Source organism: Podarcis pityusensis (genome assembly GCF_964106645.2).
Source record: "Podarcis pityusensis genome assembly, chromosome: 13".
Lineage (NCBI taxonomy): Eukaryota > Metazoa > Chordata > Lepidosauria > Squamata > Lacertidae > Podarcis > Podarcis pityusensis.
This window is the reverse complement of record NC_138038.1, coordinates 30,182,466-30,254,554: the sequence shown is the minus strand read 5'-3', so window position 1 is coordinate 30,254,554 and position 72,089 is coordinate 30,182,466. Positions and strand designations below refer to the sequence as shown.

Sequence of the window (72,089 nt, the reverse complement as noted above, 5' to 3'; positions counted from 1 at the left end):
GATATTCAGTGTGTTAATTATTTCAGAAGTTATACTACTATTTAATGATTCAAGCCAAATTAATGCTAATGATGATGATAAAAATGTACAGCACAATGCCTACTTGTTTCTATTCAACTTCATCCATAGAAAGACAACATTGGCCCATATTTCAAGATACTCTGAGTCTGCAAAGAGGATGAAAAGATAGCACATTTCCTTATATTATCACTGACAAATCCAAAGTATTAATTATTCCATCTTCTAAAATCATGCAATGAACCTCTGGGAAGCAATTAAAAAACTGCTATCCAGAGATTAAGAATTTCATATTCTTTTTTTAAAGTGCAAAATGTACAATTATTATGGATTGAATCAAGATTAAGGGCTCTTCCACTCGACCTGTGCCTAGAATTATGGGTCTGAGTAGTTTCCCCCTTGCTCCACAAAAAACCCATTATTTAGCTCTAAACTGGAGCAACCCTCAATCTGGAGAAACTCCAAAATGCTGTTTGCTCTGCTTGAGCACTAAGAAGTGGTTTTCCCCGGGTGTCTGCCCCAATCAGCAGTCTAGCTGCTGCATTAAGCACCAGCTGGAGCTTCCAGAACAAGCCCATGGGCAACCTCACACAAAGTGCAATATAAATTTGCAAATACATCACATGGGTTTCATTAACTATAATGTGAACAGATAAATATACCAGTAGGGGACAGAATTTTTGAAACTGAAAGTTCAGACCTGAATATTAGAAGGGGTTGATAGGTTGGCTGGAATGAGAGTTTCAAATCAATACCCTTCTATTGCACTTCAAGGGGGAAAGCAAATTTTTGTAAACCAAGCCAGTGTGGTTGCCATTTTCTGCTCTATTCCAAGGAGATGTTTGAAAATATATTATGATCATCCCAATGAAAATGATGGCAATCTGCCCAATGGAAATAAGGTTTGACTCCGACAACATTGAAATTTGACTTTTGTCTCAAACAGTAGCCAATCTCTGATTTTTTGTGTGATATTATATCAGTCCTGCAATGAACAGAAAGTCAACTAATAAGAGGTTACACTTAGGATTAATAACTCTTTTTTTCAATTAGGACCTTTCTTGTGTTCAGATCAGATCTTAGAACAATGATGTAGCATTTTGGAAGAAATATGCAAAGGAAGAGGCCAGTGTTGGAGGCCAAGATGGCAAAAACTTCCACAGCCACTATGTATTTCCCCTTGGTACTCAGGTAACCCGGAATGAAGGAGATCCAAACACTGCAAAACACCAGCATGCTGAAAGTGATGAACTTGGCTTCATTGAATGTATCTGGCAGTTTCCTGGCCAGGAAGGCTACTGTGAAGCTGATCATGGCTAGAAAGCCCAAGTAGCCCAAGACACAGTAGAACATGGTGATGGAACCTTCATTACATTCCAATATAATATGTCCAGCCTGTGAGTGCATGTCAGCTTTGGGGAAGGGAGGAGAAGTTAACAGCCACACAATGCAAATACCCACTTGAATGAGTGAGCAGAAAAGAACAATGGAGGTGGCTACTTTCTGCCCTAGCCATTTCCTCATACTGTTGCCTGGCTTTGTGGCCAGGAAGGCCAGGACCACCATGATGGTTTTTGCCAACACACAAGAAACTACAACAGAGAAAATGATGCCAAATGCTGTTTGCCGGAGCAAGCAGACCAGCTTCCAAGGCTTGCCAATGAAGAGAAGGGAAGAAAGGTAGCAAAGCAAGATGGAGGCAAGCAGAACACAGGTGAGGTTCCGGTTGTTGGCTTTGACAATAGGCGTAGTCCAGTTTTTTAGGAAAATGTGCATTACCAAAACTGTTAATGCAGCAAAAAAGATAGCAAGGACAACCAAGACAATGCCCAAGGGCTCGTGATAGGCAAGGAAGCTCAGAACCTTTTGAATACATTTGTTTTTGTTCCTATTTGGATATTGATCTTCTGGGCATTTGAGACAATGAACTACATCTGAAAGGGATTAAGAAAGTATCAGTAAGTGTTGTCATTGCTATGCCTCTATTAGTTTGCATAAAGCTGAAGGTGTGTCAATTTAATGCTAGATAATAATGACTCCCTGTTTCACATCTAACTGAAAGCAAATGCTAGCAACCAACATTATACAAACTTTGCCTAGTGGTAAGTCCCCGAAACATATTAAAATTTTATTCTGAATATCCATGGATAGGATAGAACTTTTAGTCACTAGTGGGCATAAGTGTACCTAAATATGTGCAGTCAATTTCTTTGAAGATATTTCCCTTTTGTGTACATATTTAATTGCACTCAGCTCATGTAATTATAGAATTCAATTTATAGTATTGTAGAGACAGAAAGAACCATGAGGATCATCTAGTCCAACCCCCTGCGATGCAGGAATCTCAACTCAAGCATCCATGACAGATGACCAACCAATCTCTGCATAAAAACCTCCAAGGAACGAGAGTCCACCACCTCCCAAGAGAGTTCATTCCACTGTCAGACAGCTTGTTTAGCTGGAATCTCTTTTCATGTAACTCGAAGACATTGGTTTGGGTACTACCCTCTGGGAAAGGAGAAAACAACCTTGCTGCTGCTTCCATGTTACAGCCCTTTAGATATTTGAAGTTGGCTATTGTATCTCCTCTCAGTCTGTATATCACCTACCTGTCTCATTAGAAAACATGTCTTCTGGGCATGGATTACAGCCATAACAACAACTTGGTTTGCCTTCTTGAACCATCCTTTGCTGTCCATGGTGACAGCTCTCAACACACCTAGAACTTGGTGGTAACTAATGATTAGAAAACGGATATTATGTCACATCCAAATTTTCTTACAAATACAGCTATATTTCTATTCTACCTGATAACCCAATAACTTCTTGCTCTAATCAGCTGAATAATTATTTAAAGTCATTGACAATACATTTTCAGGGGAAATATCAGTGGGGATGGACAAACAACCACCAATGGCTCAGGGATTTATATGATGATTGAAGAGTAATTTCAGGAGGATGGGCAAATTTTGGGGTTTATTGCAGTCTCAACTACAATAGAGTGTTTGTGCACACAGTCATGTTTTCACACTGCACTTGACTCTGAGAGCAACAGGACATCATCAAGTCCCATTGCTCTATTTAAGGCACACAGAAGAAAGAAGCCCAGCGCACTCATGGCTCCTATGAGCAAGTGGGTAGAAACAAATAGTCATAATAAAAGTACAAGGCAAGTGAAGAAGCTCATGGACTAGCTCATAAAGGGATTCGTGGGTCTGCAGATTTATAGGATTCATGATCTGTTTTGGTTCATGATCCACCCAGATTGAATAAGCTGAGTCCACTTTGAAATCCAAGTTCTGTGGGTTTCTGCTCCGTCCCTACTTCCAAGAACATTAATCTTACCTCTAAGATCCATGGGCAACAGTGCTGCAGCATCTGGACAGTAACATATTTTTATTCAGTTGTGACTATAAGCTGCTAAGTATTTTCCTACCTGTTTAAGTCTGTCGTTCCACACAACATCTATCCCAGTGAGGGTGAACTCATGGTTTGGGGAAATACTTGCAAACTTGGGTTTAATGACAGAGAAATTGGGGTAAATGATCCAGTTGATGATATCATAGCCAGCCGAAACTTCTCCATATTCAATCAATACTTCATGCCCTGCACCATTGTTAAAATGGATGTTTCTCAGTATGGAATTCAGCTGAATTGGAAGAAAATAGAAGAAACAAATTCTGAAATTGTCCATTATTTATTTTGCAATTCTGTCTTGGGAGCAAGTCTCATTGAATTCAACAGGACTTATATCTGCATAGACAGATAGAACATATTGAAAGAGCAACCAGAACCCTGCAGGATTTATGACTTAGCACAACAGCTGTTGCACAAAGGCATCAATCCTGCAGGGTGCTGCTTCAAGGAAGGGGTATCAGGCAGGAAGGAAAGTCAGGGCTCCTACCTTCTCTTGAGAAGATTCAGCCAGTGGTCAGGTAGGTTTTGGCTTTTCCACTGGTTTTTCCACTTATTCCCTCCCTCCCTCCCTCCCTCCCTCCCTCTCTTTCTTTCTTTTTGATACTCTATCCCCCCCTCCGACAGCCCTAGATCTTTCTGGCCCATCCAACCTAATCTACAGTGGTTTGTGGCTGTCACAAACCAACTCAACCAGTGCCTCCAAATAGACACAATTTGGCTCAGGGATCAGCCAAATCCAATGCATAGTAGGAATAAATCTTCATTCCTTTATGCCAGAATAATTCTGTTCCTTTTTCAGGAAACAGCATCTTAAGAGAGCCAGTGTGGTGTAGTGGTTAAGAGCAGTAGACTTGTAATCTGGTGAACTGGGTTCGATTCCCTGCTCCTCCACATGCAGCTGCTGGGTGACCTTGGGCTAGTCACACTTCTCTGAAGTCTCTCAGCCTCACTCACCTCACAGAGTGTTTATTGTGGGGGAGGAAGGGAAAGGAGATTGATAGCTGCTTTGAGACTCCTTGGGATAGTGATAGGGACACGGGTGGCGCTATGGGTTAACCCACAGAGCCTAGGACTTGCCAATCAGAAGGTCGGCGGTTCGAATCCCCGTGACGGGGTGAGCTCCCATTGCTCGGTCCCTGCTCCTGCCAACCTAGCAGTTTGAAAGCACGTCAAAGTGCAAGTAAATAAATAGGTACCGCTCCGGTGGGAAGGTAAACGGTGTTTCCTGCTCTGGTTCGCCAGAAGCGGCTTAGTCATGCTTGCCACATGACCCGGAAGCTGTACGCCAGCTCCCTCGGCCAATAAAGCAAGATGAGTGCCACAACCCCAGAGTCGGCCACGACTGGACCTAATGGTCAGGGGTCCCTTTACCTTTACCTTTACCTTTATAGGGTAGTGATAAAGCAGGATACCAAATCCAAACTACTACTCCTCCTCCTCCTTCTCCTCCTCTTCTTTTTCTTCAAAGTCTACTGTGCACATGAATACAGCATAGCAGACTTCCCTAATTCTCTTATAAACTCACCAGCATACAAAACATTGACATATTTGTGTATTTGTATTTGATTCTCTAAGTAAACAGTTTTCCTCATTAGACATCATGTCAAGCTCATAGACTTTATTATGGCAATGTATTTACCTGCCATGATGGAATATTCAGCTGTTCAATTCTGTCTCTTCTTCGTCTTGACTCATGGATGGCATGTAAAGCATGGGCTACAGCATAGACAGCATTGTAGATACCATAGGTCTCACCAGTCATAGCCATATCAAATGTATACTCAGACAGATATTCCAGTTTCTCTTTGCCTGTGCACATATTGCTTTGTGAACAACGTGAAAAGCTGTCTTCATAAAAATAACAAACGAAAGCAGTTGACCAGAAATCCATGAAAAAGCGAATCACTGGCTTATCAGACATAAAGCTCCCAAGAAACTCCTGGAAACCTGGCACAGGCTTTTTGTGGACAGAAAAAGAAAAAGCACCACTGTACGTTTCTGGAGGTGTTACCCATAAACCAATATGCTGTTTGAAATCCCACCGAGCAGTTATGATCCAAACTTTCCCAGGATTGATCTCCCAATTCTGTCCCATGAGGTTTTGTAATCCACTCATCGAATTATAGTCTCCACTGACTATTACCACATTTATCTCACTTAAGAAAAGTTCTGTATATAACTTTGACATATAGTTGCGATAAGTTTCATGCCACACATATTTTGATTCTCCTACTTTATACTGGCGGGCAACACAAATGCCATACTGCAGAAGCAGAGATGTCAGGATCTGACCAAAGCTTTCTCCATCATCATCATTTGAAACAATGAGCCCAACCCATGTCCATCTGAAATGCAAAAGTAGCTGAGTAATTCCAACGGGTTGAAGAGTTTCTCTTGGTGACATTCGATACAAAAATGGGAAATTTGTTGTACCTCTAAGTGTAGACTCATACGCACCATAGTTAAACTGATGGAGAAAAAACAGTGCTTATGAGAGCAAAGAAATAGCACATGTCTGAGCTGTTGTTGGGAGCTCCTAGAATCTAATTATACTATTAACTTTCAATATATGAAATGCATAATTTCCTCCCACTGCGTAACTAATATTAGCAAGTAATGTTGGCATAATACTTCCCAGCCAGCATAATCATGAAGTGGTGCAAACTTAAGTTTCTGCATAAAAAAATATTAAAAAGCTTCAATGCTTTAGACAAAAGGAATGGATTAAGTGTGAAATCCCACACATACTCACTGGGGAGTTAGCCCCCTTGAACTCAATATGACTTACTTCTATAAAGACATAGGTTTGCATTTCAGGATCGAGGGTGGGTGGGTAATTTCTCCTCTTTCTCCTCCAAAACCAAGACAAAGTGCATAGCCTTAATTTATATTAATTCCATGTTGTGATAGCTCAGTCAGTAGAGCATGAGACTCTTATTCTATGTTTAATAATTCTTTATATTAAATTTCCATGTTCTGAGATTACAGAAGTGAATTAAATTAGCTCAGTGGATAACCAAGAAGAAATGGGTGCCACACAAAGAAAAATACACACATACCTGTGGAATCTTGAAAACACTTGAGACTGTTGCCACCTCGTAGGCATTTTTTGCATTGAGACCAGCAATGACAGCAAACACATCCTCATTCATATATCTCCTATTAGGTCCATTCTTTTGCACATTTTCTTGTTGTGTGAATAGTAGGTCCAGCATGATATCATATGTCATCTTTTCATCATAAAGGTTGTCATACATATGGGAACCCAGAGTAATATTGGGCAAAAGCTTTGGGTTCTTATTGATCTCATGAACGGCAAACAACAAACCGAGAGCATGCTGATAATTACTCAGCACTGAACTACAATGAAATTGACAGAAAGTCAAGCTTACTTTTATCAAATATATGTTTCCTGCACATTCATTTCTGGATTGAGAAAGGGAGGTGAAATGCCTCAGGGAAATATGAACTAGGAAAAAGAAAAGCGGCCTCTGACAGTACAAGAAGATCTGTGACATAAATTGTGAGTCAACCAGCATTGGTTAACTTATATGAGTTGTCTGTGAATTCAAAAGATGTACCACTGCCCATCAAACATCAGTGGTTTGAAATTGGTCAGAATGGGCAGACTCCAGAAGTAATATAAATCCCACCTTCCTCCTGATCTCAGAAAAAGAGACATTAAAGAAAATTTTCAAAATCTAACTGATTAAAATTAAACATTGCTTAACCCAACTCTATTGAAATAACTGACATGTTAGATTTTCTAATTTAGGACATTTTCAGACTGTCGCTATATCAGATGGGATTCAATAACATCCTGGCAAAATAAACCTGAGCAATTGGAGTTAATTTGGAGCTTTTGCAATCCATATCTACTTCACCAAAAGATCAGACCTTTTGTGATAAGCGAAGTGAATGTGAAAATGTACTGAAAAGTGTAGGATAACATCTCTTTGCCTCAAACAAATAAATGTGAGTGTATGGATTCTCAAGATGAACAAATCATGAATACTCATTAAACAGGGGCTTCTGGAAGCCACTCTGGCCTGGATCTCAACTCCCCCTCCCCCAGCATTTAAGGCATTGAGTTAAAGATAGCAGAATTCACTTCTGTTGAGAGACTCTTCCTGCTAATAAGCTACAAAGAACTTACGTATATATTTCATGACTTCTATGAGGAGGTTCATTCCAGTTTCTCTCAGGATACTGGGGATATACCAAAGAGAATATCCCACCAATTATGGCTTCTCCTGGTTGATACAAATTGTCTTGGACACTAATAGTATTACTAGGCTTCCATTTGGTATCCTTGGACACAAGAGAAGGGAGCAGCAGCAGCAAAAATAACAGGATGAGTAACCACCTGATTGAAAACCCATCTCTCTCTATCCCAAAGCTGCAAACTGGCATTCTTCACTAGACTCCCAACTATAATTGTTCTTAGACTTACCCACAGAATCTAAAGTGTTCTGTTAAATAGCAAAGCAGATATAACAAATTATGATTAACTACCTCATCTCTTTTATTGATCAACAGCACAGGATTGTCACAGCACAGGAAGGAGTGTTTCTTATCTGAATTTTTGTTGATGATGTTACTGTCTCTCCATGAAATGGGGGTTGAGGAAATGATAGTGATTTTACTAATTATAGAGTTCGTGAACAGTTCCTGGTGTGAGAACTGTATGTCTATGTAATAAAAAAAGCCATGTTGGTAACACCTGCTCCCTACTATGAAAAGTTATATCCTTTGAAACATCTGTGTATTACAAGTGTGCAGAACTAGTGAACCTTCAGAGGCTTCTGGACTCCAGCCCACATCAGTTCTAGCCAGGTATTGGCTAGATGTAGTCCAATGGGTTGGAAGTTGGACACACACTTTTGGAGGGCTTCCACTCCTACCAGCTGGACTGCTACCAATGAATAGGCATGCAAGACTTTTATTTGGATTCTTGGGTTTAAGCAGTGGTGTCAAGCAAACATTCAATTTTATTTCCCATGCTACTTTTATCTATTCTATATGAAACCCGGGCATCATCTGGAGACTTAGTGTGAAGTATTCCTAATGTGTGGGTGACATCAAATTCTATCTTTTCATATTATATGATTCAAGAGGCTTTGCAAGTGCAAGAATAGTGTCTGGAGGCCCTGATGGGCTGCCTGAGGGCCAATAAATTGAAGCTGAATACTGAATGGATCACAAGCTTTGTGGATAAGTGCTTTCAGGTCCAAAAAATAAAAATAAAAAAGACTGACACAATCCCCCACCCCAGAGCCCAGGAATTTAAGAATCTATTAGTCTTCCTTAATTTAGCATGTCCTTCATTATATCTACATTATTGCTGGCCCTGGATCATTTTATGGCAGTACGCAAGATGCTTTATAATGAAATTCTTATTTGGTTTATTAGAAATTTAATGCATATTTTAAAATACAGTACCATTGATGAACACTCTTCCATTGTTAACAATACATTTCTATTATGTCTTGTTCAATACATTCCTTCCCAGAGCTCTCATTAATGCCTCTTTGACTTCCTTGTTCCTGAAACTATATATAATGGGATTTAGCATAGGATTGATTACTGCATAAAATATAGAAATCATTTTATCATTCTCAGGGGAGTAAAATGATTTTGGCCTCATGTACATGAACATTCCTGTGCCATAATAGATGGTCACTACTGTTAGATGGGAAGAGCATGTGGAAAAAGCTTTGTGTCTGCCACTAGTGGTACGAATTCTGATGATAGCAGCAATGATGTAGCCGTAGGACACCAGAACCAGGATAAAGGGCAACATTAAAGTGCCTGCACCCCCTATCAACATCAGAAGTTCATTTAAAGTGGTATCAGTACAGATCATGTGCAGCAGAATGGGAGCCTCACAGAAAACATGATTAATAACATAGGGTCCACAAAGAGGGGGCAAAGATAAGTAGAGTGGAACCACAGAGACTAGAAAACTGATGGTCCAAGATGCTGCAGCAGTCTTCACACAAACACGGTAGCTCATTATTGTGGTGTAACGCAAGGGATGACACACTGCTACATAGCGGTCAAATGCCATCACTGCTAGAAGGAGACATTCTGCTGCTCCCATAAAGAGGGAGATATAGGTTTGCATCATGCACAAATGATATGATATAGTTTTCTTGGTGGATATCAGGTTGGCCAACATTTTGGGGACCACAGCAGTGGTGTAGCAAAGGTTCAGAAATGCCAAGTGTTGGAGGAAAAAATACATGGGAGTATGCAGATGGGGATCTGCTGTGGCCAAGCAAATTATACTAATGTTCCCAAGAAGGGTTGCAGCATATAGAAAGAAGAAGATTGCAAAGAGTAAAGGTTCCATTTCTGGATGATTAGAAAAACCCAAAAGCATGAATTCCCAAACTTCTGTATCATTTGTTGGTCTCATAATGCCCCATCGATTCCAACTATTGGGAGGGGGGAACCTGGGAGAAGAGCAGACAAAACTACCTTTTAGAATGTGATAATATAGATGTATCATCATATATCCTAAACCTAAATCCTACATTTAAAGTATCATTCATCTAACACAAAATACAATTTAAGCAATGTTGTTCTATAACTTCACTAGGCATATCTCCATCAGTTTGTCAAGTCAAGTTTTAGTTTTCAGTTTTATGCTCTTTTGCATATGCTAAGTCTGGAAAAGATCAGTAAGGTTGTTTTCTGTCTGATGTAACTTATTGTTTATGATAAAATTATAAATTTGTGATCTATGGAACAATAACTATAAAATTGTGAACTATGCAACAATTTAGGAAAGAAAAAAGAGTTCTTTGATCATACAGGCAATAGAAATTTCATAGATATGAAAGCAGAGCAGAGCTAGGAAGAAATAGAGACAAATGTAAAAAGTTACATAAAAAAAAAGTTATTTTGAGCAATGATAGTACAGGTTGGCTTTCGGGTATTGTTGGATTAAACTTCCCACCGGCAAATAGTCAGGATTGGTGGGCATTGTAGCCCAACAATATCTGGAAGGCAACTCATTTATGATTTTAAAAAATTGTTTTAATAGTTTTTCCAATCTTTTTTTTTTTTTTGTTATATGCCTTAATAATAATTTTAAATATTGTTCTATTCCTTACTTGCATGCATCCTAATCATAACAATAGAAATAAATCTCATTATATTCACTTTTCCCTATCTGAGTTTAAATAGGATTCCTTCTTCCCTTCCTTCCTTCCTGCTTGATTAACAGATGTTAACAGAGGTCAGCCGAAGCAAGGGTTTCTTCCCATGGAGGTAGATATCAGATTATATAGTTAAACTAGGTTTCTATGTATATACTCAATGCAGATTAGGTTAGGTGGGCAGATAGGCTAGGAGCTGTAAAATAAAAAGATAAAACATGAACATATAACTAACGCAATGAAGTCCAATAAATCTACAAAAATCTGCAGTATTATCACAATTCAACATGACTGGTAAAAGCAGCATCAAGCTGGCCAGTCTATACTTATGTTTGCCCACCACACTCGTCTTAAAGGTTACATATTTCTCTTGCCTAGGGAAGCTTACCATATTTGTTTAATACTACAAGCTCCCCTCCAACACATACAAAAAGCACATTTGAAGAGATGTGCTTATACAAATATATTAATATTCCTTTCTTTCTAGAATACATTCCATTATCTCCATACCACTTTTGCTCCATGCACTTGTATCCTCAATTATTTTTATTTGAATTCTAAGAGTTTTATTGAGAAGAAATCCCATTGATTTCAATTTAATTTCCCAGGGGAGAAAGGGAGGGAAATAAAAGTCTAATTGATACACTCTCCTTATAGTACCTTAACCTACCTTAATTGTAATATGTACATTCATTGCTCTTTGGCCTTGATGTTACATTGACAATAATGCTGGTGTTTAAATTCACTGACAAATGGAAACATTAGTGACCCGTACTTGGAAGGTACATAAATGACACTCTTACTGCCATGCAGATTTTCTGTTGAGATGTGATGTTAATAATAAAGAATGGAGATGAAATATAGGAGTAGGGTGTAGGAAATGAACCAGAACTGAGTTCTCAAAGAATCAAAGTCTTTTAAGAGCATAAAAACAGAAAGAGCCCTGCTGGATCTAGTCCAGCATTCTATTCACACATTGGTCTATCTGATATCTGGACTATTTTGGAGAGAAAGGTGAAGTGTAATTTTAATAATAATAACTAAATAAAAATAGGAAGCAGGCCCAGAGACTGAATCTAAGTACAAGAGCATTTTCTCCATTTTACCAGTACAGTAAATGTTATTCAGAGAGCCACTGCCTTCAATTGTGAAAGTAGAGTCTAGTTAACATTCTCAGTACACACTAATAGCAATATCAGAATATGTTTCATTCCTTTCATTTATTCTTTTCTTTTAAATCAAGGATTGTACCTAGTTTTGTCTTGTTCACCTAAGTCTCTGATCAAGCTGAAATTTATAGTAAGGATGAAAGCAATTGTCACTGGCACTCTTTTGCCTCTGCAGCCCCTGTTCCATTCAACCTCTACTCCAAAGGGCTCAAAGTCTCCACAGAATATCATGGCAGGTTGCCAGAGAAAGGATGGATTTGCAGAGTTCCCTTCCCTCTGCCCATCTTCACAAAAACCTCTGCTGAATCAAAGAACATTGTGTGAGTTGAAGGACAGAATTAGAGACAGTCCAATATGTTTATTTGTTCCTGGGGGAAAAACCCAAGATAACAGCAAGAGACACTACATTGCATGGCCTCCAATATTTCTCCAATGAAAATAGGAGAATGGAATTGCGTGTGTAGGTCCCCAGGCCACCCCTCAAATAACTTCACACATAACACATAATTTTGGTTTTGGTTTTTGGGCACTATTTTGGCCACAACTTTATTAAAATACAAAATCAGTGAGTGATTGTTTAGACATTGGTTATGACTATCTGTCCCCCCGCCAGGGACAGAACTGACACCCCGAGGTCCAATCGGTAGCCAGTAGAAGGGAAAGTCAAACTTGGCGGTCATTTGAGCTAAGCGTCGGACCCATGCCGCTCACCCCAGCAGCTCCCCGAAAGCTTGCCGGCCCTGGTCCCATGACAGGGATTCCCATGACAGGGATTGGGCGGCCCTGGTCCCATGACAGGGATTGGATGAAATCGTGGCAAGCCCCAGGATTCCTTTAACGGAATTCCCTTCAGCGCAATAGGAGGGGCAGGCACAGCCTATCCTGACCCCTCCACCACCAGCATATTATAACCAATGCCTAACTGCAACCTTACAAGTTGTGACGAATTGCTGAGCAGTAGGCAAAAACCAAATGGCACAGCCAATCACCAAATGGCAAAATTCCTACTAGGCCCCTGCTCCAAAGCAGACGACACCATGACAGGCAAAGCAAGGTCAACCGGAAAAGAGGGTGGGCGGGCGGGTGATCCGATGCACTCTGCAAAGAGAAAGAGAAACCAGAGTGCACCAATATTTAAAGACTATGGTCCCACCCACCCAATTTGCAACATACAATTTGCCCCAGCAACCTGGTTACCCAATCATAATGCCAGGCAACAACTATTAACCTGCTGGGCAACAAGAGGCCTGGCCCGGTGGCCCACACTGCAACACGTGCTCTCATTTATTGGAGAACACGCTTTATCATTCCATAATTATAATTTTACTATTTATATCCCACACATCTTAGTGGGTTGCCCCAGCCACTCTGGGCAGCTTTCAACATATATAAAAATGTAATAAAACATTAAACATTTTTTTTTAAAAAACAACACACTTCTCTATACAGAATTGCCTTTAGACGGCTTGGGAGGCAAATAGTCCATACCTCCCCCATATTTCTCCAATGAAAATAGGGAAGTCCTAAGGAAAAGTGGGACATTCCGGGATCAAATCAGAAAACAGAGCGGCTTCTCTAAATCAGGGATGTCCCTGGAAAACAGGGAAACTTGGAGGGTCTGTCATTGACATTCCCAGGGTACAGTACCCCTCTATTCTGGAGATTCAATAATTGTAAAAAATGGGAACCAGTCAAGAAGATCCCTTCAGCTCCACCTTCATCCAAGCACAGTACAGGTAGTCTCATTGAAATAAATTAGACTTACGTTGTCCCATTGATTCCATAACTACCTTCTTTTGGATCCAACCCATAGTGTGTTTAATTCCTATTGTGTTTGGTCTTAAGCAGATAAGCTGAATAGTATTGAATAATATGACCTACTTGTATACAGTTCATACCACATGAATGCAGAAGAGGATGATAAAAAAAACTTCTATATTTACTCCTATCTTCTATATGATGGCTTTATTAGTAGTTAGAAAATCCCCAGGCTCCAATTAACTTTGCACGTCTTACTATGAAATGGACTCAGCAGAAATTACCACTCCCTTAAAAAAACAAAACACTTACAGGATAATGGAAGGTTAAAATGGACAACCTTTAAAGAGATTTTTAGGGCCATGTTATATTGTTACAGATCTGGAGAAACAGAGTTGGGTGGGCGAAGGCACCCATAACTGCTACAGGAGGGGTCAACAAGGTTTATCTTGCCTGGGCCGATCCCTCCATGGGCCGGATTGGGAGCATGTGCGCCTGTGATTTTTGGTGTCTGCGCGTGCGCAGACGCGATTTCCGGTGCCGCGGAAGCAAGTCCCTGCACCACACTGCATCGGGTTAGCGCAGCCCGAGAGCAGGCAGCTCAGTTTGGGGACTGCTTGTGGGCCAGTCAAATGACCTCCGCGGGCTGCTTCTGGCCCATGAGTTTTAGGGTGCTGACCCCTGAGCTAGAGTTAGGGAACGTTGGAAATTATTATATGGCAGAATTTAGATTATGTTTGCAGTATGAAAGGGAAGGTGCCAGACTAAACCAAAAAATCGCCTGGGAAGAAGGGCCATTAAGGTGTAATTACTGGACAATGGCCAGCCACTGACCTTCTGCCTGAGCTCAGGGTAAATAGCAGAATTGGGAGGGGACAGTTACAGGAGGCATGATGTCACACAGGAAAAATGTGCCCTTTTGGTAAAATAAAAGAGGTCTAGATAAGTGGGGTGAGTAAATAGAGGTTGGAGAAGAAAAGGGAGGACTCCACAAGCTGTTTTGAAGACTGAACCATCATGGTGAACTGGCTGGAGGCAGGTTGGGAGATAGGCATGGAGATGCCTGGGAATCCAATGCTGGGCTACAGTGAAGGAAAGCCTCCTCCTGAGATGTAATATTGTGAATTCTCCCCAAGCCCATGTGTAAATATTTGTAAAATAACCCATATTTATTAAAGACCTTAATCTCTACTATTCCTTGATTTCCTAGGCACAACCCTGGTTGAGTACATGGAACCCCCTGGAATCTTGCTACCACTTGGCAGAGATTGGGGGTGGGGTGGCACACAAACTTTAACACACACACACATATATATATAATCTAGATGTGAGTTTCACAGGAAGGCTTATGGGGTTGACACAAGGATCAGATATCTCCCAATAAGCCAAACTCAAACAGGCTCATGACTAAGTCTATTAATCAGTAGTCTCTCAAGTCTTCTTCTTTTTTTTAATGCATTATTTATTTGAAAATTCACATATTTGCTGGGGGAAGAACTTTGAATATAAACTACTTCCTTTGCAAAGGGAAGAAAATGCACCTTTTAAAAACAGGGAATGCTTTTCTTTCCAAAGGAGGCATGCAAAGCTTCTTGTGCAGTACTTCCTAAGCACCAACGGTCAGCTGGGTTTCAGTTACCTGGGAAGCACTGTGCAAGGGGGCTTAGCAGACACCACAAATCAACTAGAATTGCCATATTTCAAAAAGTAAAAACCAAGACACCCCAAATGACAGCCCTACAATCAACTGATCTGCAGTGCCTGCAAAGCCTTTTTTGTCCAAGTCCCACCTATAGCTGCCCCACAGTTGATGTCACATATGACATATGATGTCACATGATGTCCCAAATTAATGAATCAGGTGGATTTTGTACTTCTCACAAATTTGTGTTCTCAGTTCATGTAAAATGTGTAAGTGCATTATCAAATGTTCATTTTAAATTATATTTAGAAAAATACATTTTGTGAGAAAAATACATTTTTGAATGCTAAACTTAACATTTTGACATGGATTTCTTTATATATGTATGCATCATCACACTTTAATGCAGAATTAAATTAATATTTGCAATGGTGATACAGACTAGAAATATACTGATCCAACCAACCCTTGTTACACATCACTACTGTGTCTGAACAAAGCTCTGAAACCAGAGCATAGAGTTCCAGGTAATTAATATAGTCAGAGTCGATTTATTTATAAACCACATATTCTACAAATACATCTGTACTTGAAGCAGTTCACAAAAATATCTACCGGTAAATATCGGAACACATTTTGTTGCTGGCATCCTTCTGTCTCAGGAGACAATGGAAAAATACATATGCTGTAGAGACTAATATAGGAGAGAGATGTTTTGTTGTAGCTGGGGTAGAGGAAGGAGCACATTTACAAAGCGTGTTCTCATTAAAGGAGAGCACGTGTTGCGGCTGGGGCTAGGCAAAGCACCCTGTAGTTGCCAGGCAAAATTGAAGGAAAGGGCCTGGCAAGGATTGGTGATGGTGTTGCTGGGGCAATTTGTATGTTGCCACTTTGGGGGTGGAGATCAGAGGATATTTAAGGAAGGCCCACAGAGAGTTGCTTTCTCTTTCGCTGTGGGCATCGGATCGAACACAGCTAAAGACCGGTTGTATAAATCTATATCTCATTCCTCATTTTCTCCTATTTTATTTTATTTATTTATTTGATCTTGGCCTTTTGTGTTTATCTCCCCAAAGTCTACCCCCCCCTTCTTTAATTTATTTTCCAGGTTCTTTGTCTTTAGTTTTCAATTTTTATTTGTTTTTGTTCTGACTCTTGTTTCCATTTTACTAGCCTTCCCCCCCCAACTTTCCTCGTGGGCTTTTGGTCCTGTGGGGCTGCTGGGGGTGGCCAGGAGGGGGGGGGCGGACCCTAGGCCTTTCGGCCCGGTTCGTAGCCGAGGCGCCGGGGACGGGGCTGGTTGACCTTCGGGCCCTCGGAGCTTTACCATTCCCCCCCCCACTTCGTAGGGTTACTAGAGAAAAAAGCGGGTGCTTACCGTAGTCCTCCCCTGGCCTCTCACTGCGGCGGCCCCCTTTTCGCGCGCTTCGGCGCGCTCTTACTAGCCGGGGCGGGCCGGCTGGCGCGGAGGCTCCGCGCAGGCGCCGTTGGAGCCGCCGATTCGCACGCGGCGCTCGGCGCTTGCTTATTCGGCCCTGTTTGGGCCGGGCTTGGGGAGGCTTAGTCAAGCCTTTCCCCTCTTGGCCCGGGTATAGCGGGGAGTGCCTGGGGGAGCTGGGGGAGGCCGTGGGACGTGCCTTGGGCTCGGGGCCTATTTGGGCACCCCCCCCACCCGGCTCCGAGCGGTAGCGGCTTTTGCCGCGCTTCGGCGCCTGCGGCCTGCTGAGTTGGGCCGTTTTAGGCTGCGGGGGGGCCCTCCTCGGACGTTCCAGCTTTAGCCGGTGGCGCTTAGCGCGCACAGCGGCTTTGGTGGTTGGAGGCCTGCTTGCGGCCTGCTTTGGGCATTGGGGGAGGCCTTCTGCCTGAAGTCAGTTGGGAGGCCTCCATTTTGGGGAATTTTGGCGGGAGCGCCATTTTCTACTGCCTCCTCATTGCGTGCTGGCCTCTAGTGGCCGTTTATTGAAACGCAGCTATACCATTGGCCTTGATTACTGGCTGCGCCACCTGCTGGTGAGCCATATAGTTGCACCTATCGGGATTGATTGTTTTTCAGGCTGATTGACTATTCATTATAACAAAGAGCACTGGTGTAGCCTTGCATTAATTCTATTATTTGTCTTTTTTACTAGTAGCAGGTATGGCTCCAAAGAAGAAGGTGTCACGGAGGCTTGATCTCGCTTCCTCAGCGAAGCGGCCCATAAAAGGCCCGTCCCAAGCTTTGCGTTCTCCAGTGCCACAGCGATCTTTGAGACGCCTTCAGTCCATGGTCACTGGCTTGGCCAGTGACCCAGTGGTGTTAGCACGTGTTGAGGCTGAAATGGATGGTTTGATTCAACGCTGCTCGACTCCGACGACTTCTTCTGCTAGTCCAGCGCCGCCTGTTGACGCACCTCCTTCGGTGTCATCTTCGGCTGAAGATGAGGGGGAGGATTTGTTAGCTGGGGGTCTTTCGCGTACTAATCAATTGTCCCAGTCGTCGGTCTCACCTGTCTCCCAGGCTGCAGCGCCAAGGGTACGGGGCGGCCCCAGGGGTCCGACCAGGCGGAGGTCATCCGCCCGGATTCGGGCGGCACGGGGTTCAGTTGTACAGTCCTCATCAGTGGTGAGGTCTGTTCCTGGTCATTCACCTGTAGTCTCTTCTCAGTCAGTTCCAGGCGTTGTGCTGCAAGGCGACGCATCTGAGTCTTCGGTGGAGGACAGCCTTCCTCTCCCTCCAAAGTCGTCTTCTGGTGGGCTCCGTCGCCGGAAAAAGAGTTCCAAGAAGCGTGCTAAGAGGAGACGGAGAGACACCTCATCCTCTTCCGCAGGTACTTCGTCTCAAACCTCCAGTAGTGATGAGGAAGCTTCGCTTTCGCTATACTGGGGCTTTGGGGAGACATCGGGACTTCCAAAATGGGCTTGGGAGCGGAGGGCAAACTCTCACAGGGCAAAGTATGGGGCGGTGCAGGACTGTCTGGAAGGGGTCCTCATGCCTGATGTGAAAGTTTCCACCAACTCAGCTAGGGATATTATACCAGGTGCCCACTTGACTACAAAGCTGCGATCTAGGATTCTGGATGGCCGTTACATTGATATATTTAGCTTGGCACCCCCTCAGGAGTGTCAGGACTCCCAGGATAGAGGTTTGGCAGCCACGAAAAAGAGGGTGGTTTTGCCAAAGGTTGAAAGGACCTTCGAGCGATGGCTGGATAGTTTCCAGGTGTTCGCTGGAGTGGTGGCAGCGGCCTACCCACGGAGGTCCATGCATTTATGGGTTTATTTGTCCATAGTTCGCTCAGCATTTACGATGGCTGGAGCGTCTGCTGCGATTTCTTATGATGAGAATTTCAGACGCAGGGCTGCCAAGATCCCCACTGCCCGCTGGGACCGAAAGGATTTAGATGTATGGACCACTTATGTGGCTCCACGTATTGACAATAAGATCCCTGAATCGCAAAAAACTAGGATTGTGCCAGCTAAGACGGGTCGCAAGTTCTTTTGTTGGGATTTTAACAAAGGAACCTGTCAGCGCCAATTCTGCAGATATTCTCATAGTTGTGAGAAGTGTTCAGGGAACCATCCAGCTTCTGCCTGTGCAGGGGTTCGACGGCCCTTTCGGAAGGGGTGGGGCTCACAGCAGCCCCCGAAAGCCGCGCCCCAGGCTGCAGCCGCCGGTGCAGGAAAATAGTGTACTTTCCTCCTTAGCTCATACCCCGGTTAGGCTACAGCCGTTGTTGTCATTGTTACAGTTATACCCTCTTAGCATCTTATTTGCGTGACGGTTTTTCCCTGGGTTTTCGAATCCCAGTGGCGGCAAATCCTGTAGCTAGAAACCCTTCAAACCAGAAGTCTGTGAAGGATATGCCTGACGTGGCGCGTAAGAAAATTGGGAAAGAACTGGCTCTACGCCGTATGGCAGGCCCTTTTGCCGTTCCACCCTTTCCTAATCTGCATATTTCACCCTTAGGTATGGTTCCTAAAAAAGCTCCGGGGGAATTTCGCCTGATACACAACCTTTCACACCCTAGGGGCACATCAGTAAATGATGTTATTCCCCCGGAGCTTTGTTCGGTGAAGTATGCCTCGCTTGATCAAGCGATCAAAATGATAAGAAAATTTGGACAGGGTGCCCTGCTAGCCAAATGTGACATTGAGTCTGCATTTCGGCTGCTTCCAATTCATCCTGATGACTTCTGGTTGTTGGGATTTCAGTTCGACGGGGAATTTTACTTTGATAAGGCCATGCCCATGGGCTGCTCGGTAGCCTGTGCGGCCTTCGAGTGTTTTAGTTCATTTCTGGACTGGGCTCTGCGCAAAAGAACTGGTTTGGGCGGAGTCACTCATTATTTGGATGGTTTTTTATTGGCCTCAGCTAGCGATACGGGGAATTGCGTGGTGTTGCTGCAGGCCTTTGCTGCCTTAACCGAGGAACTGGGCGTGCCGTTAGCTGCGGAGAAAACTGAAGGTCCTTCTACGCAGCTGACTTACCTGGGTATTTCGTTGGATACGGTGGCGCAAACTTCCAGTTTGCCGGCGGATAAGATACTCACGCTGAAGGGCGTCATCGCTGAACTCATTCCCATGAAAAAAGTTACTCTGCGGCAGCTGCAGTCCTTGCTGGGCCACCTAAACTTTGCTTGCAGGGTGATCGCCCCAGGGCGACCTTTCTGTTCCCGCTTGGCCAGGCTTATGTCAGGTTTGAGGTCCCCGAGGCATAGGGTGCGTCTGTCAGCTCAGGTGCGTGCTGACCTTCGTATTTGGTTGGAATTCCTGGAGGAATTCAATGGGGTGTCTCTTTGGCAGGACACCTTGAACCTTTATACCGATTTTCAGGTGCACTCTGATGCTGCGGGGTCATTGGGTTTTGGTTTGTATTGGGATGGCAGGTGGTGTGCCGAGCGTTGGCCTTCAGCTTGGCGTGGGGAAGCTATAACTCGGGACTTAACTTTTCTTGAGTTTTTTCCCATTGTAGTGGCAGTCCATTTATGGGTCGAGCATTTCAGGGACCGTCGTGTATGTTTTTGGACAGATAACCTGGCGGTGGTGAACGTGCTAGCCAAGCAGTCTTCACGATCACCTAGGGTATCAGCCCTGCTGAGGGTCTTTGTTTTGCATTGCTTACGTTTTAACATTGTATTTTCTGCTCGTTTTGTTCCTGGAGTGTCTAACGAGATTGCTGATGCTCTGTCCCGTTTTCAGATGCAGCGGTTCAGGTCCCTGGCGCCAGTGGCTCGAGACCGTCCGGAATTTTTCCCGGATCATCTCTGGAACCTTGGCAGCACTTAGTTTTACAGGGAGTAGCTGCATCTATTGCCCCCTCCACATTGAGGTCCTATAAGAAGGCTTGGACCGATTTTTTGCATTTCACTGGGCAATCCGTGGTAGGGGGAACATGCACACCTCATTCTACTGCACAGGTGCTCCAATATTTGGCGCATCTATTTCAGATGCGGAGGGCAGCCAGGACGCTGAGATTGCATGCGGCTGCAATTTCCTTCTTTAGCAAAGTTTATTTTAATAATGATCCATGTGGGAAGTTCGTGGTGCGCAAGGCTTTGGAGGGGTGGGGGAGGCTTTGCCCCTCCAGACCAGCTACAAGGAGGCCTATAACGTTTGGATTGTTGACCAGGATGCGAAGTAAACTAAAGGGCATCTGTTGGTCCAGGTTTGAGGCGCGGTTATTTTCCGCAGCCTATTCGTTAGCCTTTTTTGGAGCCCTGAGGGTTGGGGAGGTGGTGTGTGAACCTAAGCAGGATGGAGGTTCGAGAGGTTTGTTGCTGCAGGACGTGAGCTTGTCTCAGTCAGAACTGCAGATCCTTGTCAGGAGTTCCAAAACTGATCAACTGGGTAGAGGGGCAGTTATTCGGCTCCCAGCAACTGGGCTAGGGGGCCCTTGCCCAGTCAAGGATCTCCAGAAATATATGGCGTTGCGGCCTCCTGGGGGAGGGGCCCTGTTCATTCATGAAGATGGGCGTCCATTGGCACGCCATCAATTCACTGGTGTTTTGCGCAGGGTCGTTGCTGCTTGTGGCCATGCAGCCTCTGAGTTTGCTCCGCATTCCTTCAGGATTGGGGCTGCAACAACAGCCGCCCATTGGGGCTTGTCGGCAAGGAGGATTAAAGACCTGGGTCGCTGGAAGTCGGACGCATATAAGGGTTATGTGCGGAAATGGTGTTGATCTCGTGTACTCACATCTTTTGTTTTACCCTAGGTCTACCCACTGTCCGGGTTTGGATAGTGGGGCACAGTATTGTGCATTGGGCCGCTTGCAGAGCTCGGCAATCTGAACTGGGAGTTGGCCTCGGCCTTCCGCAGCACGTGCGAGTGTCCTGGATCTCCAGAAGGGGGATGCGGTGGAAGGAGTTCTTACCGCTAATGCAGAGGCGTGTTCTTCTGGAGGGCCCCCCTACGGCGATTGTGGTGCAGCTTGGGGAAAATGATATGGTTTCTTTTTCCTGTTATGTTTTACGTGCTGTTATTTTGCAGGATTTGAGGGACCTGGCGGCCTTGGTGCCCGCTACTAAGCTAATTTGGTCACAGTTGCTTCAGCGTTGCATCTGGAGGGGTAGTCCCTGCCCTGCGGCCACCGAAAGGGTGCGAAAGCGTATTAATTCAGCTGCGAGCAAGCTGGTGTCTGATCTGGGTGGGCTTGTGATTCCCCACCCAGATATTAATGTTAAAGCCACTGATTGCTACAGGTTTGATGGGGTTCATCTTACCTCTGTTGGGAATGATGTATGGTTGAGGTCAGTGGTGGCTAAGTTGAGAGTGTGTTTAGGTTTGTGAGTGGTTGGCGGTGAGCGTAAGGGCTCAGGTGGCGGTTAGGCATTGGTTTAAATTGGTTGGTGGAGGGGTATGGATTGGCTGTGCCTGCCCCTCAGGTGATGCTGCTGCACGGGAATTCCGTTAAAGGAATTCAGGGGCTTACCATCCTTTCGTCCAAACCCCTGGAATCGGGTTTGGGCCGTGTAAGCCCCTAGGAGCATGTGGGGAGAAGCTGAGGGTCTGTGTCGCAGCTCCAGTTATCCCCTGATCTTGTTCCTCCACACTGGCTTTCGCTGGAATCCGGAAGTCAGTGCTGTCCCCATGGCGGGGGGACAGCTAGTCTTAACCAATGCCTAAGCAACCACTCACAATTTTGTATGATAATAAAGTTGTGGCCAAAAAATTATGCCAAAAACCTTAAACAAAAATTATGTGTGAAGTGTGAGTTATTTGGGATAAGGGTGTTTTGGGGGACCTCAGCACGCAAAGCGTGTTCTCATTAAAGGAGAGCACGTGTTGCGGCTGGGGCTAGGCAAAGCACCCTGTAGTTGCCAGGCAAAATTGAAGGAAAGGGCCTGGCAAGGATTGGTGATGGTGTTGCTGGGGCAATTTGTATGTTGCCACTTTGGGGGTGGAGATCAGAGGATATTTAAGGAAGGCCCACAGAGAGTTGCTTTCTCTTTCGCTGTGGGCATCGGATCACCCGCCCGCCCTCCCTTGTTGGGCTTCCGCTTGACCTTGCTATGCCTGTCATGGGGTCGTTTGCATTGGTGCGAGGGCCTGGTAGGAATTTTGCCATTTGGCTGATTAGTGTGTGCCATCTGGTTTTTGCCTACCGCGTAGCAAATCGTCACAACTTGTAAGGTTGGCGGTTAGGCATTGGTTTAAATTGGTTGGTGGAGGGGTATGGATTGGCTGTGCCTGCCCCTCAGGTGATGCTGCTGCACGGGAATTCCGTTAAAGGAATTCAGGGGCTTACCATCCTTTCGTCCAAACCCCTGGAATCGGGTTTGGGCCGTGTAAGCCCCTAGGAGCATGTGGGGAGAAGCTGAGGGTCTGTGTCGCAGCTCCAGTTATCCCCTGATCTTGTTCCTCCACACTGGCTTTCGCTGGAATCCGGAAGTCAGTGCTGTCCCCATGGCGGGGGGACAGCTAGTCTTAACCAATGCCTAAGCAACCACTCACAATTTTGTATGATAATAAAGTTGTGGCCAAAAAATTATGCCAAAAACCTTAAACAAAAATTATGTGTGAAGTGTGAGTTATTTGGGATAAGGGTGTTTTGGGGGACCTCAGCACGCAAAACATAATAATACCTCATGACACAAAATAATAATGATGATAATTAATATTCAATAAAAATAACAGTTCATTTAACATACATGAAAATTTAAGAGTGCAAATTTCAACAAGTCAAGTAGTTTCACATCCAAATGTACCATCAAAACTGATGGCATCAGTGCCTAGTAACCTCCTACCTTTTATTTACACCTGATCCTCAAAGTCCAGAAAGTAACTTCAGACTTTATCTGGAAATGGATCCCTTATAAAGATTCTTATGGCTAGAGTATGGGAAAAAGCAAGCAGAAACAGCCATTCACTGCTGAAAAACACAGTTTCTTTTCCCTCACATGGTTCTAGATTAAGGTAGGTAGAGAAAGAGAGCCAAGCAGTAGAAGCAAAGACCCAATGAAATCTATGAACTCGATAAAGCTGATGTCAGTACAGGCGAGGTGTAGCAAAGGGGCACTGTCACAGAAGTAGTGATTAATGACATTAGTTCCACAGTAAGGCAATCTCACTTTCAGCACTGTTGACAAGAACACAGACAAGAACCCACCGATCCAAAAGCCAATCAGCATACTGACACAAACATTCCCAGTCATGAGAGTGGGGTACCTAAGCGGGTAGCAGATGGCCATGTAGCGGTCAAAGGACATCGCAGCAAAAAGGATGAACTCTGTAGAACCCATGAAGAAGTAGAAGTATGACTGAGCAAAACACAAAATGTAGTCATGGGTTTGGGGGGAAAGGAATAAGAAATATCTTAATATTCCCCACTGTTTTGTTGGCAATTGATCTGAATATAGCATGCATTAGAGAGGTGGGGTGTGGGTGGGTGTCTCTTTGCTTTTTTATCATTCTGAATAATTTGATGTCATCAAAAAACATGAGCACCTCACTGTTTATTCCTCCTTCCAGGTTATTAATGAACAAGTTTAGAAGCATATGCCCCAGTATAGATCCTTGGAAAATCACACTTCATACATCCTTTCAAGATAGCCTCTCTTTATCCCATGACTGCTAAGTGTTCTCAGGAGTCTTTGTTCAAAGACTGTATCAAAAGGTTTTGGAATGTTCAGCTATGCAATGTGGACTATATCACTCCTGTCCACATTTTACTAATGCTCTCAATTACCTCTAAATTTTCAGTTAGACAAATATGCATAGGCGTTCAACCTATTAAAAGTCTTCTCTTAAAGGGCCATAACTGCATGCATACAATTTTCAGAAGCCAATGGTGTCCAAAGTAACATTTTAGCCATAATAATTGGACCAGATAATTAAATCAGGGTTCATTGAACCATCATCTATCTCAGAGCCCAGGAATTCAGGAATCCACTAGCCTTAATTAATTTAGCATATCCTTCATAGTTCCTACATTATTGCTGGCCCTGTACATTATAAAGCACAAGATGCTTTATAATGAAATTCTTGTTTGGACTATTAGCAATTTAATGCATATTTTAAAATACAGTACCATTGATGAACACTATTCCAATACATTTCTATTATGTCTTGGTCAATACATTTCTCCCCAAAGCTCTCATTAACGCCTCTTTGACTTCTTTGTTCCTGAAACTATATATAATGGGATTTAGCATAGGATTGATTACTGCATAAAATACAGAAATCATTTTATCATTCTCAGGGGAGTAAAACGATTTTGGCCTCATGTACATGAAAATTCCTGTGCCATAATAGATGGTCACTACTGTTAGATGGGAAGAGCATGTGGAAAAAGCTTTGTGTCTGCCACTAGTGGTACGGATTCTGATGATAGCAGCAATGATGTAGCCGTAGGACACCAGAACAAGGATGAAGGGCAGCATTAATGTGCCTGTACCCCCTATCAACATCAGAAGTTCAACTAAAGTGGTATCAGTACAGATCATGTGCAGCAGAACAGGGAGCTCACAGAAAATATGATTAATAACATAGGGTCCACAAAGAGGGGGCAAGAATATGGAGAGGGAAACCACAGAGACTAGAAAACTGATGGTCCAAGATGCTGCAGCAGTCTTCACACAAACACGGTAGCTCATTATTGTGGTGTAACGTAAGGGATGACACACTGCTGCATATCGGTCAAATGCCATCACTGCTAGAAGGAGACATTCTGCGGCTCCCATAAGGAGGGAAATATGGGTTTGCAGCATGCACAAGTTATACGATATAGTTTTCTTGGTGGATATCAGGTTGGCTAACATTTTGGGGACTACAGCAGTGGTGTAGCAAAGGTTCAGAAATGCCAAGTGTTGAAGGAAAAAATACATGGGAGTATGCAGATGGGGATCTGCTGTGGCCAAGCAAATTATACTAATGTTCCCAAGAAGGGTTGCAGCATATAGAAAGAAGAAGATTGCAAAGAGTAAAGGTTCCATTTCTGGATGATTAGAAAAACCCAAAAGTATGATTTCCCAACCTTCTGTATCATTTGTTGGTCTCATAATGCCCCATCGATTCCAACTATTGGGAGGGGGGAACCTGGGAGAAGAGCAGACAAAACTACCTTTTAGAATGTGAAGAATATAGACGTATCATAATATATCCTAAACCTAAGTCCTGCATCTAAAGTATCATTCATTAAATGCAATATAAACTTTATGCAATATTGTTCCATAACTTCATTAGGCATATCTCCATCAGTTTGTCAAGTCAAATTTTAGTTTTCAGTTTTATGCTCTTCTTTTGCATATTCTATGTCTGGAAAAGATCTGTAAGGTTGTTTTCTGTCTGATGTAACTTATTGTTTATGATAGATAAGTTATAAAATTGTGATCTATGCAACAATTACTATATAATATAGGAAACAAAAAATAGTTATTTAATCATACAGGCACTAGAAATTTTGCAGATATAAAAGCAGAGCAGAGCTGGGAAGAAATAGAGACAAATGTAAAAAGTTACATAAAAAGAACAACAACAAGTTATTTTGAGCAACGATAGTACAGGTTGGCTTTCAGGTATTGTTGGATTAAACTTCCCACCAGCAAATAGCCAGGATTGGTGGACATTGTAGCCCAACAATATCTGGAAGGCAACTCATTTATGATTTAGAAATTTTGTTTTAATAGTTTTCTAATTTTTTTTTTGTTATACGCCTTAATAATAATTTTAAATATTGTTCTATTCCTTACTTGCATGCATCCTAATCATAACAATAGAAATAAATCTCATTTTGTTCACTTTTCCCCATCTGAGTATAAATGGGATTCCTTCTTCCCTTCCTTCCTGCTTGATTAACTAAAGGTAAAAGAGGTCAACAGAAGCAGAGGTTTCTTCCCATGGAGGTAGATATCAGATTATATCTATATTCTATGTATATTCTATGCATATACTCAATGCAGACTAGGTTAGGTGGGTGACTGGGCAGACAGGCTGGGAGCTGTAAAATAAAATGATAAAGCATGAACATATAACAAACCCAATGAAGTCCAATAAATCTACAAAAATCTGCAGTATTATCACAATTCAACATGACTGGTAAAAGCAGCATCAAGCTGGCCAGTCTATGCTTATGTTTGCCCACCACACTCGTCTTAAAGTTTACATGTTTCTCTTGCCTACCAAAGCTTACCATATTTGTTTAAAACTACAAGCTCCCCTCCAACACAGACAAAAAGCACATTTGAAGAGATGTGCTTATACCAATATATTAATATTCCTTTTTTCTAGTATACATTCCATTATCTCCATGCCACTTTTGCTCCATTCACTTGTAACCTCATTTTTTATTTTTTATTTTTTTTTAATTCTAAGAGTTTTATTGAGAAGAAATCCCATGGATTTCAATTTAATTTCCAGAAGTTAGGGGAGGGGAGGGAAGAGAGAAAAGGTTAATTGAAACACTCTCCTTATAGTACCATAACCTACCTTAATTCTAATATGTACATTGATTGCTCATTGCCCATGTTACATTGACAATAATACTGGTGTTTAACTTCACTAATAAATGGAAGCATTAGTGACCCGTACTTGGAAGGTGTATAATTTTATATTGAGATGTGATGATAATAATAAAGAATGGAGATGAAATATAGGAGTAGGGTGTAGAAAATGAACCAGAACTGAGTTCTCAAAGAAGCAAAGTCTTTTAAGAGCATAAAAAAAATGAAAGAGCCCTCCTGGATCAGACTTAAAAACATAATAAAACATTAAACATTTTAAAAAACACTTCTCTATAAAGGATTACCTTCAGATAGATTGGGAGTTTAATAACTCCATACCCTGCAACATTTTGCCAATGAAAATAGATACATCCTAACGAAAAGTGGGACATTCCAGGACTGAATCAGAAACTGGAGCGGCTTCTCCAAATCAAGGATGTCCCTGGAAAATAGGGACACTTGGAGGGTCTGACATTGACATTCCCAGAGTACAGTTCCCCTCTCTTCTGGAGATTCAATAGTTGTAAAAAAATGGTAACTAGCCAGGAAGATTCCTTCAGTTCCACCTACCTCCAAGCACAGTAAAGGTGGTTTCATTGAAATACATTAGACTTAAGTTGTCCCATTGATTCCATAAGTACCTTCTTCTGGAACCAACTCATAGTGTGTTTAATTCCTATTGTGTTTGGTCTTAAGGAGATAAGCTGAATAGTATGATTAAGTATGAATAAGCATGAACTTGTATACAGTTCATACTACATGAATGCAGAAGAGGATAATAAAAAAACTTGCATATTTACTTTTATCTTCTATATGATGGCTTTATTAGCAGTTAGAAAAATCTCAAGGCTCCAATTAACTTTGCACGTCTTACTTTCTGTTATGAAATCCACCCCCCCAAAGTATATTTTTTTACAGGATTATGGGAGATTAACATGGTCAACCTTTAAAGAGATTTCTAGGGCCATATTATATTGTTACAGATCTAGAGAAACAGAGTTGGGGAGCAAAGGCTCCCATAACTGCTAAAGTTAGGGAATGTTAGAAATTATTATATGGCAGAATTTAGTTAATGTTTGGAGTATGAAAGGGAAGGTGCCAGACTAAAAAAAAAAAAAAAAAAATCACATGGGAATAAGTGCCATTAAGGTGTAATTACTGGACAATGATCATCCATTGACCTTCTGCCTGAGCTCTGGCTAAATAGAAGAGTTGGGAGGGGACGGTTACAGGACGCATGATGTCACACAGGAAAAATGTGCCCTTTTGGAAAAATAAAAGGGGTCTAGATAAGTGGGGTGAGTAAATAGAGGTTGGAGAAGAAGAGGGAGGACCCCACAAGCTGCTGGGAAGACCAGAACCATCTTGGTGGGATGACTGAAGGCAGGTTGGGAGATAGGCATGGAGATGCCTGGGAATCCAATGCTGGGCTACAGTGAAGGAAAGGCTCCACCTGAAATGTAAATGCTGTAAATTCTCTCCAAACCCAGGTGTAAGTATTTCTACAATAAACCATATTTCTTAAAGATATTAGTCTCTACTATGCCTTGATTGCCCAGATACAACCCTGTTTGAGCACACGGAACCCCCTGGAATCTTGCTACCACTTGGCAGAGGTTGGGGCGGGGGTTGGCACACAGACTTAAAAAAAAATCATTTCTAGATGTGAGGGTCACAGACATACTTATGGGGTTGACACAAGGATCAGATGTCCCCCAATGAGGCAAATTCAAACAGGCTCATGACTAAGTCTATCAATCAGTAGTACCTCAAGTCTTTCTTTTTTTTTAATCATTATTTGAAAATCCACATATTTGCTGGGGGAAGAACTTTGAATATAAACTACTTCCTTTGCAAAGGGGAAAAACTGCTCCTTTTAAAAACAGCTTTAATGATTTTATTTCCAAAGGAGGGTTGCAAAGCTTACTGTGCAGTACTTCCTAAATACCATTCGCCAGCTCGGTGTCAGTTGTTGAGCTTTTTTGACTTTTGGAAATTCCCCCGTACAATTTCAATTCCACTTTTCAAATCTGGGAATTTCCTGGGAAATCAGGACAAATGGCAGCCCTACAATCAACTGATCAGCAGTGCCTGCAAAGCCTCTTTTGTCCAAGTCCCACCTATAGCTGCCCCTCAGCTGTTGTCACATATGACTTCACATGCAGGGGAGGTGGGAGTGACTTGAATGAAATGGCCTTACAAATAGGAAGCCCCAGCCTTCCAGATTAGTTCCTCAGGCTGATAGTTCTCCATTCCTGCTGTAGAGAGTTGCTGGAACTGGAGGTGGGGCCTGGGTCTGCATCTGTTCTGGAAATGCTAGATGCCAAAGTGCAGCAGGTGTGCCCAAGGTGGCTGTCACCGATGGTAGTGAAAGCTCAGAAAAAGCTCAATATGGAGGCCAAATGGCCGAAATATTGGGAAATTCTGGAACAAGATGGAGATAGATTGAAACTGCAGAGTTTTGAGAAACTAAAAAACAAAGTGCGAGATTGGCTTCATTATTATCAGATAATGGAGGCATACAATTTGGACAAGAAAATTGGCTTCCAGGTGGAAAAATCAAAATTGGAAACAGAACTGTTAGAACCCAAAACTAAGATTTTGTCAAAGATGTATAACTTGCTGTTGAAATGGAATACTCAGGATGAAACGGTGAAATCTGCTATGATTAAATGGGCACAAGATGTTTGACATAACATAATGATGGCTGACTGGGATCGGTTATGGACCACAGGTATGAAGTTTACGGCATGTAATGCCTTAAGAGAGAATATTATGAAAATGATATAGAGGTGGTACATGACACCAGTCAAGCTTGCAAAAATCTATCACTTGCCCAATAATAAATGTTGGAAATGTAAAGAAACTGAAGGTACATTCTTTCACCTTTGGTGGACATGCCCAAGGATTAAGGCTTTCTGGGAGATGATCTATAATGAATTGAAAAAGGTATATAAATATATCTTCCTGAAGAAACCAGAGGCCTTTCTCCTGGGCATGGTCGGCCAATTGGTGCCAAAGAAGGACAGAACTTTCTTTATGTATGCCACAACAGCAGCAAGAATACTTATTGCCAAGTATTGGAAGACACAAGATTTACCCACTCTGGAAGAATGGCAGATGAAGGTGATGGACTATATGGAACTGACGGAAATGACTGGCAGAATCCGAGACCAGGGAGAAGAGTCGGTGGAAGAAGATTGGAAGAAATTTAAAGACTATTTACAGAAATACTGCAAAATTAATGAATGTTAGAATGATGTCAGAATGAAGTTAAGTGGTTTTAGCAGCAATGTTATGTATGTAAAAATGGATTGTTAACAGGTGAGAATCTAAAGTTATAATATATTAAGTTAAAGGATTAAGACAAAAACAAAGAGGGAAAGGAATTGCTGAATTAACTAATTGAACTGGAATACAAAAAATGGAGGTGTGAGGAGGTCAGGGAAGCAAGGAAATGAAATGTAAGGCATGGAAAGATTGATGTGTTTTTTAAGTGTTTTTTATCTTTTTTCTGTATTTTGTATTTTTTCTTTTTTATTTCTTTCTTTTTTTCTTTTCATCTTATCTATGTAATCTTTTCTTTCAAACCTTAATAAATATCATTTAAAAAAAAAAAAAAACCAAAGTGCAGCAGGTGTGGTCATGTTGAGTTAGTAGCCACAGAAGGCCATGCCCCTAGTATTGACATTAGGCAGGGCCACCCCAGAGGCAACATTCAGTCTTACAGTCTCAAAGATCAATGCTGAATGCTGGAAGAATTTGAACTTTGTGAATTTCAATATGAGAAGACTCCACTCACCTCTCCCAAATTAATAAATCAGGTGGATTTTGCACTTCTCCCAACTTTGTGACAGTGTTCTCAGCTCATGTAAAATGTGTAAGTGCATTATCAAATGTTCATTTTAAACTATTTTTAGAAAGATACATTTTGTGATTCAAGGACCCGATCCCCGCTTGGGAAATAAAGACACGTGGACACAGTATATTAGGTTAATGGGCAAGAAAAGGCCACAACTTTATTGATTACAGCATGTGAGAAGGTATTGGCATAGGCATTGGAACTCGAAGCAAAAAGTGAGAGCAATAGCATGAGATGGCTGGCGCGGCCGCATTTGAGCGGCAAACCACGCCCCCTCTGTGCGTCCCGATTGGGTGCTCAACCGGGGGGCGTGGCACGCCAGCAAGAGGATGGGGCAGGGGGCGGAACGCATGACGCGGGAATCGTCTCCCGCTCACAACACCTCCCCTCCGGAAGGAGGAGAGGTCTTGTGAGAAAAATACATTTGTTAAACACTAAACTTAACATTTTGACATGGATTTATTTATATATGTAAGCATCATTACACTTTAATGCAGAATTGAATTAATATATGCAATGGTGATACAGACTAGAAATATACTGATCCAACCACCCCTCGTTACACATCACTACTGTGTCTGAACAAAGCTCTGAAACCAGAGCATAGAGTTCCATGTACCGGTAATTAATATAGACATAGTCAATTTATTTATAAACCACATATTCTACAAATACATCTGTGCTTGAATCAGTTCACAAAAAAATATCTAAATATCAGAACATATTTTGTTGCTGGCGTCCTTCTTTCTCAGGATATGATGAAAAAATACATATGCTGTAGAGACTAATGCGGGAGAGACATGTTTTGTTGTAGCTGGGGCAGATGAAGGAGCACATTTACAAAACATAACAATACTTCATGACACAAAATAATAATGATGATGACAATTAATATTCAACAAAAATAACAGTTCATATAACATACATGAAAATTCAAGAGTGCCAAGTTCAACAAGTCAAGTAGTTTCACATCCAAATGCACCATCAAAACCTATGGCGTCAGTGCCAAGTAACCTCCTACCTTTCATGGATCCCCTATAAAGACTCTTATGGCTGGAGTATGGGGAAAAGCAAGCAGAAACAGCCATTCACTGATGAAAAACACAGTTTCTTTTCCCTCACAGTTCTTCTAGAAGAAGTTATATTATGAAGGCTCTTGGAGTGTGGGGCAAAACATGTGAAAACAAAGTCTCTCCCTTCCCCTCATATTCACACCATACATTTAAAGTGAATTGCTTTCCCTCAAAGAATCCTGGGAGCTGTAAGTCACTCCTCACAGAACTACAATTCCTAGCACCTTTAACAAACAACATTTTGCCTGTTTTGCTCTGTTACCAAAGGGACACTTGGGGGGAAGGATCTACTTAAGAAGGGGGAGGATCCAGGTGCAAGGAACATAGGAACAGGAACAGGAGGACCTGGCAGTGTATCAGTCTCCTCTGGACCATAGCTGATTTAAGAGCTTGGTCATGGATAAGGATGTAGTGCTACAAATGAAAAGACTCTCACTGTTCACAACCCGCAATACCTCTGATGGTGGGGAACATCTTTAGAGAAGAAGTTTCTCTGTAGATTAGTGTAGGAGAAGGCAATTCTCCACAGTCATAAAACCCAGTCAATATGCACTATGGACAATACAATCTGTGCTGTTATATTGAAAATGTGAACTTTCATGTAAGGTGTATATTCTGAAGGTTTATATAGTACATTAGTTATATTTTATTCTGGAGGTTAGCTTCTTTAGGACATCTTTTAACACCTCTTTCATTTGTTCATTCCTTAGACTAAAGATGAAAGGGTTCAATAAAGGTGTCAAGATGCCAGAGAAAATGGCTAATGCTTTGTTCATGCTCATGGTGTCACTCTGGGATGGCCTGACATAAACAAAGATGGAGATTCCATAGCCCATGGAGACAACAGTGAAGTGGGATGCACAGGTGGCAAAGGCTTTCTCTCTTCCCTTTGCAGAAGGGATTTTGAGGATGGTACTGATTATGTAGACGTAAGAGACAGCAGTGAATGAGAGAGAGCCAAGCAGTAGAAGCAAAGACCCAATGAAATCTATGAACTCAATAAAGCTGATGTCAATGCAGGCGAGGTGTAGCAAAGGGGCACTGTCACAGAAGTAGTGATTAATGACATTAGGGCCACAGTAAGGCAACCTCACTTTCAGCACTGTTGACAAGAACACAGACAAGAACCCACCGATCCAAGAGCCAATCAGCATATTGACACAAACTTTCCCAGTCATGAGAGTGGGGTACCTAAGCGGGTAGCAGATGGCCATGTAGCGGTCAAAGGACATCGCAGCAAAAAGGATGAACTCTGTAGAACCCATGAAGAAATAGAAATATGACTGAGCAAAGCAACCACCAAACGAAATAGTTTTTCTTTCAGCCAGGAGATTGGCTAACATTTTAGGCACAACGCAAGTTGTCATGAGTATCTCAATTAAGGACAAGTTGCTGAGGAAGAAATACATAGGGGAGTGAAGGCGATGATCAGTGCAGATGAGTACAATGATGAGTGCATTCCCCAGCACTGTCACCAGGTAAATGAGAAGGAAAACTATGAAGAGGATGATCTCCACATTTGGTTCATACATAAATCCAAGCAGAAGAAATTCACTGACATTTGTCACATTCCCTATTTCCATGTTATGGCATCCTGAATGAAGGAAGGAGGGGAAGGGATGATCATCAATACTAGCATTGTACACTCAATTGCTAAGAATAAATAGAAGGCCCATATTCCACACAGAGTTATATTACATAAACAAGTGCCATAATGAAAAGCAAATAATAGTTGTATTGTATGTATTATTTGATCTTGCTGTGTAAGGATGGGATCATGTTTTCTGTTTCTGAGAAGCATGTAAATGCAAAGACTGAAGTGATGAAACATATTTTGCCCTCCTTATTACCCGATGATCAGGTAACAAAAGTGTTTTTGTGTATTTGTGTGTGTGTGTGTGCAATGTATCATATATGTAGAAGATTTTAACAAGCTACAATATAAATACTATTAAAGGATTGAAATATGTCTAAAATACTGGGTTGCAAGTGAATGCAAATTTACTTATGAATAAGTGTCACAATAGGTTGTACTATAAGTAATCATGGATAAAGTTGTTCTGCATATGACATTAAGTTTTCTATCCCAGACTATAGTGCAATAGCTTTTACTGAACAATATTTTAGTAATAAGTAAATTATCAGAGTAAAAAAAGAGAGAGAAAAGTATCAGTTTGGCAACAAGTAGGTTTCCTTGAGAATCAATTTAGTTTATATCCAATTTATTTATTTCATAAAATTTATACATTGCTTGATTGTAAAAACAAACAAACCTCAAGGTGATTTACAAAATTTATTGTTATCATACAAAAATTCTTGTTTCAAAATGTTGAGCTCCTCAAGTTTCATTTTACTCCCATCTACAAAAGCAATCTTAACTGTATTGTGAAATTAGCTATGAAAAAGTAGTTGATTCTATGAAACCATCAAATGAACACTTCATGCATGAATGAATAAATATCAATGCAATAGTTTAAAGCATATTGGAGCTATATTGGAGCCTATATTCTGCAAAGGTGACTTAGACATATGTGAAATGAATAATAAATAAAATCTATATTATCATCTGCATTTTCTAGAAAACAATATCCCAGTTTAGAATGTCTGTAAGCATTCAGTTGATAAATGGTTGGTACATGTGTATATTTTGAGGGTGAGCAAAGCGAGGTACCCCAATTATCTTACCTTGCAAACACTCAAGTGTTCTTCTGTATGCATAGGAAAGATCACCGGTAAGATTTCTAGGTGTATGTCGACGTCAAATAATGTGTCCAGAATAATGCCTCTCATCTGCAAAGTTGTTGGTTTTTATTACTGCAAACTGCATGTGGTTCTTGAATGTAACTACACTTCCACATTTATCAAATATAAGGTCGACACCAAAATAATAACAAAGTTTTCCCGCTGCAGATTTTAAAGAATGAAAGCAAATGCGAATTGTTAATAATAACATCCAAAAACAATTGACCCCTGCACAAAGTAGAAAGAATAACACAGCCCTTTTGAAGATGAAATAGTTTTCCTGCCCCAGTCTATTATAAGGACTGTTGGATTCTGTTGTTTCAAACTTTATGCTGTTTCACCTTTTCCTTAGGGAATGTTGCTTGCTACCCCTGACAACATCCCCAGGGAAAACGGGAATGGAAGAATATTTGTGTATATATGCACCCAGGACACATATAAATTTGAGGAGAAGATGCCCACAACATTCCATCACATGACTAAAAAGAAACTTTTTGGTTTTCTTTAAAGAAGTGAACAAACATTGCAGAATCACTTTATCCAGAGTGTGGGACTTCACAGCTGGCAATGCAAATTTGGCTGCGAGCTGGGAGGAAATAGGCCTGGAGAACGGTATGGCTATGAGGTGAAGAACTTCATCAGCCTGGACAAGAAGACCCTGACCTGGTCAGTAGTCGAGGTGCCAGCCCAGGTGACCAAGGGGGAGTGGGAGTGTGAACGCAATGCCACGCTGACCTGGAAAGGCTACTTAGAGGAGGAATGTATGGAGTAATTTAAGAAACTCATGGACTATAGCAAGACAGCCAGAGGTGAAGGTGACCAGGAAGGCTATGAAGGTTTGAAGACCTTCCTTTGCCAAGCCCACAGCTTCTACACCAAGGGGATTGATGCCAACTGGGTGGAGGATGGGGAGATCTGACAGGAGGGCACCTTCTGTGGAGTGGTCACACATAACTCAGAAAGGACTTACTACGCTTTGCTTGACATCAAGACAGACCCCAAGGAGAGGGACCACTACTTGTGCCATGTGGAGCATGACAGCCTAAAGGAGCCTCAGGACATGGTTCAGGATCTCCCACCCAGCAGCGGAGCAAACCGATTGGGTGCCCTGCGTCCAGGGGTGGGGCCAACTGCCCATGGGAGCAGGGCCAGCTGCCCGTGGGGTGGGGCGAGCTGGGGTAGAATGCTCTGAGGGGCCTCCGAGGAGTCTGCCTGCCTCCTCCCACTCAGCCGCCCTACAGCTGAGGGGGAGGCAGCAGGTGCACCCTGTGGGGCAGCGTTGAGCCTGCGGGTGCCCAAGCCACCACGTCATTTCCAGGAGAGACGCGTGGCTCGGGCACGCTGCAGGCCCTGTGGTGAGTTCTGCCCAGCATTTTGTCACCCCTTCAGTGGTGACACCCAGGGTGGACTGCCCCCCCACCCCTGCTCCCACTACCACCCTCACAAAAATGATTCACCTCTTGTGTTAATAGAAAATATTGCAGTAGGCATGAACGTAAGAATTTCGGCAGAACTTAATTACCAGGAGACTAATTAATACGATCCACATTCTAAATAATAATTCAGTTGTGTGTTTCCACAGGGAACTAATGAGTCAAGGAATGTGGGTTAAGCATTTCTTGGAATTTTTTTAAAAGTTTGAGGGGAGGATACAATTCTTTGCCTTTCATTATTTTGAAATTAGGTAGAAAATATATCTTGGGAATAATGAAAGCATTGACACTCCTGGGTAAGATGGCAAAGAAAGAAATACAGTTTTTCAGCTAATTAGTTATTAGAAGTTGTTAGAAATGTTTATCTATGGAATTAAACAGTATTACTCTACAATAGAGGGCATTTGGCATTAATACTTACACATGTAAACTTGTACTAATCAACAACATACATTTTTCTGGTTAACATTTCTGATTAGCCAAAACAGCCATTTAGTATCTTGTTCATGTATCAATCTACATAAATCCACTTGGAAGGTACTTTGACACAATGCTTCCTGCAGGAACCTATAGTGGAATGGAATAGTGGGTGGGATAATTCTAAAATAATTTCAACATAGAGAAAAGGACATTTATAAATATAATTTAATCTGTTAATCTGTTCAATGCTGATTTTATTCTATATAAAATATAGGACAGTAAAGCATTAATATTAATAATATATTATTATTATTATTATTATTATTATTATTATTATTATTATTAACTCCACCCATCTGGCTGGGTTTCCCCAGCCACTCTGGTTGGCTCCCGACAGAATATCAAACATTAAAAACATCTCTAAATAGGGTTGTCTTCAGATGCCTTCTAAAAGTCAGATAACTGTTTATTTCCTTGACATCTGATGGGAGGGCATTCCACAGGGTGGGCGCCACTATCGAGAAGGCCCTCTGTACTCAGTAGTGCAGCAATATTGGCTAAACTACTTTATTTACATATAATACACTCAGAGCATTCTGACTTAGCTCCTTCCTCTTTCTCATCAGGCAGCAAAGAGAAAGAGACAAAGGACAATAGTCCTACATTTGGGAACACAGTAATATAAACATCTTGTCTCTGTCACTTCCCACTATGGAATGAAAACATGCACTGTCATGTGATAAAAAACAATCCCAGGACTGCAGCACAGGGCAAGAATTCTAACAGTTACTAGGGACTACATGCAAGCAGAAACAGACTTCTGATTGTGTGTTGGGACACGAAATTTTGCAAACAAATGGGTGCTGCATGCTAGAGCTGTGGACAAAAATTTCAATCTGCCCTGAAGCCCTTGTCTATGCCCTTCCTACTCCAAGATTGGACTGATTTGCCTTGGTCTAGTCTGGAGTCCACCCACCTCACCCCAAATCCACCCCCAAAGCCATTTGGGTTACTTTAAAGGTTTGTTTTGTTTTGTTTTTACAACCATATAAAAAAACCAGGAGGAAATCCACCAACACTGTGCAGGATCTGATTCTATCACTAAGCAGCTGTCCAATTCTAAATGGCACTGCTCCTTCACGAGGAGCTTCCTTGCATGCAAAATAATCTGCTTGAAAAGAGCTAAAACACCTTCATGAGGTCTGTATAACTCAGATGAAATGAGCATTCACATTTTATAATGTGGGAGCCCTTTACAGGATCGTGCGTGGTGCTACAGTTCCCAGGTAACTATCTAGTAGAGAGGGGGCTTGCCTGTCTTTCAGCATTATTATTTGGAGGTTCATGCCCAGCCTCAGTAATCAAGTTTCTTGCTAGGAGGCGGGGCCAGCCCATTTATAATTAGGGGGTGGAGCCAGGCAGTCAGCTCTGGAGATTCACCCTCCCTACCCTCCCTTTGTTTAATGTTTTCTTGTTTGCAAGTTAACTTTTTCTTCCTGTTTAGCGGGCGCTGCTACAGTCTTTGACTGGTTGCTGTTGAAGGACTGGGAAGAAATTTTCCTGCATTGGCAGGTTTTGTCTTCGCCGTAGCAATTCGTCACAACTTTGGCGGTTATGGCCTTGGGTGGAATCCCTTAGTCTTTACTTCCCTATAATGGGGGGGGGGGTGTGAAGTGGTGACTCATCCCCCTGTGGCGGTGATTCCAGGGTCCCCCTCTTAAAGGGGTTATATGGGTTTCACTGGCCATACACTGAAAAGTCGTCAGTGAACTACCATGCATGCGGGGATATGGGCTTGGCTGCCTGCTACACTTACATCTCACAGAGCACCCCCATATCCCATTTACCCTGATGAGCCCCAGTTCCCCCCAGCTGGGGGGCTGAGAGGAATACACGTCCAAGGCCTAAGCCAAGGTCTTCCTACATTCGGAAGTTTAATAAAGCTGTGGCCTAATTTTTAATTCCATAATGTCAGAGTCTTTATTCCTTTCTTATGATCCCTGGGGGCTGGGGGCTGCAGCACCTGGTCACACAATGATACCTTCTGAATGCTGATGATGCCTTAGACTCAGGAGACCACATTCTTGCCACTAGCTCCCTATCTTGGTCACCCTTGGTCAGCATTGATGGCCTTGCTATGCTTCCCACTTCATAACTCTAGTCTAGAATATTTTGAAGTATGCATCGTACCCCCCAGCATCGCCCCAAGAGTAATATCTATACTAACTGGGCCTCCAAGGACTTTTTTTTATTAATTAGTTTGTTTATTTATTCAGGTTGTGTGGGGGTTGAATAGACATCTTTTGGTGCATATAGAGAGACAGGAAGAAGGGCTGGGGTTGCCATTTTCCTTGTGATTGCAGAACTAATTTTAAAGTCAAATAGGTTAGTTTTTCAAAACACTTAGTGTTGGAACCAATCTTTTAGCAAGGTGCTCTAGTGCTTTATGGAGGTCAGAACAGACTTTACTCTTAGCAGGATTCATCGCTAGACACATGGGGTTTTAGATTGCTAGTGGATAAAAAATACAGTATGTTAAATCTAGATGAACTTTAGTGCTCCTTTCCACACAGAACTCATGGATTTATGCCACTTAACTGTCCACGTTTTAACAAGAAATGCAGACATGCTAAATTCTAGACTTATTTTATTGTCCTTTTCATTGTGTGCTTAACTTGTTCATATACCTGTTATTACAGAACCTATAGGAAACACTTAACACGTATGATTTTCCTTACAAGAACTAGTCCATGATGGTCTGGCAGTAACCATCATACTGCAAACAATTTTATTTTTCTTCTTTGATGGACATGTACGCATGGATAACTCAGTCAACAAGAAAGTGAGTAATTACAAAAATCTATCATCTATCTCTATCTCTCTAACTCTCTATCTATCTGATGTTCATACCAGCATATAAGGTGATATAGCTCAATGGCAGACCACATGATTTCCATATAAATAGTCTAAGATTCAATCTCTGGCAGACTGCCATCATGTAGACAAGTAGTTGGAGGTTAAGCCCATCAAAATTACTGGGCTTCCCTGTCTCCCAACTAAATAAATGTAAGAGGCACTAGCATCCTGAGGTGTGTGGTTGATGTCTTAACATAGATATCAGAAGGAAAGGTTTGGTTGATCGAAATGGTAGCTGCCCATCCTTCTTCATGTAACTCACATGTTACTACTGCCTGTTTATTTGAGGTTAGGGAGATATCTGGATTGGAAGAACACACTGCATAAGTAAAGAGGTTTCCAAAGGAAGTTAATGCTTTTCTCAAATTTTGGGAACCTCTGCAGTGTGTATCCTAGTGTGTCCTGTGTCCTAGTGTGTAATTTTATACCCACTTAACAGCAAGCAAACCCTGATATTAAAAACTTATAGCACAAATATATGAAATTTGCCCTCTCTAGCCTTATATGTACAAATGCTGCTGGTGCATATACACATACATTAGGACATTATGTTACACTGTTTCATATGCAGCAGGTAAGTTAGTGTTGGAGCAACATTATAAACTGGAACTGTGTGTGCATTAAGCACTTGTTGTCCAGACACTTTCATTATCTATATCACAATAAATAGAGAAATAATAGTACACAGGATCAAATGCACAAACAGAGAAATTTGATGACTAGTTTACAAATTAAGCTTGATTTAATGTGCACGTGTACATTTATACAAGTAATGTACAATTAGGGCCAGCTAGCACACATATAAACTCCTCACCCAATATTCACATCTCTAATGAGTGACTTTCATGTTTAAACATATTGCCACAGGAAAAAAAAATTGTATGCCCTAGCATCACCCCAGTGCAATGTTTTCCAAATGACATTTCCAGCTACTCGTCATCAATTAAGCAGCAATTAAATGTAGACCAATGAAGCAATGTGTATGTTTGTATGAACAAGGTATTTTTGACTATTAACTGAATGTATACACTAACTATAATATCTGGAAGTTTGGTTATTAGTGTTGGACTTGGACAAGGGAGATCTGCATTTAAATTCCTGTTCAGCCACAAAGCTTATTGGGTGGCATTGAGGCAAGTAACCATTTTACAGCCTAATCTATGTCTAAAGGTGACTGTGAAGATAAAGGAGGCGGGGATGTTAATCACCTTGAGCTCTTTGGAGAAAAGTCAAAATATACAGTTAATAATAGGATCATTCTGTGACATTATGTCTCTTATGCGTGACTCAAGACATTCCTAAATGTTATAAGCAACTGAGGAATATACTTCTGGGAACCAAGCATAAGATAAGGTAGGGATGGGGAACAACTTACCCCCCCATTGTTGTTGGACTACAGTTCCCATTATCCCTGACTATTGGTTATGATGGGCATGGCTACTGGATGTTGGAGTGAAACTTCTGGAAAGCCAGAGGTTCTCCATCCTTAAGCTATTTATTTTCTCTCATACAGCAAAGCAGGAAAAAGCCAGTAAAAGTCAGGTCCAGGAAATCAGTCAGCTGGCTGTCCTGCAAAATGGTGGCAGTCTGGAGACATCTGAGATGTAGCACTGTGGTTCCGATACCATTTGTAACAAGATGCTTTCTCTTTATCTAGGTGGAGAGATAAATATGATGAAACATGGAAAGGAAGAATGCAACACATGTAACTGAGTTCATCCTAACTGGTTTTCCAAATCCTTGGGAGATAGAGATCCTCCTCTTTCTGATATTCTTCATCATTCTGATGGCAACAATGATTGGGAACACCATAATCATAACTCTTATAATAATTGATTACCGCCTACATTCCCCCATGTATTTCTTCCTCTGCAACTTGTCTGTCATTGAAATTTTTGCAACTCTGACAGTGGTGCCCAAAATGATGCAGAACTTCCTACTGGAAAAGAAATCCATCTCTTTCTATGGGTGCCTGGGTCAGTCATATTTCTATTTCTTGTTTGGCACCTCTGAATATGTTCTACTGGCTATGATGTCCTATGATCGATATGCAGCTATATGCTACCCACTTCGCTACAGCACAATCATGAGTGGGAAGGTTTGTGTCAATCTTGTTGTAGGTTCCTGGATGAGTGGATTCTTCTCCATACTTGTTCCCACGGTGATGAAGTTAGGCTTGCCTTACTGTGGCCCTAATGTGATCGATCACTTTTTCTGTGACAGTGCCCCTTTGCTCCACTTAGCCTGTACTGACATCAGCCTTGTGGAGTTTATTGACTTCCTCATCTCACTTCCCATTCTTCTGGGTTCTCTTTTACTGACACTCATCTCTTACTTTTATATTATAAACACCATTCTCAGGATTCCTTCTGCCACAGGAAGGCAGAAGGCATTCTCAACTTGTGCCTCCCATTTCACCGTGGTTACAATTGGCTATGGCACCTCTGTCTTCATTTATGTTAGGCCGTCCCAAGCCAATTCTATGAGCTTCAACAAAATTGCCTCTCTGGTCACAACTGCAGTGACACCCTTGCTCAACCCCATTATCTTTACATTTAGAAACCAGAAAGTCCAGGAAGTTTTTAGGGACTCAGTTAACAAGTACATAAAGAAAAGAAAAGAAGGAGATTGAAAAGGGCTGTAAATTTACATTTATTCCACCCACACCCCTTAATTTTCTTCAAGGTGATAATTGTAGGATACAAGGTTCTCACTTTAATCCCCCCACCCTGGTAGCCTTGTGGTGTAGTTTAGGTTGATAAAAAGTAAATGGCCTGAGGCTGCCCAATGTGCTTTATGACCGATCGTGGATTTTACCCAAGTTTCTTCTTCATCACAGCATCCTAGACTTTACGACAAACAAAACATATTTAAAATTATTATTAAAAATGTTCTAAATTTGTATGTCTATATTGTCTCAAATTTGTTTTTAGATGTTCTGTAGAATCTGTAATAATGGAACCATCCAACAAAAAGATGATATGCTATTATTTGCAAAGCATCTCTTGTATTTTTGTTTAAAATAAAAAATAAGGGTAGAAATGTTGAAGACAATATATTTTAGCCACAATAAATCAATTAATAAATTCTTGGTTGGATCTTATTGTGTTAGCAGTAATGGAAATATGAGAAGTACTTTAAATACAGTATATTAATTTTAAAAACTCCAAGAGATGAAAAAGACAAGGGAAAAAAATGTGGTGGGATTGCAATGTTAAACCCAAGTCAAAATTAAATGAATATTTTAGGACTAAGGTTGCTTCCAGATGACCTATTTATTGTAGGGTTGTGCACTGGGTTCAGCCAAAGCCCAAATCCTGAACTGAAATCAGCTGATTCAGAACCAACTGATTCAGCATGTATCCTCTGGAAAGTTGCTCAGAAGATAATGTGGCCCTCACTCTGAAAAATGTCCCCTATCCCTGCTATGCACATTCCTATGGGCTTATCTCTAAGTAGACATACATAGGACTATGCTGTTAAAATCCTATTGATTTTAATGGAACATGTTGCACATCAGATCTTAGTGTATTGCATAACATTTTATTTAGTCCCTGTGGTGATTCTGACAGTCTCATGAGAATCATTTTATGAACAAATGTTATCTAATCAGCTGGAAGGGTATAGTTGTTAAAGGATCGTTTGGTGAGCCATAGTAGCTGAGTGAAAGGAAGAGAATGTTTAGCACCATCTGAAATAACTCTTAGAAAGAATATGAAACCTTTGTAGGTCAGTTATCATATGTGCACCAGGGAGGTCATCTGAACAAGTGATTTTCTATTGACTGAATAAGCTATTTAAACAGCTTATTCTGGAGTACCTCTGAAGTGCGTGAGGTTCCAAAAAGATCAAATCCAATTCTACAACAGCAATGGCAGGAACACAAATGAATATTCCTCTGATCTCTCTGTGTCCCCAAGCATCTTTAGAATGTATCGCCTGGAAATGCAGCTGATTTTTTTGCTGAAGATTTGGTTTAATGGTAAAAGAACACTTGTGAAGCACGGAGCATGATTTATGTGAGTCACAAAATGCCTTATAAAAATTAAAATCTTCTGTGATATCATGTCAGTTACAAATACATTTATTTTTAAAATATTTTTTAGCAAAGTTGGGTGGGTGTTTAGTGTTCAGGTTTTTTTTTTTTTATCTGAATAGAAAATTTTTGAATCCCCCAGCAGGAAGACCCGTATGCAGCCTCCATACAGCAGGATAAAGTAACATAATGCAGGGATGAATATAAGGGCAGCATTGATAAAGGATATGGATAGTTAAGGACAGCAATGAATGTCTCAAAGGTCTTCTTCTTCTTCTTCTTCTTCTTCTTCTTCTTCTTCTTCTTCTCCTTCCTCCTCCTCCTCCTCCTCCTCCTCCTCCTCCTCCTCCTCCTCCTCTCCTCCTCCTCCTCCTCCTCCTCCTTTGGCAATCACTCATAGCCAAGTAAGATTGTCTTCCATGGACACAGTCTTAACAGTGCGTGCCTCCGTAAGTGACTGTGGAGGCCAATTCCACACATCCTTCCACAGTGGGGACATAGGTCTCAAGGTAAAACAAGGCTAGCAGGAGGAGAGCCTTTGGGTGCCACTACAGGTAGCAAAATCTTATCAGCTCGCAGTGACTGATTCAGGAACTTGCATATTCTTACAAAAACAAAAAAAAACCTAACCCCACCACTGACCTTTACACTGGAACATAGCGTCTCTCCAGCTTTTCAGGCAGGTCCCTTTCTCAAATCTAGTTAAGATTCTAGGGATTGCATCTAGGACCTAATGCATGCAAAACATTTGCTCTACCACTGAGCTGTAGCCCTACCCTTGTAGTTCAATACAACACTGTTTTCCATGCAGGCAACTTTATGCTTCTCAGCTGTTCATCTGCCTTTCCCTTTTTCATTATTCAGCTCATCTTCTGTTTCTCCATTTGCCTCACCTTACTGCTCCATTTTTTCCCCTCTTGGAAGAAAAAGGAAACACACACACACACACACACACATGCACACAGAAACATACATATTCATTTTGCCTTCCAGGAATATTAATTTTAAATATGATTCTTTAACAACAAACATAAACATGAACACACGATTATGTTGTGTTTCCTTGAGTGTGTCCTGTCACCAGGCTTACCTCTCTTTGTCTTTTTTTATCTCTTGCTATATTATCTATGTGCCCGAAAAAAATAAGTTGCAAGTTGTCATTTTATGTTATTATATGATATTGTATTTCACTCCATGGTATTTTATTTTATTTGTATTTTTGTATCATTTTACTTTTGTGAGGTCTTATATTAAATAATTCCCCCTCCCACCCACCAGTTCTACTTCTTTCTCTCAGGAATCCTTGAAACCATGACAGAGAATCAAACTGTTATTACAGACTTCATCTTCCTTAACTTTCCAGAACTGCATCGGCTGGAACATCTCATGGGAGTCATCCTCCTTGCATGCTACCTGCTCACCGTATCTGGAAACCTCATGATCATCATGATCATCATTCATGATCATCACCTACACACACCCATGTACTTCTTCTTATGGAATCTTTCCTGCTTAGAGATTTTAATCACAACCACTGTAGTGCCAAAGGTGCTGACTAGTCTTCTGCTAGGCTTCACAACAATTTCGTACCCAGCTTGCCTTTCTCAGTGCTATTTCTTCTTCTTCTTAGGAAGCAGTGACTTTGTCCTATTAGCAGTCATGTCATACGACCGCTATGTGGCTATTTGCAACCCATTGCGCTACACAGCAATTATGAGTACTCAGCTCTGCCCATGGCTAGTCCTCGGATCTTGTACTGTTGCCTTTTTGGCTACCATCTTTCCCACCATCCTGGTTATAAATCTACCTTTCTGTAACAATAATATTGATCACTTTTTCTGTGACAGTGTAGCCTTGATGAAGCTGGCTTGTGCTGACACTAGTCTTGTGGAGCTACTGAGTTTCTTCTCATCCTCAGTCACAGTGATGGGATCCTTAATTTTCACAGTGGTGTCCTACATTTACATAATAAAAACCATTCTCAAGATCCCGTCTGCCTCTGGGCGCCACAAGGCATTCTCCACCTGTTCCTCCCACTTTATTATTGTCAGTCTTGGCTATGGTAGCTGCATCTTCATGTATGTACGGCCCTCAGGCAGCAACCCATCAATTAATAAGATGGTATCTTTGATCAATACAGTGCTGACTCCCCTGATGAGTCCATTCATCTTCAGTCTGAGAAATCAGCAGGTGAAAGATGCCCTCAAGTCACTTTTTATTAAGCATGCAGTCTACTCAAAGAATAACCCAAAGTTGGGATAATGGTTTTTAAATAGAAAACATGAAGGTGAAATTAAATGGGGGGGGGGGGGAGTTTCCTTTCAATTGTCTGTTGTTATTAGATAATCCACAAGATTTCAACTTTTCAGGTATAGTTTATATTAATTAGGGGGTCATGTGTAACTTCTTCACTTAGAGGGGGGAGAACATCTTGCACTACATAATTTAGACTACTGGAAACTTCAGATTAGATTACTGATATTGCATGACTCTCTATTTTCTTTTAATTAAAAATGCATTTATTGTACTGTATTGTTTTTACCTTTCTCGTGTTGTAAATCACTTTGATATGTTTTGTGATTTAGCTGTATATAAATGCTTTTATAAATTAAATAAATAAATATTAGAACTCTGTGATCAATAGTTACCACTATTTATTGTTTAGTATATCCGCTAGCTGCTATATACCTTTACTGTGATACATTATTCACTCAACTATCAAATATTTTGAAATGCCTATATATGAAATTCAAAAAATCTGAGGTAGACTTCATTACATAGTTGTTTGGGGTAACTTAGTACTAGAACTCAGTTTATTTCAGTTTGTTCCAGCTATTTACATAGAAGAGCATCTGGAGAGAAAAATAAGATTTGAATTTTAAATCCACTGGTAGTTTTGTTTATATATGCACAAGCACAAGTTGTTTAATGACTTGATTCCAGGTTCAGGGAAACTTCTGAACTCTCCTTTTGTGGCACATTAGGCCCAGTGTATGGGGGAAATGGAGCTGATGAAGAATGAAATAGTGGGTAGCATTCTTGAGGGGTTTCTCAGACAACAGTTAGGCAGGGAACTGAGTCCCAGGAGGTAATTGTGATGTTCCCAGGAGGCAACACTTGCAAAAATTCCCAGCAAAAACCATGCCAACCACCACCCAGTAGTGAATGCTTGTTGTAAGACAGGCATGTCCAAAGTCCGTTTTGGGGGCCTAATCCAGCCTGCCAGTCGGTTTAATCCAGTTATTTGTGTGGCAGTTATTTCCTGGGGTAAAAGCTCAACAACTTTGGTCAGCCTCTTGGTCGGCCCTTCACGTCATCAAATCTGGCCCTCTTTGAAAAAAGTTTGGACACCACTGTAAATGCAGATGGAATGGAGATCATGATTCTTGGAATGCAGCGGGGTGCCTCTGAACACGCAAACTACAAAAATAAATGCAAAATAAATATCTGCTCCAAAGCAGGGCGAGGTTGGGGATCCCTGTCTGTACTTCTTAATTACTCTGTATAGTACTAGAGAGTACTATATGGCATGCTATAGGTGTGTGAAACTGTGTATGTGACCCAAGAATGGAAAGGGTGCACAGCTTTGCTAGTTATATTATGGACTGATTTAGGCAAAGGGTGCCCACAATGACAATGGAATCAAATATCTCTCCATTAGCAGTTGGCTTTCTTCAGTGAGTAATCTAAGTTATCATAGTGCACAATGGCAGAATATAAATACTTTAAGCAAATGAACAAATTATTCTGAGCACTTCAGGGACATCTATGGATTGCTTCTGTGAGTCATTAACATTAGCAATAATCAGTTAGCTTCTCTCTAACTGAAGAGGAAATCACATTTAATTTTGCAGGTGGTTCCCCCCCCCCCAAAAAAGCCATAAGCACATGGTAGACTTAGATACATGTCCTAAAGCCCATTCTAATATGGTGAAGCACAAGGCAGATATTCTGATCCCAGGACATTTCTTTCTCAGCTTCCCTTCACAAGACCAATCCTATGTCTTACACTATTTTTTTCCCTTTCAAAACAAAAAAGTATACCACAGTACAGCTGAGATTTTGCAGATATGTTTTCCAGCTACATTGCTATACCTGGAAGCACAATTGTTGGGAGAGTATTGCCACCCCTGCAATTATTGAAATAATTGCTTCTCTCCCCGCCACCTGCTTTCTGAGGCCCTGTGGATACACAGATGCTACTTGCAAAATATTTTCTGTGTGTTTGATACAATACCTGCCAACTGTTAACTTGTATAAATAAGGCATTTAAAATACATTGTCAAGACTGCGGGAAAAGACAGGGTTGATACTGTCTATCTAAGATTTTTGTGGTCTAAAGAACCAGTATTGGGTGGAGGTTTGTGTGTGTCTCAGTTTGACTACACTGTTGCAAATATTGGTAGACTTGCTTTGACTTTGGTGCTATGCTGCAATTAAATGATCTATTAACCTCACTCCTGTAGCTAGTTCACTGAAGGAAAAGTGCTGTGCAGTCCATAGGTCATGACATTAGGCTAAATGAGGCACCAGTTTCAACAAATGAGTAAGTTCAGCTTGGAAAGAGAAAAGGCTTCTCTCTGTGAGGTCTGCTGTAGCTTAGGTTGCAATTCTGTGTGCTAGAGACTTCTATCCAGTTTTGGCCATTGTTGGGTGAGGGGCTTTGCTGGTTTACAAAACAGTTATGCTACTCCTTCTATTGCTACTCCTAATTCCTCATACAGTTCAGCAAAGTATGATATGTAGCCACACTTCAAAAAGAGATTTGGTAATGTCTGAGAAATATGAGCGAGGGGGTCATACTATTGGTGGTGTTTTTTCATTCCGTTCAGCTGCATTTGAATTCAACAGCTTTCGGGAATCTGCTGCTGATGCTGGTATTTATCTGACAAGGTAAGCACTATGCATTTTTTTGAAATATAAAAAATGTCCTTGGCTACATTTGAATAAATACAAAAAAGCCCCTCACCCCACACTTGCACACGTGTTTCAAAAATTAATTGGTATCTATTTTTTTTTTATCTATTTAATTTTCAAAGGGCTTAATCACATGAAGATGCCCTATAATACTCTGGTTCATATTTTTAAAGAATGAAATAGAAATCATTTTAATATGATAGCTGATTCAGAGAGTATGCCAAAATCTACGTGCAAATATTCTCAGAAAGAGAATAGCAGAGCCACTGACCATCCTTCAGAATGCTAAACAACTTTGGCTGATCTCTTAAAAAAAGCTCCACCCCAGGCGCCAGCAGGGGTTGCTATGCTGCCATCTGTGCTGGATCCAAATGGAAGAAGCAATATGGTTTTGGTTGTTAATGCATTGAGCCCCTCACTCCTATGTTCATGTTGCATGTTATGTGTATATCCCAAAGACACTACAGTCTCAGCTGACATCCATTCCAAGGAAACTGAACACTAGAAAAGCATTTACTTCAGCGTGGAGGGGGGGTTAGTGAAATTTTGAGACTTTGTGCAATGAATAAGAAAAATATAATTTTTTTATGGCTCATTGTTTATTGAATACTTATACTAGCAATTCAATAACTCAAAACTATATACGTATGCAAATGTCATTACACTTTGATGTTCACATTTGAATGCAATTAAGGTTGCATGGTCAATGTAATCTCATCTTTTTAGTTCTGCCTCTTTCATTGGAAACACGTATTAGAAATACTGTACTGATATGTCTCACATTTTTTCTTTAAGTAGTTGCCAGCTGAAAAATTTGTAACTATCAGTCCAATCCATGTTGTAGGATACTACCTAAGAATATCCAACATTTCCTGGCTTTTTGGTTTGCCATTATTGAAGTCAACAAGAATCCAAAGCTTTTACCTAATGTCACCCTGGGTTTCCGTCTACTTGACAACTTCTGCGATGGAAGACTCACTTATTTCACAACAATGCAGTTGCTCACATCAGGAGGTGTTAGGACCAATAATTATAACTGTGATACAAAGAATAGTGTCTTGGCCATTGTTGGGGGACTTGCATCTGAAAACTCCATTGAAATATCAAATATTGCGAGCACCTACAAAATGGCTCAGGTATGGACTTTTGGATTGGGAAGAGGGGTCATGTACTTTCAGAGGACTATTCATTCATCAAAATGATTCATTTATTAAACATTCATCCTGATTTGCTTAGACAAAGCACTGTAAAGGTTAGATTTGCAGTCTTAATTGAGCATTCATTCTGATTGCAAGATAATAAGCATTCACCCTCATTTCTTTGTGCACATTTTATATGTGTTGCTGCTAATTGTATGTATACACCCAAACACGTGGTTTTTCTTATATTGTTTATATTGGCTGAAACAGAATTTCATGTAAGCAAACAACCTGCAAGGCTTTCAAGAACATTTGCAAAAATTTCACTATATTTTCCTCCCCCATCCTGGATGTTTTAGCTCTTTTCACTTGATTCATTGCAACTATATATATATGCTTGTGCTTATAATTACCTTAGCAGATCTTACAAAAGATAAGTGATAGAGATGGCTAGAGATGGATACATGGAGATAGCTGGACAGCTAGCTAGACTTTCGTCAAAGGCAAAACAAATGCCATGGATCTGCACAAAATCAAAACCCTTTGAAATTAACAACATACAATATTACATTAGAGATCAAAGGGCCAGTTTCATATTTTTTTTGTTTCCTTACCATTTTGAGTCAACAGAAGTTAACATTGGGATTCATGGTCTTACATGTCTTGCAATTTAAGCCCCTACTTGGACTCAGAGGGCAAGCTGTGGGTGAGAACTCCCCTCCCCCTGAGTATGGTTTCTTGATTTATGAACAATGTGTCATTCTTTTGCACATAAATGTCCATAGGGAACAATCCCTCCTCCATGGTAAAGTATTATCCTCAGATTCCCAGCTTTCCACTCATCCACACTTTGTCACGTGTCAAGAAATAATGAGTTCAAGTTTTCTGCTTGTCCCACACTTTCTAGGCACAGGTGTGACTGGTTTTGCTCTTGCTTTACCACTTTTCCTGAGAAAACCCACTCTCTAGAGATAAATTGGAGCAAATGTTAATCCAGAGAAAACCTGTCTGGCATTTGCTCCAGTTGAGTGATAAAGATCAAGTTTTCTCCGGGGGAAAGTGGTAAGGTGAGGTCAATTCTTGATGAGCCCTTTGTTGAGAGAGAGAGAGAGAGAGAGAGAGAGAGAGAGAGAGAGAGAGAGAGAGATTCTAGTATTTTTAGAACCTGAGATGTGAAACAAAATGTAGACATGATTCTCCTTGTGTGTGAGAAATTAGCTTTATCCTTTTTTCCAGCATTGCTCCCCCAATCTTGCCTCCCACTCAAAATTCCTGTGAATGCCCATGTGTATATAATGAACCAGCTATTCATCTTTTGTGTCTATTCTGAGTGGCAGCAGCTCAGCAAATTCTTAAAGAGGCGTTTGTCGTGAGTCACTTGAACTTTAGATGCACAGGACTGAATATGGTACCTTCTGAACATTCAGTGACTATGTACCATCAAACACATTGAAATGGCCCTGTGCAACTCTTTTGCAACAGAGGATTGGCAGATATAATCCCAGTTTGCTTTCAGGCATCTTCTAAACATGGTATTATTCAGGAAGACCTTTTGAACCTGCAAATCTTTGCCAGCCATATTTTACATTTATAGATACTTAAATACTATATATTAGATTTTGTTAAATATAAGACCAACCTAATTAACTTTAGTATTTTCCAGTTCCAGTAGTGAATATGTTTATGTGGCTAACTTTCTCTGTTTGTTGTTACAGGGAAGGCTTTACTAGTGAGTGGTTGTACTAGTGAGTAACTCCAAAGCTATCAATGTAGTATGCTTCATCTATGGATATTCACTAGTAATGTCTAATACAGGGATCACCAACCCATGGATGCCCTTGAGCCTCTTTCTTTCTTTCTTTCTTTCTTTCTTTCTTTCTTTCTTTTCAAACACTTTCATTGGGTTTTAATAATGACAGGCAGATATAAAAGAAATAAGTGAAATAAAAAAAGGTTTCAAAAAGATTAGTTGACACAATTGTCACGTAATGCAGCTATGTGATCTACTGAGTCAATAACTAATCATACCGAGTGGCAAAGAATGTGTGGCCCATAATTACAAAGGGTTCCATGGTCTAAATGAAAACATTTTATTATTATTATTATTTCAAAAAAGAATGTAAAAAGTAATCTTGAAGTGCTGACACTTACATAGTCCTATAGTACCTGATGCTTCTGAGCCACTGCATTTGTGTATAAAATAAAATTAGGCCAAGTGGCAAAGAAGCGATCTCTGAGATTCCATGGGGGGGGGGGGAGAGTAAGTCTCTAGTCCTCCTTGAAAACAAAATGTTTTGATCTCAGGACATGTCTTTCTGAGCGCTTCCCAGTTACTGCACCTTTCCTGCTTCTACTTTTTTAATGCCCCCTCCCGCCTTACTCTTAAAGATGCTCTTCACACACAATAGAAAACCTATATATTTTCATAAATGCTAACAGCAACTTCTAAACCCTCATTCTGCTAATACAGATCTTGAGCACCTCATCCAGTTTTGCCTTACAGTTATTTGGATGGGAAATACTGTTTCCGGAAGGACTGCAGATAAAAATTTTTAAATCAACACCTTACATGTGGCCTGTGTTCTCCTCCAGCTCAGTTATGGTTCATTTGATCCAGTGCTAAGTGATAAAACCCGATTCCCTTTCTTCTATCGGATGGTACCAAATGAAGTCATGCAGATTAAAGGGGTAATCCAGTTACTCCTGCATTTCTCATGGAAATGGGTTGGTCTCATTGCTCCAGATGATCACAGTGGAGAAACCTTTGTTCAGACTCTGAAGGGATTGCTCACTCAGCATAATCTTTGCGTGGCTTTCACTCATAGTATTTTGGCAATAACCTCTGCAATAACCACAGATATAGAAAAGGAAGAGGCAAAAATGTATCACACATTCTCTCAAACCAAAGCCAATGTGGTTGTTGTATGTGGGGATTCCCAATCCCTAATGCTATTTACTTTCTGGATAGATTTGAATTATCAAGGTGCTCAAATGGCTCTCGTAGGGAAAGTTTGGATCATGAATGCCCAGTGGGACTTTACTGCAGTGGACTCCCAGAGTTTCTGGTCTCTAAAACATTTCCATGGTGCTCTGGCTTTCGCAATTCACACAACTGTTGTGCCAGGTTTCCAAGATTTTCTTAAGGCCTTTAATCCTCAGCGATATCATCCAAAAGACGTGTTCATGAAAGAATTCTACAAGAAAGTATTTCACTGTGGAGTTATCTACTCTGATAGGACCAGTGAGATAAGATGTTCAACAGAGGAACACCTGGAGTCTCTGCCAGGAGCTGTGTTTGAAATGAGCATGTCTGGTCAGAGCTATAGTGCCTACAATGCTGTTCATGTCATAGCACATGTTTTACATGAAATGCACTTATCCACCTCCAAGCACATAAAGTTGGGGAAAAGAAGCAGATTCGGACTGAGGAATGTGCAGCAGCAGGTAACATGTTTCAATATTTATTATTCTTTTATTGATAGATGATGCTGATCCTGATGGTGATGATGTGACCAAAGTCAATTTGCCCAACTTGATGCCCTCCCTAATTTGAACTGAAAATCCCATCATCCTTGATCATTCTCCAGGCTCTAAGATTTCTCCAACAATCCCTACCATATGATGTGATTGTTTTGTTTTGTTTTAAAAAAGCTACACCATATGTTAAGAAACATCAGGTTTAACAATAGTGCTAGGGAAGAGATATTTTTTAATGAGCACCAGGAGTCTACAACTGGGTATGATATTGTGAACTGCTATGTGTTCCCTAATGGATCCCTCATTCGAGCTAAAATTGGAATAATGGACGCCCATACATCAGTACACAAGAAGTTTATCATTAAAGATAATGCAATAACTTGGAACAGTTGGTTCAACAAGGTGGGTTATTTTAGTCATTAATATTATATGCACAAATAACAAAGTCCTTGTGTCATGCTTCATAAGCCATAAGTTCTGCACCACCCACATGCAAGAGGAGACATCAGCAGTGTAAGAAGTTCCCCCAGATATCTAGAAAAGTTGGGGAGCCTCTAACCCCCTGCAACTGGCACTTGGGACTCTCACTAAGCCACACTCCTATTTCCTCTGCTTTGTACCCTCCTTTAGAGTTTTTGCCTCACTAGAATGTGCCCTTGAATGCCCACCATCTATCATACAATGGTGTGAGGGAATCACATTTGAGCATATTTTCTATAGACATCAATTTCACTTGAATACGTACTTCGACATCTAGAGGGTTTATATGAATTCATACTTTTAACTTAAGATGCATGTTCTGATGGTTACTATGTCCACAAAATAACCTATAGTGTTTTGTTGTTGTTGTCTTTTTATTAGTATTTTTAAATTTTTCTTTCGTTCTTCACTTTCAGTGATTTCCCCCCTTCCTTTTCTTACTTAAATATGAAAATAATAGAAGGAAGGAAGGATAGCATGGATAAATTTGCCCCCAACAGAATTGTGATGTGTCATTCCTTAGTCATATGCCAGTAAATAGTGTGACCTTTATTTGAGTCAGGGGTAAGAATGTAATACAACTAGTGAAATAGTCTCTGCTGTTCCCTATGTCACTATTCACAGGATTACACCTATCTACCCCAAGTGAAGGATTAGCATCCTCCACCAGCAATACTTTAATCACCTTATTTTTCTATTTAGGCCCTGCCCCGTTCTGTGTGTTCTGAAAGCTGCCATCCTGGATACAGCCAGAGAGTTCAGGAGGGTAAACAAGTCTGCTGCTATGATTGCACTCCATGCCCAGAAGGGATGATTTCTAACCAGACAGGTAGGAAAGTCCTGGAGTCCCATAGTTCTTTCAGCACTAAGTATGGGGCTGGGTGAAATTTCTTTCTCCACTTCACAACCCAATTTGCATGAAGCGAAGGTGTGTGGACAAGTGGGCAAGAGTTAGAGTGATGGAAAGAAAATGCCCAGGCTCTGTAACATTTGGCTGGGATGCCCCTGAGAATGAGACTGCATGATGATGGATTGCCATTCCCAGCACTGTAAATCTGACTTTAAAAAGAGAAATCTTCATACAAACTACCATAAGTTATAGCCTGAAGAAGGGAAGTGCATGAATGCCAACTAATTCCTCTGGGTAAGCAACAAAGTTAAAATTCAGCAAGCCTAGCAGCAGTGAAGATGAAAGCCCCTCCCTACAAAAAGAAAACAACTAAATATTAAAAACAACTAAATATTAAAAACTTTGTATCAGGGCTACTTAAGGTGGTGTAGTCAAGATATACTTGAACTCCAGCTCCCATCATCCCTGACCATTGGTCATGCTGGCTGGGAATGACGGGAACTGTATTCTAACAATATCTAGAATATTGGCTACCCCTGCTCTACATACATTTCTGATGGGCTTTGCCCACAAAATCCTTGTTCCCTGATCCTACTTTGATTTCACCTGGTAACTTACATCACTGACAGTTTCTACTCTTTTAAAAGATGCAGATCATTGTGACAGATGTCTAAATGAGCAACGCTCCAACCAAGAACGGAATCAATGCATTCCAAAAGTAATTCACTTCCTCTCATATGAAGAACCTTTGGGAATGGCTTCAGCTACCTGTTCCCTCATGTTGTCTTTAGTCACTGCTCTGATACTTCAAATATTCATTAAGCATCAAGACACTCCAATTGTCAAAGCCAACAACCGAGATATCACCTACATTCTGCTTGTCTCTCTCCTGTTTTGTTTCCTCTGCCCCTTGCTCTTTATTGGTAGGCCAAGGAAAGTGACCTGCCTTCTCCGACAAACAGCATTTGGGCTCATCTTCTCTGCTGCTGTTTCTTCTTTGCTGGCCAAAACCATCACTGTGGTCCTGGCTTTCAAAGCCACACAGCCAGGAAGCAATATGAGGAAATGGCTGAGGAAAAGAGTAGCCAACTCCATTGTCCTGTTCTGTTTCCTTGGCCAATTTGTAATCTGCACTGTATGGTTAGGAGCAAACCCTCCCTTCCCGAGCTTAGACATGCACTCTGAAAGTGGACAGATCATAGTTCAGTGTGATGAAGGATCAGTCACTATGTTTTATTGTGTCCTCAGCTACATGGGCCTTTTAGCCATTATCAGTTTTCTGGTAGCTTTCCTTGCAAGGAACCTGCCAGATAGTTTTAATGAAGCTAAATTTATCACTTTCAGCATGTTGGTGTTTTGCAGTGTTTGGGTCTGCTTTGTTCCAACTTACCTCAGCGCCAAAGGGAAATACATGGTAGCTGTGGAGATCTTCTCCATCTTAGCCTCTGCTGCAGGTTTACTTGGCTGTATCTTTTTCCCAAAATGTTATATTGTCATTTTGAAACCTAGTCTTAACACTAAAGGGCATCTCATAAGGAAATCCGACTAGTATCATCTTTGTGGCATCTTCTTCATTTTCTCATCAGAAATCAACCTCTGTTTTGACCCTAAACTCATCTTCCAGAATAAAGCATAAAGCAAAAATGGGGGGGGGGGGGTATCATGAAAAAGGCAAGTTCTAGAAATGTATTTATATGTTTTCAGATTAGGTTTGTGTTAATTTGAAAATATATTTTGAAAATAAGGAAGGAAAATACAGTGAAGTTACTCGCTTTCCCTTCCCATGCATACACATCAACATGAATCAGTCAAAACTGATAAACATGGCAACTAAATTGTACATACGTCAATCTATCACCCATTTATTCTGGTCTTTACTCTGACCCCAAAAGTCATGAGGTTCATCAACATTTCTCCAGTCTACATGTTATTTCCAGATACCTGATCATGTTTATTTATTCTATCTCACTGTCACTAAACACTGAGAATGATATGCTGTCATTTCTGATGTGAGGCATGTCAATTGTGAGGGGATAATTGAAATAAGTTATTTCCAATGTACCAGCACCAAGTTCTTATAACAACAATTTCAAGGAAAGGAAATCATTATGAGATTGGTATCTCATAAATTGGGTCCCATGGGCCAAAGTGGAATCTCTATGGGAAGTGAAAACATTAACCAGTCCTACTGAGAAATAACAGGGCATACATTAATAGGAAAACAACATCAATGGTGTTGTTGACCCTGTTGCATTAGAATCAGTGTATAAATAGCTACCTCACAATGTTGCTTTAGAATTCAAGAAGATCACCAAGCAATACTAATGGATGATCTAACTATAGACAACCTGGGTTTCTGCCATCTTTCTTTAGATTAAGAATAGTTGTATTTTTAATGCTTCACAGTGATACTTGGTGTAATTGTTTTTTGGAATAAAACTTATTTCTTGCCTTCCATGCTAAGTTTTCTATTCTTGAGAGAAATTAAATGCACCTTCAGATATCTGCAGTACTTATGATGTGTGTGTGCATTCAGATTATCTAGGAGACAGCTGAGGAAGGGTGTATAGGTGAACCTCCCATGGTTCTTTTAGAAATTAAGGCAGGACGAATTGTCCTGGGTATTTGTTTTTTAAAAAATCATATTGAGAGGGAGACAATGACTAACTTGGGCAAGAAAATCCCTTTGGCACACTGACACAAAAAGGTAAGATTTTTTTTTTTTTTTTTTTTGGTGGGGGAACATATAGCGATGGGCCATCTTGCCCATTGCCCTAAGGACCCTTAATAGATTATCTCAAAACAAATCTGTGCAAAAGCTATGGAGTGTAAATGTCCCACACTGGAATAGAGTACTTGCAAATCTTTCTGCTTCAATAGAAGAATATAAAAAGGTCACATTCTCAGGGTCTTCAGAACATGGGCATTTAAACACTGCATGTTGTTTCCAGTTGAATTCTGTTTTGAAATGATCACTTGAAATGTCTTTTTGAAAGCATCTTGGTGTTTTGCTCAAGTAAAAAACTGATAAGGAGAGGTCTGAATCATAGCACAGTCCCAGAGCCCATGTTTTGCATGCAGAAGATGCCAGGTAAAAAGTATGATGTAGCAAGAGTTGGAATGGGGAATAAATTTGGTAGCGTGTTAATAACTTTGAGCAGCATCAGAAAACAGCTCTCAGTCATTCATTTGTTTTCCTAAAAACAGGTTTCGCCACTGAGACTGCAATCCTATACACATTTAATTGGGAGGAGGCCCCAGTGAACTCAATGGGACTTATTTCTGCAAAGATGTGCATAGTATTGTGCTGTATATCAGCAGCTTTTTCTGTATTCTATGGTGAGCTGTGGTCCTTCTGCATTTTGCTTACTATGCATGAAAGGAGCAGGAGTGCAGCCCATATCAATTAAAATCAGTACTAATGGACCTACAGTCCAATTACATATCAAGAAGTACTGACATTCACATCAAACCTAATTAGAATTAAATAAGAGGGAAGACTTGTCTGGGATCTTTATGTCTGGGGTATGAAGATTTTATTTTTCAGGATGGTTAAAACAAAAAGGGACTGCAAAGAGCTCTAACTTATCCAAACTGAGTAAATACGCAGTAAGATGGCAAATGCAATTCACCATAAAGAAGAGTAAAGTGATATATGTTAGGGAAGGGAGGAATTTTAATTTCACTTATGCATTCATGGGGCCTGAAATGGCAGTGACTCACCAGGAATGAGACCTTGTAGTGAAACTGAATAACTTAATGAAGTTGACAACCCAGTGTGTGGAAGATATAAAAAAGTCAAATTCCAAGCTAGGGATCATTATTTTTAAAAATGGAAATAAAACTGCTGTTCTACAAATAAATGGTTTGATTGCATTGGAACAACGTGTAAGGTTCTGGTCATCACCTCTAAATGATACAGTATAGTAGGGATAGGTTCTGGAAATGGAAACCAAATAAAATAAGGTGATGGAGTGACTAAACCATGAGAAAAGGTTACAGCATTTGGGAGTTTTTAATTTAGAGAAAAGGTAAATAAGACCCAACAACATAAAAGTTTACAAAATTATGGATGCCATGGAGAAAGTGGGTAGAGACATTTTTCTCCCTCTATCATAAGGCTGTAATTTATGGAAATCCAGTGAAGATGAATGTTGGAAGATTCATGACAGATAAAAGGAAGCACTTCTTCATGCAACACATATTTAAACTATGGAACTTGTTCCCATGGGAGGCAGTGATGTCTACCAACTTGGACAGATTTAAAAGAGGATTGGACAACTTCAATGCGGATAAGGCTATCACTAGCTACTAACCGTGATGGCTATGCTCCGCCTCTACAAGTAGGAGGCAGTATGCTCCTGGATACCAGTTCCTGGCAAGCTCAGAAAGGTAGAGTGCATTTGTGCTTGAACCCTGCTTGCAGGTTTCCCACAGGTATCTGTGTGGCCATTGTGAGAATAGGAAGCTGAAGTGGTTGGACGACTGGCTTGATCCAGCAGGTTCTTTTTATGTTTTCATGCTATGTTCACACTCTTTGTGTGAATGTTGCCCAAGTGGAAGTGCAGCCCTTGGCCTGAAATATATTTGCTACCCCTGCTCTAGGGTGTAACACAAGAATGGTAACCTGAATAGATGAAAAAGAACTTACTGTTACATTACAAATGTAATCCACAGCTGCCCTGTGAGTGTAAACGCCATAACATGTATTATTAATATCTGTCTGAAGCTAGGTTTTTGCTACTTGTTATTAAGAATATATTATATTACTTTTATTTTGAAGGTCATTAACAGATACAATATGGTCTCAGAAAACCAAACTTCTGTGAATGAATTCATCCTCCTTGGTTTCTCTAATCCTCAAAGGCTTCAGACTTTTCTTCTGGCACTCTTCCTATTGGCATACATCTTGGCCATATGTGGGAACATCACAATTATCACCATTGTTCAGTTACATCAGAAGCTCCAAACTCCCATGTATTTATTCCTAAGCCATTTGTCTTTGATAGAAATTGGACACATGACAAACACTATCCCCAAAATGTTGTTCGACTTCTTAAAAGACAGGAAAGTGATCAGCCTGGTTGGTTGCTTCACACAGCTTTACTTCAACCTCTTCCTGGGCCTGACAGAGAACTTCCTGCTGGTGCTTATGGCTTATGACCGCTTCTTAGCCATCTGTAACCCTATGAACTATACCACAGTCATGAACAATAGAGTCTGTAAATCTCTGATTCTTGGGTGTTGGGTGGGAGCTTTCCTTGCTCCCTTGCCCCCAACCATTTTTCTTGCCAGGCTGAATTTCTGTGGGCCCAATATAATCAACCATTTCTTCTGTGATCTCGCCCCAGTGCTGACTCTTCCGTGTAGGGGGAAATCATTCATTGAATTTTTCTTTTTCATGTCCATTTCTTCAATGGTTTTGGGTTGCTTTTGCTTGATTACGGTGTCTTATATCAACATCATTGTGACTATACTGCGGATGCCATCCAGTGGGGGGAGGCGTAAAGCCTTCTCCACTTGCACTGCCCATCTTAGTGTAGTGTTAATATATTATGGCTCAGTCATCTATATGTATGTGAGGCCTTCAGCAAGGGATATCCATAATACAGACAAAGTAGTGTCTGTCTTTTATTGTGTGGTGACACCATTTCTGAATCCTTTCATCTACACCTTGAGGAATACTCAGGTCCATGAAGCATTTAAAAGCATAATAGTAAAGAAGAGAATATTCTATTAAGGTATGCTCAATTTTTAAAAACTTCTTTATTTAATGCCAGAAATACAAATTCTAATACAGATACTATGTGTTACTGAAATGCCATCATTTCTTATTGCAACAAACTAAATACTTGAATATCATATAGATATATATGATATAGATTGTTGAAAAATTATGTTGTTTGTTTGAATATATTTTATTATTTTACAAGAATGAATAAAACATAACCATTTTATTCCATCCCCGGAATCCTTCTTTTGTTTTAATGAAGTGTGCTAATTCCACCAAAAGAACATGAGACATTTCTAAATTCCAGAAATAATGAATCACAATAAAAGAATACTTCATTTATGTAAGCTAAAATAAATCAACATTATATTGATATTATAGCTACATCAACCAGGAAAAGTACACAACTTAGTGAAATCCAAAATGCAATGGGGAAAATTGCATTCTATGTAAAAAGAGTGTTGTAGTTGTTGTTTAGTCGTTTAGTTGTATCCAACTCTTTGTGATCCCATGGACCAGAGCATGTCAGGCACTGCTGTCTTCCACTGCCTCCTGCAGTTTGTTCAAACTCATGTTCATAGCTTCGAGAACACTGTCCAACCATCTCATCCTCTGTCGTCCCCTTCTCCTTGTGCCCTCAATCTTTCCCAACTACAGGATCTTTTCAAGGGGTCTTCTCTTCTCATGAAGTGGCGAAAGTATTGGAGCCTCAGCTTCAGGATCTGTCCTTCCAGTGAGCACTCAGGGCTGATTTCCTTCAGAAAGAGTGTATAAGGTTCAGAAAAATGAGTACAATTTAAATACATACTTTTTGTACATTCTTTCAAAAATACCCAAGCAAAATGGGTTGGGATAGAACTATGATTGGGCACTGAAATTGGACAGAATTAGGGTTCTCAGTATTTCCTTAATAACAAGAATAACAAGCCAAGAGAGACAAAGAAAAAGCCATTATGTGAATCACAATGGGCGGATGTTTCATAAATTGGCTCCCATGAGCCAATTGTGGCTCTGCATGGAAATATAGAGATTTTTTTTTAAAAAAATACTACTGGGAGAAAGCACAACATACATTCCAGTAGGAAAACACCATCTACATAGTAAGGACTTCATAAAACAATCACCTTATTCATTTTTTAAGACTGCTTTAAGTAGATTGCCAAAGAATGCTGATTGACTTTAGACTATTTATACTCCTTCCGCCTTTCTTCAAATGGGAAATTGTTGTTTTCATTTTATACTTAACAATATTTAGCAATTTATTGAGTTCAGTTTCTATTTTTCTTTGTATGCAGTATTTTCTGGCCTTGAAAGGAATTAAATGCACCGTCAGATATCTGCCATAGTTACAAGGTTTGTGTGTGCTCAGATCATTCATCTGGTATCTGAGAAACATGTAAAGATGATCCTCCTGTAGTTTTAGTTTTAGGGGGATCCAGTAGATAGGATTGATTTCAACATCTTTTAAGTATTATTTTAGTTCAAAGTGAGAAGAAAATAAGGGTCAGGTTGGGCTGGAAAATCAGGTAAGAGTTGAAAATATGTAGCAAGAGGCCACTTTCTATAATTTCTCATAATATCAAGGACCTTAAAAGGATATGTGCAATGATATGTATGGTCTGTGAATGGTCCGGACCAGTAGAGGGTACTTGCAGATCTTTCTTTTTCAGTGGAGAACTATAAGAAAGTTACACTCTTGGGGTCAGCAGCACCATGACTAAGAAATTCTTGATGTCTCCAGTTGATTGCTCCAAAATTGATTTTAAGCTTTTTGAGCTGTTTCTGCTGCTTTTCCCATTGTGTTGCCATACATTACCTCCGATGCTATGCTATTTTTACACCTGAAAACCAGGACATGTTGGGAATTTTCCTGATGTATGGCAAGCCTACATGAAAGTCTTTTGATGTTCTGCTCAAATAGGCAAAGGCAAAGATAGGCAAGGACCATTCTAGAGTGGTAGAGTATATGCTTTGGATGCAAAGATCTTTGGGTTCAATGTGGCTCATCTAGTCCAGCATCCTGTTCTCACAGTGGAAGAAGACCTGAGCACAACAACACTCTCTCCTCCTATGGTTTCCAGCAACTGGTATTGAGAAGCGTACTGCCTCTGACATAAAAGCTTCATGTTCCCAAACCCTTTATGTTGAATATAGGTACCAGAGTTGAATGTTGGTCATTACTCAAAGAATCTCCAAGGTTATGGCCATAATCAAAAGGCATGGAATAATGCACCATTAGTTTTTCTATGACTCAGCAGAGTGTGGCTTCTGGCTTAGGTAATAGAGAGAGGGCAATGTTAACAGACAGCAAATTGTCAGTTACTTAATTCCATATTCCATTACCTTCCTTATTATATTATTTTCACTATTTCAGATTTCAGGCTCAGGCACCAAAATGTGTTAGTCTGGATAGTGGTGATTTCAAGGGTTCTGTTTGTAGATATGTAGATGAAGTAATCCACCCTACTGCTTGTGGGGTGGATTACTTCATAGAGGGCTAACTGGAACAAAACAATCATACTACCTAGTGTTGTAATGTAAAACTTGGGTCACCCATACTTGCACCTGCCAAGGAGCTGCTTTTTGTTTATATGATTCCACAAGCCTATAAGCTCTTACAGTCACCATCATGCTGTGAGGTCACTGATTCAGCAATGTAACCCCACATAACCTGCCCTGCTCCATATATGTAGCTGCATATTCCTCAAGTAGTTTTGAACCATTTGTAATTGTACCATCCAGCTATGGGGGAACTCTATGTTGAAATGCAAGTTTATAAAGTATGATTGTGGGATATGAACCATATTATTTTAGTATATCTCACTTACTTGTTTTTGCAGGTTGATGTGCAGGAATTAGCAGATTAAACTCTTCACAGCTTGGATACAATACCCTTTAGCATCCAATAACAATCAAACTGCTGAATCAAACTGCTGTTAAAAGTTTGGGTGCTGGATTTTTTGGGGGGGGGGCGGTTATCAGGAGGGTATCAATTTTAAGTGAGTGCTTTTCTTCCATCACAGAGTGAGACAGACCTTCCAAAAAAGGGTAGAAACCCTGGGTGAACGCTCTTGGAAGTGTTAACACTGCCAAGAGGAATAATTGTAAATGCTTAAGTGATCAAACTTATATCTTATACACACCTAATTTTTTCTTTCTTTTTTCTTTTTAATGTCTTAACAGATAGAGGAATGATTTTAGAAAACCAAACCTCTGTCAATGAATTCATCCTGCTTGGTTTCTCTAATCCTCAAATGCTCCAGAAATTTCTCCTGTCACTCTTCCTATTGGCATATGTCTTAACCATAAGTGGGAATGTCACAATTATGACCATAGTCCAGCTTCATCAGCAACTCCAAACTCCCATGTATTTATTCCTAAGCCATTTGTCTCTGATAGAAATTGGACACATGACAAACACTATCCCCAAAATGTTGTTCGACTTCTTAAAAGACAGGAAAGTGATCAGCCTGGTTGGTTGCTTCACACAGCTTTACTTCAACCTCTTCCTGGGCCTGACAGAGAACTTCCTGCTGGTGCTTATGGCTTATGACCGCTTCTTAGCCATCTGTAACCCTATGAACTATACCACAGTCATGAACAATAGAGTCTGTAAATCGCTGATTCTTGGGTGTTGGGTGGGAGCTTTCCTTGCTCCCTTGCCCCCAACCATTGTTCTTGCCAAGCTGAATTTCTGTGGGCCCAATATAATTAACCATTTCTTCTGTGATCTTGCCCCAGTACTGACTCTTCCTTGTGGGAAAAAGTCATTCATTGAATTTTTCTTCTTTGTGTTCACTTCTTCAATGGTTTTGGGTTGCTTTTTCTTAATAATAGTATCTTATGTCAACATCATTGTGGCTATATTGAAGATGCCATCCAGTGGAGGAAGGCACAAAGCCTTCTCCACTTGCTCTGCCCATCTTAGTGTAGTATTAATATATTATGGCTCAGTCATCTATATGTATGTGAGGCCTTCAGTGAAGGACATTCGTGATTCGGACAAAGTAGTGTCTGTCTTTTATTGTGTGGTGACACCATTTCTGAACCCTTTCATCTACAGCCTGAGGAATACCAAGGTCCATGAAGCATTCAAAAGCTTAATAGTAAGGAGGAGAATTTGATATTAGACTCCAAACTCAAGGTACAATGGAAAAAATACAGAGCTTACTCTTTCTATGCCTACCTCCCTAAATGGTATCCTTTGTTCAGCTATAAGCCCAAGAATTCAGTTTTATTTTGGGCCAAAACCCAAAGCTTGCCATCCATTCACTTTCTACATATCCTCTACCAAATAGTGTTACCCTACATGTTGCTTACCAATGTTCCTAACTTCAGAAAAGAAAGTAACTTGTGGAATGTTGAAAAACATGTTGCCTTCCAGATGCTGCAGGACTAGCACATCTGTCCTCCTTGACCATTAGTTATGCTGGTTGGGGCTAATGGAGGCTAGTGTTCAACAATATTTGGACAACCACAGGCTCCCTGTCTCTGAACCAAGTCACAACTAAATGTTGTTGTTGTTTTTAAATAGACCTTAATATAGACTGCAATTCTACACATTTACTAGGGAGTAAGCCCCACAGATCAGCATTAAACATATTTGTAGACTTTTTTTTATTAAAAAACCCTTATTTATAGATAAGTGTTCTAAGAAAACCTGTAAATGTTTGAGTGTTGCATCTGTATATGAGTTGAAGACTGAATAACTATTCTGTCACCCACACCTTCATGAAGCAGTAGATTTCCCTTTGATTATTAAATTACAGTAATTAACATTGGTTATCTTACACATTATTAGAAATTTGCTCTTCATATATAGGCATATGCGCTTAATGTTAAGAGTTACTGCCAAATTTCAAGTTCCGGAAACTCAACCCACCCCACCCCTCAAAAAATTTTCAAAGCAAAATTGAGGTTTTGTCTTCAAAGCAAAACTTTCAAAAGATTTCAAGGGAACCCCAATTTGTTAAAATTACTTATAAATTGTGTGTCATTCTACAAACCTATACATTGTGACAAAAATTCATTAAAAAAAACACAGAGAGAGAGAGACACAATTCAGAGCAAAGATGGTGGTACCTTTCCCTTTGAAATATCAAACATATTTCACAGGAAGGTATAACAGCCAGAGCTATTTCTCAAGGGTGTTTAGTACACTCTTTCTTTACACGACACCATAGCAGAAAACAACATGTTCTCTATGTGACTCACATTGCAAAATAAGGATCTCCTTAGAAACCCAGTGCCCATAATGCATTTTTTATTGAACAAGGTGATGGGTTCCTCTGTCTTCATAATGGGGTTGCACCCAATTAAATTCTACTCAGAGTTGACATATTGAAATGACCTAACATTGTCATGTTCATTCATTTCAATGGGCCTACTCTGAATCCTTAAGCTTTAAAGTATTTTTAGAGGTACTTCTCTTAAGGTGTAACATGTTGTTTTGCTGCTCTGCTTGAGAGTCTTGCTGTACTGATTGATTTTATTATCTGGTGCTGTATTTGTATTCCATACAGTTTTAGATTGTAGTGTAACATTTTTATTGCAAGCATGGGTCTGTCCTGAGAGGCAATGGAGTGCACCTCCCAGTTTGAAGTCAAACTGCTGTGTTAGCAGCAACAACGTGACCTCCCTGGGGCACAAGCCTGGGTAGTGTGTATGGAGGTCCTGGGCTGCCCAGATGACAAGACAGCCCCCCCTCCACGTCTCACTGATATGGTCCAAAGGAAAGCAGAGCAATATTTTTGGCACCAGGAGTTGCCAGAAAGAGCCATACAAGGCACCATCCAACCGTCTTAGGGACTCATTTCTGGATTTGTGTAGGGACTTATTAACAGCAGTTGAAGCTGTCCCTACACAAATCCAGAAATGAGTCCCTAAGACGGTTGGATGGTGCCTTGTATGGCTCTTTCTGGCATACTAAAATCAGCATCATTATGCATTTGTAAATACCCATAAACACATGAACATGGTGTTAGAAATTTACTCTATAAGGCTATTCAATTCCTGGCTTTTCTCACAGATAATTTGCAGAAATTCTAAATGTAAATGCAAGGTAAAATATAACAACAAAACAAGTACATGAGATCATCCTTAACAACAACTAAAGCCAATGGACTTCCTTGCTCTACTTGGCAAGCTATGTAAACATTTCCTATTGACTAGTTTCTGCAAGGCATCCTTGAAATCTTTGTTCCTCAGACTGTAGATGACAGGGTTGAGAAGTGGTGTTAGCACAGTGTAGAAGATGGAGACCACCTTATTCAGCTCTGATGAAAGACTAGCACTGGGTCGAACATACATGGAGATCATGGTGCCATAATATATCACCACCACAGCCAAGTGTGAGCCACAGGTGGAGAAAGTCTTTTTTCTTCCAGAAACAGAGGGGATTTTCAGGATAGTCTTGATGATAAATGCATAGGACACCAAGGTAAGCAAGAAACATGTGAAAAGGACCAATATAGACAGCACAAAAATGCTCATTTCGGTGGCGGAAGTGTCAGAACAGGAGAGCTTCAGCAGAGGTGGGATGTCACAGAAGAAATGATTGATTTGGTTAGATCTGCAGAAATGCAGCCTAGAGATCAGCAATGAAGGTAGCAGCCCTGTGAAGAGACCAATCACCCAAGACCCTATTGCCAAGTGGGTGCAGAACTGTGTGTTCATGGCTTCTGCATAATGCAATGGGTCACAGATTGCAAGGTACCGATCATACGCCATCACAGATAATAGGAAGCACTCCGTTGCACCAAAGAAGACAAAAAAGTAGAGCTGTGCCATGCATCCAATGAAGGATATGCTCTTGTTCTCCATGAGGAGGCTACTGAGCATCTTGGGCACAATGGTGGTGGTGTACCAGATCTCTAGGAAGGAGAGGTTTTGGAGGAAAGAGTACATAGGGGAATGAAGATATGACTCCAGCTTGACGACTGAAATAATAACCACATTGCCTGTGATGGTTAGGAGGTAGATAAGTAAGAACATGGTGAAGAGTAGGGTCTGCCACCCTGGAAGACTCTGGAACCCCAGAAGCCGAAATTCAGACACAGAGCTGCCATTCTTCATTTGCTTTGCTGATCTTGAGCTCCCCTGCAGGTATGCCTCAGTCACAAAATGCACCATGAATAAGAATTTAGGTTACTCAATCACCTTCCTAGAAAGACCACAGAATAACATGAGTGATAGCAGTAATAGCAGCAGCAGTGGTAAATAAAGATATTATGTTGCACCCTAGGTCAGTACAAGTACACTAAGAACACAGATTTAAACAAGTAGACCAGATCTCTCATCAATGATTCTGTTTCCAACAGTAGTCAATCAGATTCCTCTAAAAAGTTTGGAGACATGGCATGTCCCCAACACCTGCTGCTCAGGATGCTTCATTCAGCCAGGGGTGGGGGACTTGTGACCCTCCATATATCATTGGAATACAACTCTCATGACCCCTGTCCATTGGCCAATCCAGGTGGACAGCCTCCTCACCTCCTCATTTAGTTATCATGGATAATATCAATTCAAAAAAACTTATTTTCCATGAATTAGACTAATTCTTTTCTGAAGCTACCTAAGGAAATGACCATTAGCTTATAGTAGTTAATATCATGTTATTTGCTTCAAGTGAAATAGTCCTTTCTTTTGTCTCCACTTAATATAAAAAAAGGAACATAACATTGTTTAATGCTATTTAAGAAAACTCAGGAAGGGGAGAGTTATCCCATACAAAACAATTATTATTGTTCTCCGAGGTTATGAAGCTAGCAAACAGTGATTGACCATAGTGATGTTAACATTCAAGGAATGTGTAATCAATCTACATGTATACAACAGTTCAGCTGTTCAAATCAACAAATGTCCATTCATTTTACACTAAGCGATGTACATGTGTAGAGACAGTTTGCACCTTTCTTCAGCGTAATGTGTCAACAGGTGTCATATCACCTTCTTATGGGAAGTTATCTGTATAAAAACTGTGACAACTGTGTGACATGAGCAACAGGTACAATCAAAACCCATATTTTGCATGAATTTGTAAAATTACATTTTCCCCTATATATTTGGTGTTTTCACAGATATAATGTCTTCCTACCATAATGTCTGAATAATGATAATGAAAATATTTAATCATGGGTTTTCCCAAGGCAGTGTACCTAATGGTATACTTTTATGCATTGCACACTAAGCCAAAGCATGCCTTAACTCACAGCAGCATGGCAGCAGCAGGACTCTTAGAGAAGCATTGAAATTGAGCCACCCCCCCCGTAACCCATATATTTGTCCATTTGTTCTAACAGGCAATGAGGTACATTTAATCAGTCCCACCCAACATGGCCAATGTTCAAGGATGATGGGAATTATAGTCAAGCAATATATGGAGTGCACTGTATTGACTATCCTTGTGTTAATCCATGGTTTGACTTAGCTTTAAGTCTGAACTGAACTATCGTGTAATTCAGGCAACCACAAGACAAAGACTCTCCTCCCTGGAAGAGAGGGGAGTGGTTGTGGGCGGGAGCCCGAGCACCGCCCCTAGCAGGGGGCATTAGCCCCCTGCCTCCTCCTCTCACCTGGCTAGCGCCCACGCCCCCTTGGCAGGCATCCAACCAGGTGCCTTCGAGGGGGCGTGTTCAGCAGCCTTTTGCGGTGGTGCCAGCCTCTCCTCGGCCTCATTCTTCTCCGTCCTCTCGTCGTGAGTCACCCACCCTCCACTCCCTTTTAGCTCAGGGTCTTTGTTCTTTGGCCTTGATATGGACCTTAGGTTGGTCGCCCTGGTTGTCTAGGGGGCCTGGTAGGAATTTTTCCATTTGGCATTAGGCTTTTTGTTTTTTTCGCCTACCTCGTAGCAATCGTCACAACTTTTTGTGGTATTGGTGGGTAGGTTAGGCATTGGAATAATGTGTTGTGGTGTGTCGAAGGGCTGGGTGTGGCCATCGCCTATGCCTTCAATTTTTGGGTATTCCGTTAAAGGAATCTGGCGGTCATGTACTCTGTCCGATGCCTGCTTGGCGGGAGGCCATGGCACGACCCCCGGTGACATCAGGGGAGAGCCTATAGTTGGATTAGCATCAACAGGCTCCACCTACTGGTGAATAAACCCCCTTGTTTTAGACATCCAATGCCTAAGCCAATACCTTTTCACTGCTGTAATCAATAAAGTTGTGGCCTTTTCTTGCCCATTAACCTTATATCACGTGTCCTTGTGTATTTATTTCACATCGTGGGGGTCGGGTCCTCGAACCACAAAGAGTTCTTGAGCTTGAGCAAGATTACTGCTTCGAGTGCCCTCAGATAATTTCCTGTGACCCAAATAAACCCCATTACATTACATTACTGGAGAAAAACGGTAGAAGCCTCCCTCTCTCCTCCCTCCCCAATGCAAAATAAGGTCACTAGTATGAAAAGGTGTGTGAAGAGTTCAAGAATTCAGCTCAGACATGTCTAAAGTTTGTCATTATATGTTCATTATATGAATCTATGAATATTATAGGATCCTTACTGAAATGATCAGAATGACATATGTCTCACATGTCAACTCAATAGTGTAGAATACTGCATCTTTTCAGGCTTGGTTGTACAGAAGAAAGGGGAGCAGGGAAAAGTTGTTTATGTACTGCTTTATCCATTGTTTATAGGCAAACATATACAATACAAATATCCAATACAAATAGTCAAGAAATTGCATAAGTAACCAAATAACTATTTTAATATTTCAATCCAAAACTACTAACAAAATCAGGTCCCTAATGACTAAAACATCCATTATTAAAAACAAAAATGGGCCTTCTGAAGGCAGATGCACATCTAATGAAGCATAAAATTGAATTTAAATTTAACTAGAGGCTTCAATTTGTGTTTGGAGTTCTTAGAGGGACCTTGAGTAATGCCATATAGTTGCCAAGTTGCCTTCATAACAACTATTATACTAAAAGTATACCTATCTGACGTAGAAGCATAGGTCCAAATATTCATTATCAAGTTCAGATAACTCACCAATTTAACTACCCCAGTTGTCTTGCAAAATAAGCAGGGGAAACAGGCTGATGATCAAAATGGATTCATCTAATTTCAAAGAGTGAGCAGAATTTGCACCTCATTTGGAATTGCAGCTCTTAGTTAAGTCGCCAAAGCTACAGAGAAAAATGGTGGAGTTGTTTGGCCTTACTGCTCTCCAGCATCATGTGTTTCTGGAAACAGTGGCACAGTGACTTTAAAGCTCTGGAGAACACCTTGGGGATCTTTTCTACACAGCATCAGAAATATTCTCCAGGTGCCCACAGTGAAAATAAGACCCCATCTGTTGTGCATTAATGAAGAAGTCATGCCCAAAGCATCTAACAAGGGAAAAGCACAAAGCAAAATATCAACCCAATTGCTATTTCTATATTACAAACAGAGATTAGCCAAGAACAGAGATGGGAATTTCAAGCCCAAGGATCACTTGTCTAGGCCTGCCAGGTTCTCAGTATTCTGTCCAGGCTAAACCCTCTACCAAGCCACACCTCTCACCAACCTTTAATCCTTTAGCACTTGTATCCTGCTGGGATGTGTCCTTGAATGTGTCCTTAAAATTATGAACAGTCGGTTTGTTTTTGTTTTACTTCAGATAAATATTTTTAATAAATAAATAGTCTATGGTAGCTGTTCAGAAGCATGTTAGATGTAGAGTGATTTCTTTATTCCTGGAATATAAGAGAAATCGGGTCCTCCCTTAAAGAGGGCATGTATTGTGGTGAAACCTGGAGAACCGACACCCTGTGTTGTGGGTGGGTACGATTGGTCAACCACAACACCTGATTGGTAGGTCCCTCGAAGCTGGGTGCAATCTGGCCAATGGGATGCAAAGGGACCTATTTATGCCCATGCACGTGACCCAGAGTTTCCTCTTTCGGCACGTGCATTTGGAACACCTGCCCAGCTCTCCCTATATTTTGGGCTTGCATGCTTGACCTTGCTATGCCCTCATGTGTTGTCTGTCATTGGGACAGGGGTACAGCAGGAATTTCCCCCACTTGATTGGCTGTTGCCATTTGGGTTTCACCTGCCGCGTAGCAAATCATTACAACTTGTCAGGTTGTGGATAGGCTCTGGTTCAGGTGATAGGGATGGGAGAACACTCTCACCACCCCTATGTGAAAGGTATTCCGTTAAAGGAATCCAGGGACTCAGTAGTTTGGTCGACCCCTGAGAGGGGGTTGTGCCCGTGCCTGAGTCCAGGGGGACATTTGGGTGGCGGAGCTAGCCCATTCCTGGCTTTCCGCGTATCCAGGTGTTCACCCTTGGCTGACCTATGCTGGAACCCTGGGTCAGCGCTACCTGCATGGCAGGGAGCTAGTTGAACCAGAGCCTATGCAACCAGTCACTTTCTGTAATCAATAAAGTTGTGCCAAAAATTCTGCCAAAAATCAAAACCAAAATTTGAGTCAAGTGTGAATTTATTTAGGGGGGAGGTTTCTGGGTCTGAACACGCAAATAAATAATCTGTGGTAGCTGTTCAGAAGCATGTTAGATGTAGAGTGATTTCTTTATTCCTGGAGTATATAAGAGGTATGTCATGAAATCATTCAACACACAAACACAAAGCATTATCAAGTTATAAAGAGACATGTGAAATAGCATAACCTGAATAGACAGAAGAGGGCAGCAAACAATAAATAAATAAGTTGTTTCATGTGACTCATTATATTTGGTCTGGTGGGGTTAGTTTCCTGACTTTCTCTCTTTCGTACTCTCCTATGATTTCCCCTCCAACACACACAAACGCTTCTGCAGTGGGGGGGGGGGGAGCTGACTTGCCTACAAATATATAAAAGCACCATGCAGCATTTATTTGACTGAAATTAAGTAAAACGCTTCTCACTCTTGGGATTCCTGCAATGAACTGCACACAGAAAAAGTATTTGGTAAGAACTCTTTCTCTATAT

The 72,089-nt window shown here is 40.9% G+C and overlaps 8 protein-coding genes across 8 annotated transcripts; 4 read left to right on the top strand and 4 right to left on the bottom strand.

Moving 5' to 3' along the window:
* Positions 1-8,917: 8,917 nt before the first annotated feature.
* LOC308461525 (olfactory receptor 2G3-like) lies at positions 8,918-11,893 on the bottom strand (the record flags this gene model as incomplete). Its single annotated transcript, XM_080978522.1, has 2 exons — positions 11,853-11,893; positions 8,918-9,893 (listed from the first exon to the last, which is right to left on the bottom strand). The coding sequence occupies exon 2, from the start codon at positions 9,854-9,856 to the stop codon at positions 8,918-8,920; it is 939 nt and encodes a 312-aa protein (XP_080834648.1). The 5' UTR covers positions 9,857-9,893; positions 11,853-11,893.
* Positions 11,894-24,707: 12,814 nt separating this feature from the next.
* Positions 24,708-25,646, bottom strand: LOC308461530 (olfactory receptor 5A2-like; the record flags this gene model as incomplete). The annotated part of the gene is made up of 1 exon (XM_080978527.1): positions 24,708-25,646. One exon carries the CDS (start codon positions 25,644-25,646, stop codon positions 24,708-24,710), a length of 939 nt encoding a protein of 312 aa, XP_080834653.1.
* Positions 25,647-32,490: 6,844 nt separating this feature from the next.
* Positions 32,491-33,604, bottom strand: LOC308460821 (olfactory receptor 6M1-like; the record flags this gene model as incomplete). The annotated part of the gene is made up of 1 exon (XM_080977356.1): positions 32,491-33,604. One exon carries the CDS (start codon positions 33,602-33,604, stop codon positions 32,657-32,659), a length of 948 nt encoding a protein of 315 aa, XP_080833482.1. The 3' UTR covers positions 32,491-32,656.
* A 5,795-nt stretch (positions 33,605-39,399) lies between these two features.
* Positions 39,400-42,164, top strand: LOC308461509 (olfactory receptor 6M1-like; the record flags this gene model as incomplete). Its single annotated transcript, XM_080978505.1, has 2 exons — positions 39,400-39,458; positions 41,190-42,164. Exon 2 carries the CDS (start codon positions 41,214-41,216, stop codon positions 42,162-42,164), a length of 951 nt encoding a protein of 316 aa, XP_080834631.1. The 5' UTR covers positions 39,400-39,458; positions 41,190-41,213.
* A 2,773-nt stretch (positions 42,165-44,937) lies between these two features.
* LOC308460820 (olfactory receptor 6M1-like) lies at positions 44,938-45,830 on the top strand (the record flags this gene model as incomplete). The annotated part of the gene is made up of 1 exon (XM_080977355.1): positions 44,938-45,830. The coding sequence occupies exon 1, from the start codon at positions 44,955-44,957 to the stop codon at positions 45,828-45,830; it is 876 nt and encodes a 291-aa protein (XP_080833481.1). The 5' UTR covers positions 44,938-44,954.
* A 13,402-nt stretch (positions 45,831-59,232) lies between these two features.
* On the top strand, positions 59,233-60,171 carry LOC308460819 (olfactory receptor 6C4-like; the record flags this gene model as incomplete). Its single annotated transcript, XM_080977354.1, has 1 exon — positions 59,233-60,171. One exon carries the CDS (start codon positions 59,233-59,235, stop codon positions 60,169-60,171), a length of 939 nt encoding a protein of 312 aa, XP_080833480.1.
* Positions 60,172-63,353: 3,182 nt separating this feature from the next.
* LOC308460818 (olfactory receptor 6F1-like) lies at positions 63,354-64,286 on the top strand (the record flags this gene model as incomplete). The annotated part of the gene is made up of 1 exon (XM_080977353.1): positions 63,354-64,286. The coding sequence occupies one exon, from the start codon at positions 63,354-63,356 to the stop codon at positions 64,284-64,286; it is 933 nt and encodes a 310-aa protein (XP_080833479.1).
* A 1,975-nt stretch (positions 64,287-66,261) lies between these two features.
* On the bottom strand, positions 66,262-67,236 carry OR11L1 (olfactory receptor family 11 subfamily L member 1; the record flags this gene model as incomplete). The annotated part of the gene is made up of 1 exon (XM_080977352.1): positions 66,262-67,236. The coding sequence occupies one exon, from the start codon at positions 67,234-67,236 to the stop codon at positions 66,262-66,264; it is 975 nt and encodes a 324-aa protein (XP_080833478.1).
* Between the last annotated feature and the right edge of the window lie 4,853 nt (positions 67,237-72,089).